At 40.6% G+C, this 71,427-nt stretch overlaps 6 protein-coding genes across 6 annotated transcripts; 2 read left to right on the top strand and 4 right to left on the bottom strand.

The window, feature by feature from the left end:
• Positions 1-1,731: 1,731 nt before the first annotated feature.
• Positions 1,732-3,007, top strand: LOC128737749 (gastrula zinc finger protein xFG20-1-like). The gene is made up of 2 exons (XM_053832453.1): positions 1,732-1,928; positions 1,990-3,007. The coding sequence occupies exons 1-2, from the start codon at positions 1,761-1,763 to the stop codon at positions 2,992-2,994; spliced, it is 1,173 nt and encodes a 390-aa protein (XP_053688428.1). The 5' UTR covers positions 1,732-1,760; the 3' UTR covers positions 2,995-3,007.
• A 10,459-nt stretch (positions 3,008-13,466) lies between these two features.
• Positions 13,467-14,958, bottom strand: LOC128738165 (glycoprotein endo-alpha-1,2-mannosidase). The gene is made up of 2 exons (XM_053833080.1): positions 14,557-14,958; positions 13,467-14,501 (listed from the first exon to the last, which is right to left on the bottom strand). Exons 1-2 carry the CDS (start codon positions 14,956-14,958, stop codon positions 13,467-13,469), a joined length of 1,437 nt encoding a protein of 478 aa, XP_053689055.1.
• Positions 14,959-35,745: 20,787 nt separating this feature from the next.
• On the top strand, positions 35,746-36,797 carry LOC128736907 (exosome complex component MTR3-like). The gene is made up of 2 exons (XM_053831416.1): positions 35,746-35,963; positions 36,028-36,797. Exons 1-2 carry the CDS (start codon positions 35,801-35,803, stop codon positions 36,783-36,785), a joined length of 921 nt encoding a protein of 306 aa, XP_053687391.1. The 5' UTR covers positions 35,746-35,800; the 3' UTR covers positions 36,786-36,797.
• LOC128736908 (splicing factor 3B subunit 5) lies at positions 36,798-37,195 on the bottom strand. Its single transcript, XM_053831418.1, has one exon. The coding sequence runs from the start codon at positions 37,092-37,094 to the stop codon at positions 36,837-36,839; it is 258 nt and encodes an 85-aa protein (XP_053687393.1). The 5' UTR covers positions 37,095-37,195; the 3' UTR covers positions 36,798-36,836.
• A 3,171-nt stretch (positions 37,196-40,366) lies between these two features.
• On the bottom strand, positions 40,367-41,789 carry LOC128734365 (venom serine protease-like). The gene is made up of 2 exons (XM_053828537.1): positions 41,237-41,789; positions 40,367-41,184 (listed from the first exon to the last, which is right to left on the bottom strand). The coding sequence occupies exons 1-2, from the start codon at positions 41,787-41,789 to the stop codon at positions 40,559-40,561; spliced, it is 1,179 nt and encodes a 392-aa protein (XP_053684512.1). The 3' UTR covers positions 40,367-40,558.
• Positions 41,790-41,941: 152 nt separating this feature from the next.
• Positions 41,942-61,210, bottom strand: LOC128735316 (venom serine protease-like). Its single transcript, XM_053829805.1, has 5 exons — positions 61,165-61,210; positions 59,768-59,991; positions 59,440-59,652; positions 59,262-59,367; positions 41,942-42,570 (listed from the first exon to the last, which is right to left on the bottom strand). Exons 1-5 carry the CDS (start codon positions 61,208-61,210, stop codon positions 41,942-41,944), a joined length of 1,218 nt encoding a protein of 405 aa, XP_053685780.1.
• Positions 61,211-71,427: the final 10,217 nt, after the last annotated feature.

The following is a 71,427-nucleotide window of genomic DNA, read 5'->3' as shown; positions in this document are numbered from 1 at the left end:
TACATATAATGTAAAAACCAATGTAAATAAATCGTAATATTTTTCCGGTATGCTTTGAATGTTACGTGCATTATTGATTTCAAGAAAAATAATAATAATTGATGTGTTATGGGAATCATGATTCAAAAGTATAAGGGGGATGCTTTAAATTTATATGTAGTAGGATTACGGATTAAGTAATTTGTCGGTATAAAACATCCCAAATCTTTCACATGAAACAGATTACACGTTGTAACATGAATAAAACGTTTCGAATTTTTTGAGTGTACGGCATGGTGATGCAAATATTGTGCGCGCATTCCCTTAGTGGACACGACGGTTGAAACAGTCGTGTTTCTGAACGGTCGTAAAAAGGGTCGTTTTTAGCTTTTGACAGATAAAATGTCAAATTATGTCATCATCGCTGTTTCATTACTGGAACCAATCGAGCAAAGTAAATAAACCTAGGAATTACCGTTCTATCAGAAGAAACGGAATGAAATTCAGCATGAAATGAATTTGTATTTTCAACGCCGGTTTGCCGAAATTTCATAGTGAATAAAGCGTAGTTTATCCTTCATTATCCAAACAAGCAATAACAAAGCAATAACGTTCGTATTCGAAAACAATTTGTTTAATGCTTTTGTATATGATTAACACGAAGTCACGATTAAGGTTGCGACAGAAACGCAATGAGCCTGTGTTGCCAGTTATGGCGATAAAACATTACGAACTGTGTTGCCAATTTAGTCATTTTTTTACCTTTGGAACGTTTGAAACAGTACCTGAACTCCCCTCGGAATCCATCGATCAAGTAAATGCACAATATCTAAACAATAGAAATTAATCTATTTGTATGGCAGCTCTGGACAAAAGCACATATCTCGGGTACTTTTTCATTTCGACGTATCTGCAAATGAGAGATTCTCTTCGGGTCTCCTCTCTTCCGCTTTTTACGGCGATACTAATGCATTAAAAAGAAAATTTTCAAACCATTTGACTAGCTACTGACTCCGGCAACCGATTCATGCAAAGCTGATGTGTTAAAATGCATTAGTATCGCCGTAAACAGCGCAAGAGAGGAGGCACGAAGAGAATCTCTCATTTGCAGATACGTCGAAATGAAAAAGTACCCGAGATATCCTTCAATTTGGCGAGCTCAGCATTGGGCGATAATGTATCGATATAACTGGTATCGATATTCGTGGACGAAATCTCGATAGAGATTTTTTTGAAATAGTTAATTTCGGCATGCATAAATAATTACAACAGCTCTGTAAATGTTAACACGTTATACGGAGTGTTATAAAATAAATGTAAAATGCAGATCGTCACGTGATGCGAGCAATTTAGCTGATTATGCTTTCAGCTGAGTATACGTATCGATATGTGAAAAATATCGATATTCAATTAACGATAATTTGTCAGCTTCGCTCAATACAAAATTATTTTGACAGCTTGCTATGAACTTTCCGAGAAGGAAAAGATTTCTTGCAAAGCACAATATTATTTTCATTTTGTCTCGTCGGAAAATAGACACCCCTGATACTTTATTGAACAATAAAGAAACAAACAAAAGCTTTACAAAAGTAACTTTATAGGGCTTTATAAGAAACGTCAAACTTTTCTGTGATGTTCAGAGTTCAGTCCTCTTCCTCTCATCATTCTCATTCTCAGATATACGTAAACTTTTTTGTTGTGATGCGTCTATAGTTTCAATCGTTTTATTTATCGAATAATAATTTACAATTAGATTAACCGTGATTTATCCTACGAAAAAGATGAGTGCGATGCTGTTAAATAGCTTAATAGAATGTGGTTTCAAGGTATGTCGTTTTTGTCTGCAGTCTAATGAAGAAGAGCTATCCGATATTTACAAGGAGGACCTGGAGAAAACAGTTAGCATGAACATTACAGTTCGCAATGTTCTCAACTTATTGGAGATTTCTGTAAGTTTTCAAAAATTCAAGAAATTGGCTGCTTATAAATGATTTTACCGTTATCTTATAGGTTTCTCCGAGTGATGCAAACCCGAAGTTTATCTGTCGAGTCTGCCGGAAATTACTGTTCTCCATCCAGCGTTTCCGCGACACAGTGCACAAATCGGCTCAAACCATAGCACAAGCGAAACTACTGAAACAGTTTCCCAGTGTACGGTTTGCTGAGGTGTTCGAACCTGAATATGACGAGCCAGCAGCAAAGGTTAAAATCAAAGAAGACGTTTCGAGCTACAAGTGCGAACCGGAAACTTCAACGCAAACGATAAAAATCGAGGAAGTAACTGTTAAAGATGAACAAACAACTTTTCTGTGCGATGAAAGTGATAAACCTGCCGAGGAAGGTTTCGAAAATCCTGATGGGGCTGTCTCAGAAAGTGAGTATCCAGAAACGGAGTGGGTTGTGTACGATGAAGTTACAGATGATATGCAGGAGGATAAATTGGAACAGAGTATTACTCAAAGTGAACCCGATACGGTTGAAACCAAAAATGTTGTTCCAATAACTTTGGAGATACACAAAAACGAGTCAGAACAGGATACGCCGAGTAAAAAGCGTAGTAATGCTAAACAGTATGCTAGATTGTGCACTATATGCGGGGCATCTTCAACTGCTATGGTCGTTCATATGCGAACACATTCCAAAGATAAACCCTTTGTCTGTGAAACCTGCAATAAGGGTTTCTATACTCGCAATAAGTTGCGGTGCCACATTAACTCGGTCCATCTGAACATAAGGGAATTCCATTGCGAGCTTTGTGAGAAATCGTTTGTGCTGAGGAAAACATTAAAAGCCCACATGCTGTCTCATATGGCGGAAAAATCACACGTTTGTTCTTACTGTCCCAAGAGTTTTCTGTATCGATGGGCTCGAACCAAACACGAACGGACCCACACGGGTGAAAAACCCTTCCGCTGCACTCTGGACGGTTGTGGGAAAAGTTTCGCTTCGTCGTCGAATCTGCGCCAGCATCAGAAAACTGGTGCCCATCAAGGGCATCGGCAAAACAAAACGTGACTTGAAATAGAGACAAGCTAAACAAAAACGAAAACTCGAAGTCTTTAAACGGACGAAGGAGTGAACCACCTAAAATTCTAAGTATGTATGTACCTAATATCATTTGTTCTCGTTATGGTTATACTTATACGGTATTATTTTATTGTTTGGTTTTTCTGGTCTTAATTTTCTATGTACAAAAAACCCATAAAATTTTTTATTATGTTGCTTTGCTTACAAAATAGCACAGCAATTTTTTGTTTGAAAAAAAAAAGCAAAAAGCATATTGTATCGAAGCTTTAGACAACTCTATTCCTAACGAATTTGCCATTTATTCAAGCCTTGAAAGGCTGATTACTGAAAGATCGGAGGTGACCAGGTGTTAGAAACAACACTTTGATGTAGATACTGTTGAATGGTTAACAACATAGAGCTATCAACAGAAGCGGCATAACGATTATGGACGATTATTATTAGGTATTTATTATTATTATTATTTATTTATTTATTTATTCATCTGGCCATCCAGGCCGACATGAACTAGATTGGATGGGGAAAAGCCCCCTAGAGATGATCATACATCGACCACTCTCAAGCCTACCATCCATCTTACGTACCAGGGTAATCGCTTTAAATTATTTTTAAAAACATCAATGGACATAGAAAAATCAAAATGCACATAATACTTATTGAACACGTCACACATTGCCCTTATTGGCTCGTTTTTGCCGCAATCAGTGCGCTGATATTGCAGTCTTAACAAATCCCATGATCGAAGGTTTCTATGTGGAATGTTGATGTCGATTTGGGAAAGAATAGGAGGAGAGTCAATTTCCCCTATCAGCAGCTTTACCACAAAAACTGCTCTACAATACTTCTTCTTTTAGTCAAGATGTTCATGTCAGGCAAGCGGCAGCGCTCAACATATTGAGGTAACTCCAGTGGATTTCTCCAAGGTAGATTTCTTAACGCGTAGCGCAGGAACTTTGCATAAATAGCTTCGATTCGGTTTGACCAAATAGCTGCGTATGGGCTCCAAATGGCAGCTGAGGCTTCTAATATGGAACGAACAAGGGAGTAATATAATGCTCGTAAACAGTACGGATCAGTGAATTCTTTGGCGAGTCTTATAATAAACCCCAAATTTCTATTCGCCTTTGAGACGACATGGGAATAGTGATTCCTGAAGGACATTTGATCATCCAGAAGAACACCTAGATCCTTGACTACCTTGACACCTACTCTACTGAGTGGTTCTCCAGATATAAAATAATTCCAGCGAATTGGGTTCTTTTTGCGTGAGAAAGAGATCACAGAGCACTTGGACACACTCAGGGTAGGCAAATTTTGTGCATACCAATCGCCAAAGTCGTCCAGATGTCGCTGAAGTTCGATGCAATCAGCTGCCGAGCGTACAACAAGATAAAGCTTTAGATCGTCAGCATAAATTAAATATCGGCCTGATGGAATTATCTTACAGACGTCGTTGAAAAATAATAAAAAAGAAATGGTCCCAGATTACTTCCTTGTGGTACGCCAGACAAGTTCGTAAAGCATTGTGATTCATGACCGCCTATTTTTACAGATAAGGTGCGGCCAATTAGGTATGATTTCAGCCATTCAATTATGTTGGAAGAGGCTCCAAGACGCTCGATTTTCGCCTATAGAATGAGGTGGTCTACGCGATCAAATGCTGCTTTTATATTTGTATACATGGCATCTACTTGAGCTCCGCTTTCCATAGCCTTAATGCAGTACGAAGTAAACTGCGCTAAATTTGTTGTAGTTGATCTGCCTGGAAAAAATCCATGTTGGTCTGTTGAGATGTATGCTTTAGCGTCTCGGAACAGCACTCCCACAATTAGAATTTCAAACAAAATTAAAAATTGGAAACATAACAGATTTTTTCGAGTGCATTGGGAATATCGCCTGTGCCAGTGACTGATTAAATAGTAATTTCAACGGAGCACATAGGACGTTCGCACAGTTTTTTAACACTATAGACGGGATTCAATCAGGCCCTGCTGATGTTGAAGACCTCAATTTCTTCAGTGCAGCAAAGATATCTTCGTCTGAGAAGCGGATGTCTCATTGTTTGGAACGTCACGGATAGCATTTTCGACGTGAGTCGGATTAGCTGAAGCAGTTGCAAATACACTCGAAAAGTGTTAAGCAAAGAGGTTCCAAGTGTCACTCGGTTTGCTGGAAGTTTCGTCTACTAGCACCATGCTGCAAGGAAGCCCGTTCTCTTTACGCTTCTCATTTACAAAAGACCAGAAGCGTTTGGGGTTTCGTTTCAAATCTGATTGAGTACGTAACGCGTAACTGAAGCAGCTAAGCTAGGAGGTGCGAACTAGAGCGCCTGTTCTCCAGGTGAGGGGCGGCTCACACAGCGTCTGTCTCGTAACGGGCGGCTGAATATGAAATGCTGTATCCCGCAAGCTATACCTAAGATGGCAGACCCATCAGCGGGATGTAGGTATCGCGACCCCGGTGAGGTAGTATACCGAAAACTCAATTACCACGAACAACGAACAAAGAAATTCAGGACGGAACAATCGGTATAGGACACGGCAAGGGACAAGGAAACGATTAAGGGATAACGATTGGAAACTTGGTACCTGGAATGTCCGAACTCTCCATGAACCGGCACGGGCTGGCTTGCTTGCTCGAGAGCTGCATCAACTCGGAGTGGAGATCGCTGCTATTCAGGAAGTTCGGTGGCCAAATTCCGGAGAAAGGGAGTTCCGTGCAGTAGACCCTATTGCAGGCACTTCTTTTAAGTACCACATCTACTACAGTGGCGGTAAGAAAGCTGAACATGGAGTCGGTTTCGTAGTGTTGGGAAAACAAAAGCAACGAGTTATCCGGTGGAGGCCCGTAGATGACCGTATATGCGTGTTGAGGATTAAGGGCAAATTCTTCAACTATAGCCTAATCAACTTATACGCACCGACAAATGATAAATCCGATGATGCTAAAGACGAGTTTTACGACAAGCTTGAGAGGACCTATGGAGAGTGCCCAAAACACGACGTGAAAATCATCATCGGAGATGCAAACGCGCAGATCGGGAGGGAGGAATTCTTCCGTCCAGTTATTGGAAGACATAGCCTGCATCTGTCGACCAATGATAACGGTCTGAGGCTCATAAATTTTGCCGCGGCTAGAGGGATGGCCATCTGTAGCACCTACTTTCCACGTTTGAATATTCGGAAACAAACCTGGAGGCATCCAAATGGAGACTCTAGCTCTCAGATCGATCATGTCTTGATTGACGGTCGACACTTTTCGGATGTTATCGATGTACGGTCTTTTCGTGGACCAAATATCGACTCTGACCACTATCTCGTAGTGAGTAAGATTCGCGCAAGGCTGTCGAACACGGCGAAAGCTCGCACTGAAAGGACGCTGCGTTTCAACATCCAGCGGTTAACGGCAGACGGCGTTGCAGTGGAGTACGCCAGGAAGCTTGACCAGCGAATCGCAGAACAGCAGGTAGAAGAAGAAGATATAAATGGGCTGTGGAGGAACATCCATGGTGCCATCCAAACAACAGCGAGAGAGGTGGTAGGCACGACGCGTGGAAGACAGCGTAACAGCTGGTTTGATGCCGAATGCCAGAGAGTGACAGACGAAAAGAACCAGGCCAGGAGTCGCATGCTCACTGCGGCAACGCGTCAAAACAGAGAGAGATACAGAGAGACTAGAGCTGCGGAAAAAAGAATCCATCGTCTAAAGAAACGCGAGTACGAGGAGCACGTGCTTGCCGGCGCAGAGGAGCGATACGCCAGCAACGACACACGGAGTTTCTATAAAACGGTGAGAAGCAGGAATTTTGCCATGCCTGTGATGTGCAATGATAGTGCTGGCAACCTGCTTACCGACAAAACGGCGGTAGCAGCCAGGTGGAAGGAGCACTTCCAGACACTATTGAATGGAGAGGTAAATGAGGAGATCAGCAGGGACAGGATAGAAATTGTAAGCGATGGTCAAGCTGTGGAGCCACCAACACAGGAAGAGGTTAAGAAGGCAATCAGTGAGCTGAAAAACGGTAAGGCTGCTGGGAAGGACGGTATCCCGGCTGAACTTCTAAAAGCGGGGAGCGAGCGGCTGTACGAAGCAATCCACCGGATCATTGTCAGGATCTGGGAGGAAGAACAAATGCCGGAGGAGTGGTTGGATGGCCTCATTTGCCCAATTTTCAAAAAGGGACATCGAATGGAGTGTAAAAACTATCGAGGAATTACATTGCTCAATTCTGCCTACAAGGTGCTTTCCCGTATCCTGTTCTGCAGACTGAGACCGTTAGCGGAGTCCTTCGTCGGCGAGTACCAAGCGGGTTTTCGTGAGGGTCGCTCCACGACGGATCAGATGTTTACCCTGCGCCAGTTGCTAGACAAGTTCCGGGAGTACAACTTGCAGACACACCATCTGTTTGTGGATTTTAAAGCGGCGTACGATTCAGTTAAACGAAATGAGCTGTGGCAGATAATGCTAGAACATGGTTTTCCGACGAAACTAGTTACGCTGATTCGTGCGACGCTGGATGGATCCAAATCATGCGTTAGAATAGCGGGTGAGACCTCAGCTGCTTTCGTGACGTTGGATGGACTGAAGCAAGGGGACGCACTCTCTAACCTGCTATTCAACATTGCCTTGGAAGGTGCATTACGAAGAGCAAACGTGGAAAGGAATGGAACTATCATCACGAAATCTCACATGCTTCTTGGTTTTGCGGATGACGTCGATATCATCGGAATCAACCGTAGAGCAGTAGAAGAGGCCTTTAGGCCCTTTAAAAGGGAAGCAGCGAGATTGGGACTTACCATTAATACCGCCAAAACGAAGTACATGGTTGCTGGTAGGGAACGTGGGAGCTCAAGTGGTGTTGGTGCCGAGGTGGAGTTAGATGGGGAACGATATGAAGTAGTGGAGGAATTTATATACCTTGGTACACTCGTGACATGTGACAACGATGTAAGCCGCGAAGTGAAACGACGAGTTGCAGCCGCGAATCGGGCTTTCTACGGATTACGTAGCCAGCTGAAGTCCCGTAGTTTGCAAATTCGCACAAAACTGGCGCTCTACAGAACACTAATCCTCCCGGTGGCCCTTTACGGACACGAATCATGGACGCTAAAGGAAGCTGATCGGCGAGTGCTTGGGGTTTTTGAGCGTAAAATTCTGCGATCTATACTTGGTGGCAAAATGGAAAATGGAGTGTGGCGCAGACGCATGAATCACGAGCTGTACCAAGTATACAAATATGCTGATATAGTGAAGGTAGTGCAATGTGGCAGGCTGCGGTGGGCTGGACACGTGGCCAGAATGCCCGATGAAAGAGTAGCCAAAACTATTTTCAGCAGAGAACCAGGAAGAGGCCGTAGACTCCGAGGCAGACCCCGCACCCGGTGGGTGTGTGCTGTCGAAGACGATGCACGTTCAGCTGGTGTTCGTGGGGATTGGAGAACGGCAGCCCAGGACCGACGGTACTGGAGGACTATAATTCGTTCGGCGCAGGATCGGTAACGGACCGTTGCCACTAAAGTAAAGTAAGTAAGTACGTAACGCGTGTTTAGAATAGAGAAATCGATTGTACCTTCTGTAGTTATTGCTTCGGTCGAGAGCGGGGAGAGGAATAAATGTTCTGAGTTACTGAATTAGTGTGTTCGAGAAAATGTCTACTGCAGCGTTAACATCGGTTGTGTTGTCTAATAGATTATTCCAGTCAATGATGGAAAGCGTTTCTTGGAGCCCAGAGAAATCCGTTTATAAAAAGTTAAACTCCTTTACCTCAAACACATCTTCATACAGTAATGAGGACATGTAAGGAATACTGAAAGCGGTGGATGCTGCGTGTCGATATCGACAAGCGGATCGTAGGCTTCGAAACAAGTGCATTGCGATGAAGCTTCTTCATTTACAAACACAAGGTCGAGTGTTTGATACCGGCAATTTTTAACTGTAGACATCTGAAGCATGTTCAACAAAGATATGCCGTCTAGCAGCGTAGTACTAGACCGTGTGAAGGTAGATTCGACGTATGGGCAAAGGGTGTTCCAAGGGCTGTTCCAAACTAGCCCAGGTTGATTATAGTTCCCAAACAGTAGATGGGCTGCGTTGGAATTTAAGGAATTAGCAACAGTGAGCGAGGAGTCGATATGTTTCTGAATTACGGTGACATCAGAGGAGGAATCTGGAGGCAGGTATACAGCACCCACACAGATATTGGTATTACGATAACAAATGTTCATCCAGAATTGCTCAAGCTCTGAACCGACACTCGCTATTTGTTTTGAAGATAGCTTATTCGATACAGCAACGAGGACGCCTCCACCACGAGTTTTTTCGCTACCAGAAGGATCCCGATCTCTGCGATAAACACTGTAGGTTGCTCCAAACAACTGAAGCGAGGTGATTTCGTCATTTCACCAGGTTTCGGTTAGAATAACAACGTCGAATTCAGCTTCGCAAACAGTTACAAACAGTTCCGCGATTTTCGTGCGCAGGCCCCTGACGTTCTGGTAGTATATATTGAGCTGTATTCTGGATACCGGTGTGCGTAACGATGAATGGGTATCATCCACACTTACATTAGGAGAACGGTAAGCTACAGTATCGGTGACAAATGTGTTGCACATGTGGACTGGCTGCAAGTGAAGGTCACAATGAGGGGATGCGGTATCTTCTGTTGCTTCGGGTGGAAGCGGCGATGTCATCGGAAGTGGATTGTTGAGCTACGCTGGTGGAGTGATAAATGCTGTTCGAATTGGTTGGCTGCAAGAAGGGGTCACTATCAGGGTGCGCTGTTTCATCTATGGCTTCGGGTGGACATATACTCTTGGCTTTACCTGAGAAAACATAAACGGAGCCGTCATCGAAGGTGGACAGATGATCAACGCTGGCACAGTAATTACCCAAGTAACCAATAAGCAGCTAGCCGATAAGCACTTAAGTCGCCATAAATGCTACTTTAATGCTATTTTAGCAAAATATGCGGCTACTTTATTGCTAGTCCTCTTATAGTGCTGCCAATACTTATTTGCAGCTAGTTAGCTAGTTAACGGCAAAAAGAATTTAAATAGAATTGTGGATGCCAATTTACAACAGCTATATAGTCAAAAGGCTGATAAGCACCAACTTGCAGTATAAAACGCCAGGGGTGCCAACAAATGATTGATTTACTGTTTATACTAATGCTTATTGGTTACTTGGGTAGTGTTGTTCAAGTGCACAAGCTGTGGATCCAACATCTTTGGACGAGGTTAAAAAGCAGCTAGACAGCTGAAAACCGGCAAAGCAGTTGGAAAGAACGGCATCCACACCAAACTTTTGAAAATCGGGAGTGAACGGCTGCAATCCATCAGATTATACTAAAGGTATGGACTGAGGTGAAATTACTGACCTGCCGGCAGGTCGCCATTTTTCTGTGGTTGAATCTAAAACATCAAAAACACTGTGTGGGAAATCACGTCATAGAAAATCAATGCAACGGTCATTGTTGTTTGGGGAACAATATCCATCTTAGTGGGGGTACTGTCAAACTCTGTAGACCAAGATAGAGATGTCGAGGAGAAGGGAATTACCTACGAACTGGTTGGAAGGTCTCATCTGTCATATTTACATGACACAATATGTCGTTCATATTAGCATGACACAATATGTCGTTATCATCGGCAGCAGCCTAGAGCCGGGGAGGCTCGTGCTGTTTCAAGCAGTCGTCTCCATTTTAACTCGAACTTGGGTCACTGGTGGAGCCATCTTGCACGTTGAGCTCTCTTATTCCTGATGCCGGTGAGGTTTTTGAAGAGAACTGTTTTCGTCACACTGTCTTTCGGCATCCTTACGAAGTGTCCGGCCCATTGTAACCTACCGACTTTCACCAGATGCACGATGGGAATTTCTTCAAGCAGTGCAAGTAGCTGGTGATTCATCCGCCTCCGCCACTCTCCGCTTTCAGTTTGTACTCCGTTAAACATCGTCCGCAGTACCTTCCGCTCACAAACATCAAGGACACGTATGTCCTCCGTGAATACCGTCAGAATTTTGTACATTGTCAGCTTCATACGGCGGTGTATGCTTTTTGATCGTAGCATTTTGCGAAGGGCAAAGTGGGCCTGATTTCCCGCTTGAATGCGCCGCTGGATCTCCTTACTACTGTTGTAGTCCGTGGTCAGCAGCGATCTCAAAGCTCAAACACTGACGAACTGACATGACACTTAGAAGAAAATCCTTTAAAAACCATCGTCCTACACATTTTGCTTGCACACTAGCACCCTCTGTTATGCATGTTGCGGAGTAGCTTGCATTTGCAGGGTTTTATGCTGTAGGGTTTTGTACATTTGAATGGTTTTATACTGAAAACCCAAAGCAACACTTGCGCGCCGCGGTGTGGCCATGTTGCGAAACATGCTTTTTTGAAAATTGACTGGGTTTTGATTGGACGATGGAATTATCGCGAGTGTCTCGTCTGTATGTCTGTGGCTCAAATTCATCATATGTGGTATTCGACGCATTTATTTTTAAGCCAATCCTCTCGCCTTTCAGCCTGGCATAGATTGCCTCCGACGTCGCAAAATTTTTGGCTATGATATATTTTTATGTGCTATAGCTGGTCTCGATCGACTGTATCATATGCTGCATTGAAATCAATAAAGATGTGATGCGTGGGCACCGTCCAATTAGCTTCGAGGTACGATGCTGGTCTAGTGAGCCAATCGTCGCATGTTCGAATCTCGACTGGGTGGTGTTACTAGAGTTTAGTAGGGTCTTTCCAATAGCCCTGTAACTATCATGTACTATCATCTCTACGCGTACGCGTGGGCACGTTGTACTCCCAACACTTAGGCAAGATCTGCATAGGGTAGATATCGACTCAGATCATTGCCCAGTAGCAGTACATGTGCGCTCAAAACTATCATTCGGCAATTAGAAAACTGCAAGTTGCCGAGAACTGCGAGGCTGTTGGATGAGGCTCTATCTTCCTCTGTGGTGCTAAGTGCTTTAACCTTCGAAGACGGATGGGGCAGGATAACGTTTGGCCGTCAATGAGCCCGCAACCCGAAAACCCGAGTGCACCTAATGACTGATTTGGCAGGGAATACCAGCAAACGATGGAGAGGAAAACATGAGTTTGGGAAAACTATCTGAGGCATTGGCACGAGAGACAATTTGGAATGAGTTGACCACAATCCTGGGGAATGCATCAGATGGAGGACAGCAATCACGGAGAACTAGAACAGCTAGTTCTCTGAGAAGGTGAACAAATATCGCAAAGCCTGATATGTGGCAAGATGAAGAGGGAAACCTGACCATAGACAAGTACGAAGGGGTCGATAGGCGGAAGCAGTTCTCAGATGAGCAATGACGATATAATATAGGGAGGCAGAACGGGAGTTAATCGGGAGTGGTAACAAACCGTTACTAATAAAATCGCCGGATAGAACCGACTCCCGGCAGAATGCTATAGAAATGGTTAGGAATCACTAGCAACGGCACTTCATTGGATAATTCCCAAGATGTTACCAACGCGGCATTACGCTGATCGAGATAAAAAAGTACTTACAAATTATAAGACCATCGAAGAGGAATTCACCCTGTAAGTGAATTAACAGATTACATATTTTTATTTTCAAATAGTTATTACTACATCTACAACACTGTACAAAGATAAGATGTGAAACACGTCTTTTAGTTATAGGTCAATAAAGATGTTAATAAAGGACAGATCTTAAAATGCTTATTTAATGATTGCAAACCAGTAAAAATAAAAATATTTGAAGTTACCTGTGCTCTCCATTGAGCATCACAATGTAGTAATAATGTTAGAAAGTTTTGTTGCTAAGTTTGTACTAAGCTATCTTGAAATACTAAGAATACAATTACTGATGAATACGTATACTCACATTGACCAATCAAAATTAAGCCTAGAGAAAGCTACTAGAATCGCGCGGTAAAAAAGTATTTACGTTCTGGAGGAACCGCAACTATCTTGATATATTTATAATAAAGCAAAGTATTTCTGCAAACATTAAGCAATGTAAATGCAGTAGTTAATCGGCTCGAACCTTTGAGTGCTTACGAATTATTTATTTACAAGAAAAATAGATGCAGCTAAAAGCTATACTGCGATTGATGTCATGCTACCTGCACTGTTGCCACCTGCTCTAAATCAAGGACCGAACATATTTTTGCGGTCGAGATCTTTTTCCAGACTGGATTGGTTGCAATCTGCTCTAAACTATGTCATTAATAATAGTGAAGCAACGCTAGAGTGTACAAATTTGAGTTAAATATTTTCTTTGCAGTTTCAATCCTTTAAAACGGACAAAATCTCCGTCAGATTAACGAACGATTTTTGTTTATCCTTATTTTTGAATATTTCGAATCCGATTCGATCGAGTTAATCACTGATTCGATTCCGATATTTCGTATTCAAGAATAAAACCAATATCACATTCCCATTATAGATTTCTAGCATTTTGACACTCCTAACAGATAGTATTGTTTATAAAATCATAACAGCCCAGAGCGCTTTCGCTCTTGCCGCTGAGCTTGATACTGTTGAGCTTGTACTTGACGAATTCCTCGATCCAGGATTGGGTAATATCCAGGTACTTTTCCGGTGACCCTGGAAGATAGTCTCGAAAGCCGAACACCGGAATAGCGGCTTCGATCTGCGTCCCATCGACCCAGTTATTGTAGCTATTGATGGTGATCAGTTGGGCGTTGTTTTTCAGAGCCGTCCTCCAAGCTACATCGAAATATTGACCGTTAGAACGGTAGCGTTTGATGTTCGTTATTCCACCGTGATTCAAATGCCCGTTTCGAGAATATTTTTTACTATCGTAATACCCGGGACCGATCGTTGGTACAAAAAGAAGCTTATACGTATCGGCGAATTTTTTTAGCTGCGACCAGTTCTTCCAAGTGGTCGCATAATTCGCTCCATTGCTGGGCAGATATGTGTAGAATCCATCGAAACCACCTCTCCGGACAATCGATTTATGCTCTTTTGCTCCAATGTGGGCCAGTACAATTGCATCATAACTGGTTCCGCGGATTGTCAGTATCCCGTTGCGAGACAACAGTCGCGACCAATCGGAGTCGTGAATTTTGTAAGCCTGGCGGATGTAGAATATCGGCAGATCCCGTTGTTTTGAAAGTACTTTAAAATAACTCAATGTACTTTCCTGATCCTTACCGAACAGATCCAGAAAGTATTTGATGTTATTCCTGATACTTTCAATCGTACGATCGGGATATTCCAATATCTCGATGGCAATTTTCAGATTATAGATTGCAGCCGTTTTGAAAGTGGCCATCAACAACCCTTCATTGAAGCTGGGCTGCCAAACTAGAATCACAACCCCTATTCCACAATTTTGAACGTCATTGAAATGATCTCGGATAATTGTTTCCGTTGTGTTGTACAGTTTTCGTTTCGGATAGAACGCAATGTTGATTGATAGGTCATCATTCGGACGGAATGAAACGGCAGATCCGTTGTCGGCTACTCGTATTAGCTGTGTAAATAGAAATTATTTGTTTAAAAGTAAACATGCGATTGAAATTACTAACCTTTGAGCTTGGTAGGGTTGGATGGGGTTTGTACCATGCTACCGGAGCGTAGTAGAAGATTTGGATGTTCCGATTCAGTGCTATCGTACGGTTCCTACGAGCTGGCGTACTTAGTTCAGCATGTCTATCGCCAGCGAGTCGTTTGATTTTATCTCTAATTATTCGCGACTTTATTTCATGTTCGTTATACTTTTCCGGCACAAGGGCAGCATTCTGACTTCGCAGCAGTTCATAACTGATTACCTGCTGATCTGTGCTCGGCATAAGTGGCTGTACCATCTTTTCCGGAGTGTTTAGTGTAGTGTAGAGGCAGAATATCAGCAGCAACAAGGACGAGATTCCAATGAAGCATATCAAAAGCTTCATCGATTTAATGGAGAATTTAAAGTTGAGCTGGGACATTTTTAGGATTAGACGTCGAGGAAACACATAACTTTCTAACTAATTTCACATTTTATTCACCAAAATGGGACGTTGAGAAGAAAATTCTTTGTGATGGTTTCAGCTAGACACTCACTGCACTCGCTTGTAGTTAGGAAAAACGTCAGATGGAAAATATTATACGCTTTGCCAGTCGCTTCGATACATCAGCGAATTACGGCCTGTACGCATGTGCGGAAAATCCTGGAAATTCGCACCGGCATGTAGCGCGAAAGATGGCACGCGACTCCGCAAATGCTGCCGTGTACTCGGTTGACTTGAGAGTGAGAATGTTTGTAAATATTGGGATATTTTTGGAAAAGCCGCGTCTGCATTGTAGACCGGGGTTAATGCGCGCCTGTTGATTTATACAGTTATAAATAAATTTTGTACTCAAAGTACCTACCTATCTAGCAGCAATGTTTATTTCTATGACCGGGTTTTATCGTTTAATGCTATATTGTATTTGCAGACCTGCTTTAATCTATTATAAAATTAAACAAAGGCGTGTTCTAATTCTACTATTAATCAAACGGCGGTAATGTTTAATGTTTGAATGATAGTCGCCCTTCTTTATTATGAATTCTAAATTCTTCACCTTGAAATGTTTTGATTTCTGAGTAGAAAGAGTTCGCTCAATAAAATATTACTAAAATATAAACACTTCCTCATGATTGGTTCAGATATTAGCATCCACGAATTCACATTCTGCGGTTGTTGACTAGGCAAGAAATCAGCGGAGAACAGTTGAGTCACCTAATCTTCGCCTACACTGAATTTTCTTTTGGCGCTCTCCAAGTAGAAAGCCATGGGGCGTGATCGATCCAATCCCCCACTTTCAGGGCCCCCTTTGAAGAAGGCTCCTAACGGGTGGCAACTAAAATTTTGGAATTTTTTTCTCAAGCTGTCAAAAAAAGACAAAGATACATGAAGAAGATCTGATTTACCGAAATTAAAGATACATTATTCATTGTTGAAAAAAATTTGTGTATATTTGGAAACGGTCCGTAATCGGCTGTTCGGCGAAGCTTCCGTTTGATGTCGGAACAGGAGCGTTGTCCGGCCGTAATGTCAACTTTGCGAATGCATCTCTTGATTCTACCAATCAACTGTTTGCGATTCGTGGCTCTCCAATTATCTTTGTACAATAACGAACTCAAAATCCCGAAGAAATCTTCGATTGGGCGCACTGAGACGGATTTTTTGGGTTGTGGTTTTTGCAGTGCGTCAAGTGCAGGAGAAAGGGGTGTAGCTATTGCTGTGAGGCGCAATGTGAAATTTCGCCTACTGCTGAGCTTAGTCCTAAAAGTCAACGAGGCCATAAAAGACTAGTTCAGCACATCGATGGGCCCAATTTACTGATCACTCCAAGTGAAAAAGCGGACACGCTGGGTCAGCAGTTTGTAATGTCTCACAATCTGGGACAGAATATTGCCAGCTCTCCCGAGTACTCTTTTGCCGAGGGAGTCGCCGAAGTTGATCGATCAGACAGCTTGGAACAAAAAAAATGACCGTTGACGAACTGATGGGCCATGCCAAAGGATTGCGGCCCCCGGATTCGACAGCACATTCAATATCGAGCTCCAGCACTTCAGCTACGGCTCATTTACTTTTGTAGCAAACCTGTTTAACCGGTGCTGGGAGCTTGACTACTTCCCCTCAATGTGAAAATTAGCTAAAGTTATCCCAGTGCTGAAACCGGGGAAAGATCCTGCTGTTTCCAAGAGCTATCGGCCCATCAGCTTGCTCTCTGCCCTTTGCAATCTGTTTGAGAAGTCAATCCAAAGCCGCATTCTATCGTTCGCTGATGAGAATGGCGTCTTCCTGCAGGACCAGTTTGGATTCCGCGAAGGAAGGTGCGTCGTCCATCAACTCCATCGAGTCACAAGTCGGCATCCAAGACGACAGCAATGACGCTCTTGGATATCCAAAAGGTATTCCACAATGTGGTGCGTCTCAGCACTACAATGCAAAAACAAATTCGTGAACGTAAGTGGAAGTGGATCGGGCATACCTTGAGGAAGAAGCGAACGAGGTCTACAGAGAAGCAGTCGACTGGAATCGATAAGGACAGCGTAGAAGAGGCAGACCTAGAGGTTCATGGCGACGCAGCTTAGCCAACGACATACGGGCTGTAGACGTGAACCTGTCTTGGCGACTGGTAAAAGTAATGGCGGGTAACCGTCAGCAGTGGAGGTCTCTGATTTCATCCCTTTGTTCTCCCGGACCGGCGGACATGGACACATAAGTAAAGTAAGTAATTCGACAATGTGTGGCACGACGGCCTGTTGATGCGGTTCATCGACACAATTTCCCGATGTATCTTATCAAGATCATCGGTAGTTATCTATTAGGCAGAGTGCTCCGGGTATCTCTGAACAGTATCTGTTTGAAAATATTTAACATCCCTGCAGGTGTTCCTCAAGGCAGTATCCCGGAGCCCATTTTGTATAGCATATATACATCTGACATCGCTCTCTTTTCTGTGGGAGGCGTATTGTCTCAATTTGTGGATGACACAGCAATCATGTATATGGGTCGCGTCTTACGTACCTTCATATGTAAATTTCAGAGAGGTCTGAATGCTCGGACAGGGTACTTTACGAGCTAGAGGATTGCGATCAATGCGCAATATCATGCATGATTTTCTGCACAACATCTAAACTGAACCTAATGAATCATCTGGTTGTCTACAAAACAATCATCTATCTAGCGATGGAGTACACGGCCCCGGTCTGATCGATATGTGCTAGGACACAAGCTGAGGCTTCACTGCGTACAAAATAAATGCCTAAAGATGATCCTAAACCTGCCCCCTGGATAAGAACAAACGAATTGCATGAGCTCGCTGCCCTGGATACCATGAACACTAAGTTTGATGCATACAAGCTAAAATACCCACAAGAGGTGTTCCCATGAAATAATTCAAATTTTTAAAATTTCGGTTAATCAAATAAACTAAGTGAACAAAGAAGAGAAGCAATATTTTGTTGCTAAACACCTAAAATGTAAATATGGCAAGAGACAAAACAATCAAGAAAATTCACATGAATTTAGTCAAAACAAATCTGCTGATGACGATCATGCATTGGTTGGTAATGCAGTATCTATTTTTTTGAAACTCATGTTGCTACCTTAATAAGGGGGGTTGCGCAGTCCCCGTTTGTCCAGCGCCTCTATAGTTCAAAGGTACACGTACATGCCATGACGGTTGTTGTGAGTTCGAATCCGGTTATAATCTCAGATTATAGCTTGGTTCGACTCATGCACCTTCCAGCATTGGACAAAAGGTAGGAGTCACAACGACAACTTGTTAAGCGTAGCTACCAATACCCCCCAAACCCCCCACTCACCTTTCCACTCTTTCCCTCCATCTAGTGATGTCCGTGATTCGTTCGATTAATTCAACTAATCGAATAAGAACATGGAATATTCGAATAATTCTTAATCGAATACTGCCAGCACGAGTAGTTGAATTAATCGAATAGTTCAATGAGTACGAATAATGCCCGAATAATGCTCGTTAATCGTTCATAATCGTTCGATTAATCGAATTAATCAAAGAAATATTCGAATATTTTTAATCGAACACCACTGACACGAATAGTTGAATTAATCGATTAGTGCAGACAACGCTCACCGATTAATCGGTAATCGAATAATTGAAAATTTCGGACATCACTACCTCCATCTCAAAAAACTTTTCATTACTGTCCCCTATCGTCCCTTCATCAACTGTAGAACCACCGTTTCAAAAAATATTAATATATGTTTGACCGCATTTCAAGGTCAAGACTAAAAACACGAGGTTTGGTCTAATGCTGTACCTGTGCAACTTAAGGATTCCATTCACTTAAGTTACAGCATCTCCTATTTCTACCTGCTCGTTAGGGATGAGAAAACTATCATTAACTACTGATAGTTATCAGTAAGCAATAATATCACTAAGTATCAGTAAGGTTTCGCTATTATTGATATTTACTGATATAGTAACGTTGTCCCGTTAGAAAAATTAGTTAGCTTAAACTTATTGGTCGGTAGTTGCGTACGATAAACGTGGATGACACAATATATCGTAGTCAACGTCAGTAGCCTAAAACCGGAGTAGCTCGTGCTGATTCAAGCAGTCGCCTCCATTTAACTCGAACTTTGGCCACTCGTCGACAATTTTCTAGTCGTCTCAAAAGTCACAAGTCACTTTCGACGTGTTCGTGCCATCTTGCACGTTGAGCCCGTGCCCCTGGTGCCAGTGAGGTTGTTGAAGACAACTGTTTCCGTCGCACTATCGTCCGGCATTCTTACGACGTGTATGACCCACCATAGCCTACTGACTTTCGCCAAATGTACGATGGGATTAACTCCAAACAATGCCTGTAGCTCGTGATTCATACGTCTCCACCACTTTTCGCTTTCAGTACTTCGCCAAATATCCGCAGTACCCTTTCGCTCGGATACGGCAAGGGCGCATATATCCTCCGTGAGCGACCTAACGAGTCCATAAGAAACTACTAACCTAATAAAAGATTTGTGCATTATCAGATTCATACGGTAGCGTGTGCTTCTTGATCGTAGCGTATAGAGAAGGGCAAAGTAGGCTCGATTTTCCGCTTGAATGCACCGCTGGATTTCCTTACTAATGTTGTCCGCGGTCACCAGCAATCCAAAATAGAGCTTGCTAAGCCCAGTGCGAAAGGCTACAAAAACTTATCGTTTATCACTCAAACGTATGTTTTTGTACCGGGGTATAACTGGGGGAAAACAAAAACAAACGTGTAAAATCAATGTAAAATCTAACAACAGCAACAACAAATCGCGCGTCGATGTGTGCGTACAATAAACGTCAGCAAGCTCAATAGACGAATTCATCTACCACTTCTAGTTCGTCGCCATCAAGGGTTACAATTCGTGAGAGGCACGCGTTTGGTTCCTTGGAGTCTCTTCCTTTCATGTATGTGATTTTTGACGTATTTATTAATCTGATCTTCCTAGACTACTGCTTTCAACGTGGTATAGGTTGCCTCCACCATCGCAAGGTTCCTAGCTATGATATCAGTCATCTTTTAACCTTGTCTCAGCCCTCGCCGCGTATCAAAGGGTGTCCAATCCAATAGCTCGGATCAGTAGCGTCAGTTTATCTGGGAAGCCGTGTTCAACCAATAAGTGCAATTGCTGGTCTTGATCGACTGGTTCTTGTCATCCGTAGGCACGATGTGCTCCCAACATATCTGCTGGGTGGTAAAAATCTGGTCCGTAATTGCGCGAGCCTCCATAAAGCCCGCTTGGTAAATTACAAAGTAAACTTACAATGAAGAACGCAGTTATAATATCACAATTTCCTATTTTTTGCTTCAATGCCCTGATGAGTAAAATTACTGATATTTACTGATAGTTATCAGTAACGTACTGAAATTACTGACAGTTATCAGTAACGTACTGAAATTACTGATAGTTATCAGTAACGATTTTTAATGATAGTTCCCATCCCTACTGCTCGTGATAATATATCGGGATATGCGAACAATCTTAGGCTGTGAACCATTTCGCGAAATTTTTAACTTTTTGGTTAAAATTTGACAGTACGATGGTTTTTCGAAAATAACCCTGCTCGGGAGCATGGTTAGTTTTAACCAAGTTCTGAGAGCCAATGAGATATGCACAGGTGAGGAAGAGACCTTCGATGTGTTTCACTGATTTTTTGTTGGATATTTTTTACATTGGTATGGATGCTTATCGCATAATAAATTTGTTCAAACAACCCGGGTTGAAATGAGATGAGTTTTATCTATTAAATAAAAGCAAATGAACATCATAAATTAATCCGATTTTAACTCGGACAGAATAAACAATATTTTCATCCTCACCTTATATGCTCTCATTGAGCAAAAAAACTATCAATCCGTCAAATATGAAATGGTTCACATTCTGAACTGATTTTAACCACTCAAGGAGAAATAACCATCGAACTGTCAAATTTTAACCAAAAAGTTAAAAATTTCGCGAAATGGTTCACAGCCTTAGTGTCTTCTAATTTTGACCAGTAAGACCGATTCCTTGAAATTTAAAAAATATATGCGGACCGTTAAGACCTCTTGTGTGATACCAAAACTATTAAAATAAATAATACTAATTACATCGGTAATTTAATTTAATTTAATTTAATTTAATTTTAAATGTGTCTACACCATTGCCCATAACTTTCCAATTAACACTCCAACGGGTAAGGCAGTCTGGTCTGTAGACGGCGAACGCTTTTGGAGCTCCAGAGCCGCTGCGGCATACGAAATTTATCTTGCATTGACAATATGAAATAGTCATTAGCCTGATCGCTTCGTTTTTACGATATTACCCGTATAGGGTGAGGGTTGAGGGTTTTAAACTGAATATACACACTTATTTTCGTATTAGCAGTTCGGTAATTTTTATTGTGGTATTATTCGGTAAAAGTGGAAAAATACCGATTTTCCTGCAATTTTTGAAAGCATTGACGATTTCGGTTTAAATAATTACCGAATCACGCAAAAACAAAAATCCTTTGACGAATTCAGTAATAATTTTTACCGACTTTATCTGTAAGTTCAAAATTTTCGGCACTTTAAAAAAGTTCGGTAAATATTTGACGAGCAATCCGTACTCAAATAACTTTTGCTGTTGGAACTGCAAATGTTTGACCGGCTCCCGTTATTTTCACGAAGCTGACCCGTAATTTTTGTAGCTGTCGAAACCAAACTATAACTGTTCAATAAAAGTGCCGTGCGCCATTTAAAGTTTTAAAAAAGTTCGAATACGAAGGAATTGCCAACTCAAATGGATGCCGTGCTTTTTAAATTAAAAGAAATTGACGTCGAGGTACACGATTTATTTAGTAAGTAATATTTTTTTATTGAAATTTTTATATTTTAGTAAAACTTGTAATATGAGTGCTGACGCTATTGCGTGTTTTTTTTTGCGGGAGGATGGTTTCCGGATATGTCGACGGACTTGAGCATCACGTGTCCTGGCATATCCGGAACAACGATTTTTCACCCGATTCAATAAACTACGATTGCACAATACCCGGGTGTAGCACGCGCTACCACCTTTTTTCGTCTCTAAGAAGACATATAAACGAGAAACACTCCGGGAAATTCTCTTGTACACCACCGCCGTTCGTGATTCTTTATGCAGTTACGGCCGAGTCTCACTGCGAAATATCAGAGATTCCTGAGAATGACTCTGTACAAGCAGAGGACGATGATAGCATAACGGTCGATGAGATAAACCAAATGATATCGCTCAGCATATGCCGTCTGGTTGCTGATTCTGCGCTTCCTCGCAGCAAAATCATGGAAACCGTCAACATTGGAGAAAATGTTGTTACTCATGTCACGAAATATTTAGAAAACTGCATTATTTCTTTCCTTCAAAGCAACAATATGGATTTATCAAACCATAATGCTTTGAATTTTATTAGTAAATTTCGTTCGCTGGATTTATTTAAAAATGTGAAAACTAAAATTTCCCAGGAAAAGTTCCTGGAATCATTGGCCGGAAATTGACCACAACCCCAAGCAAAATGTGTGGGAAGCCGAACTGTACTGCGCCATTCCAACGGAATTTCGAAAGCATTAACTGTAAATGACACTGAAATTCCAAAAACCCGTAATATTTTGAATGTCAATGATGTGAATACTACATCTTGCATCAGAGAATACAGTTCGTTCAAATCAGGAGACACCTTCAAGTCGAGCGAATTTTTTAGAAACTTTCCAAATGCAATACGGTTGTCGCTTTACCAGGACGACGTGGAGCTGGGGAATGCCTTTAGCTCAAGGGCCGGAAAAAACAAAATTTCTAATTTCTGTTTTAAAATACAGAATTTCCCGGAGAAGTGGAACAGTTCCCCAAAAGCCATTTTTCCGGTAATTTATACATTGGCGAGCACAGCAAAGAAGATTGGATCAAACAAAATTATGGAACCGCTGATCGCCGATTTAAAAAAACTTGAGAAAGGAATCGAGGTTTTCTACGGATCTGAAAAATTTCATCTAAGAGCAATTGTGATTATATTTTGTGGCGACACTCTAGCAGCTCACGAAATGTTTGGATTGATGGGACCAGGTGCTACCTATTTTTGCAGATTATGTACAATCGACCGGCCAACATTTCACAATACTCCCACCGTGAAATTTCCAAATCGCACAATCGACTGGTATAATACGAACTTAAACGCTGTGCAGAATGGTTCTATTAAACCTGCAGAGTGCGGTCTTAAAGCAACTGGTAGTATTTTAAATGAACTCAATGGTTTTCACGTAATGCACAATTGGACATTAGATTGACTTTGCAGTTAGTGTTAAACCGTTATGTGAAGCAAAAAGTATATGGCTTAACCAAGGAGTACATAAACCATCGTATTAGTACGTTTAACTACGGTTATAGATCGTAAAAATCGCCCCTCACCCAATATTATTAATGAAATGCTTTCTAAGTCTAGTAACCACAAAATGAGAGACAAACAGCTGCACAGAGTTTCTTATTTCTCAGAGCCTTTCCATTTTTATTTGGTCATAAAGTTTCAGCGGATTGCGAATTAATGCAGATGATTGGCCACCTTATTAACATTAGCAGAGTTTTATTATCGCCAATTGTATCTGAGGAAATGTGTATATGGTTGGATGAATACATACGTTTTTTAACGATATATTTTACAAACACTTTGAAAAACGAATCAATAAGAGTCATCACCTAACGCATTATGCTGAATGCATAAGAAAAAGCGGCAGCATGAAGCAGTATAATTGCTTAACATTTGAACAAAAAAATAAACCTTTAAAGAGTCAGGCAGCCACGTGTCGTAATAACAAAAATATCTGCAAAAGCATTGGAGAACGACAATGCTTTAGTATGGTTATTGACGTGCTTGATAATCCGTTTCGCGATAAGCTTACCTTTCGACCTGGACCAATGCTGCTTAAACAAGAAACTCGAAGTCATACATTTCTATCAGAACATGTAAAGGTCGTTAATTGTCTTAAATCTATGAATTTCAATGGAATTAATTTTCGAAAAAATTTAGTGATAGCCTTAAAAACTCATTAGAAAAAGCTTTTTCCATCTTACGGTATAATACAAGAACTGGTGCAATTTGACAATGCTACCTACCTTTTGATTCAAACCTGTGATACTGTGTGGTAGTGGAACTGTGGGTAAGACGAACAGGGTGGGTAAGATGGACAGGAGGTTGATTCTACCAGTTAAGCATTAAAATTGGTAAATGTTTTGAAAAGCATCCAACCATCTTGCTAACTCATGATGTCTGAACGTTTCAATCATCATTTAAAACTTTGCAATTTTGATAAAGTACAAAAATACTAAAAATTGGACATGATTCTGCGTTTGGATGTAACTTTTTTCCATCGGAATTAAGCTTTTTGAGTAGTTTAATTCCAAAATGTTGCCCATAGCATGAAGTATTTCGATTTAATACCTTTTCAAGTAACGTCTGCATTGAAATAATACGTAATTTCATTTGCGTATGAAAAATTGTGAACGCTTTAAAAAAAATGTATAATGATGGGGTGAAATGAACAACTGCTAGTGTGGGTAAGATGGTCAGTGAACATATTATATTAAAATTGTTGATTTTGCTTCTTAGTGATATCTAAAGCATATAAATGAAAATTTAACCGGCAAACGTGAACTTCAAACAAATCAGCAGCGGTCAGGCATGAAACAGTTTTTGGAATGCTTGTTCATATTGCCGCTGCCAAACAACTTTCTATTGGCTGCCTCTAGTGGGAGGGGGTGGACTGCCCCCCTCATTTTTTGCACGCTACACCACCATATTTTACGTATTCAATTTGTTAAGGGTTAAAAATAATAATATGCGCTCAGTTGGGGCGATTCATAATACCTGTCCATCTTACCCCCACACATTGTCCGTTTCACCCGCAGCACTAAAAAAGTTCACTTTTTCGGACCATTTTTAAAACTCAAAATACACATTGAAAAACATTTTTTGTTAAATATTTTACTAGCTCCTTTTGAAAACAATATGTTGAACTGAAGTAAACTGTATTTAGGTTTTATAAATCATAAGTTCTCTGTATTATATTAGCTGTTCTTCTTAACCTGTTCGTCTTACCCACAGTTCCCCTACAATGAATTTCTACAAGCATACGAAGTACAAATTTCATTGGTAGATCGTTTAGTGAATTTCGAAGAAATTTATCAACATAGGGTAAAGAATCGGTTTTAAGCAGTCTAAGCGGGTCACTGATTGTTTTACCTTATTACAAGCGATGGGTTGACAAAGTGGGGGATATCAGCATACCAATCTTCTTGCTATCTTTAGTTCTTCAAGCTGTTACCATTGGAAGACACTATTGTTGTGCTAAACTTTGGATTTTCCGCTTTAAAAGTTGGAGCGGCGGAACTAGTTTTGAACAGACCGAAACCATTTTCATCCGCAAGGTGCTTTTTTAAGCAATCCTGAAATCTGAATTTTTTTACGTCCCCGTAAAAAATCCCTCGAACTTTTCCCCCTATTCTGTAAGTTCGCGTTCCTACCTGCGACCTACTAATCGGCATCTGATGCGTAATCGGCATAGCGTATCGGCATAGATGCGTGAAATGCCATCTGTCTAAATTGTTTATCGGGGCATACACTCACCGCACCGTTCGGCAAACGGTATTCGTCGTCTCTTTTATTCTCTGGTGTTCTTATGTGAACCTGCGAGTTTGACGTCTCACTCGCTGTTCATAAGGATGGTGGAAGAACAAAAGAGGTAAACATAGCAGTACGCACGGTGCGACTCAGAACAGTGTTGTCAAAGCAAATAACATTGAAATACATCGTTGCTTCATTAAATCACTGAGAAAATCTTCGAAAATTATGAAAAAGCTGTCTTTTCTGTTGTTTTTAATAAAGAAAAATTAATTATGAACATACATTTCTCTTGAAAGTATTGAACCACGTTTTCACCATTGGAGGTTTCAGTTAATTTCAAACCTATAATTCTTATTTCCAGAACCGAAACAGTGTCTTGGCAACACGATAGTTTATCTGTTTTGCTGCAGCTGCTGCTACTGGTGAACAGGTTCCGTCAATTCAGAATTTGTTTTCAGTTTTGTTATAAAATAATAAAACTTTCGGCTAGTGACAAAGCCTTAGATAATAGAAAAAAAGAGAGTGAATAATATGGTATGTGACAATTGAGTGTTTGACTTTTAGAGTGGTAGTAATCAGTGCTGAAAAATGTGATGGATTCGTTAGTAGCGAGGTGGCGATTGCCTTCAGCAGCTGAAAAATGTACGTTTTTGGACAACAATTTTTAATTCATCAAATTTCTTGTCGGAAACCCAGTAAATTGTGTTTGTGTGAATCAAATGTATGGTTAAGTGATTTGTGAAGATGATCCTATCAAAAGATTTTGAAAATATGAATAAAAAAGTGCATTTTCGGCTCATTTATTTTCAACTGATTAAAATAGGTGACACTGCTGAACTCGTTCCTTACCCTACTACGTTTTCACTGTGGACAGCAGAACACAATGACAATTCATATCGAGACGATTTTTCAATCAAGATTATTAAAAACACATCTAATTGTAGTGTATTATGTTATACTGAACGTGATCTAAGTTTAATCGTTAATATTTAATTTTTCAGTTGCTGAAGGCATTGACAACCTCGAAACATTTGTAGAACTCAGGGAGAATGATTTTGTGCGTCTGAAATTGAAAACTAAGCTAATAAAAACAATTAAAAGAATGCAGAGAAAATTGTCGACCGAATTCATTATCGAGGAGAGACTAAATGAGCCCGAATCAAGTTCGTTTTATTCAGCTGACAACATAAATACATCTTATGACATTATTGAAAATGATTCATCGGAATCAAATCCGTACAAGGGAATATATCTTGACGAGGTAAGTTATATTATAGCATTTTGAATTTTTCAAATGATTTTGCTGCTTATTTTATAAAACCACTCGCTAGATCCTGACCATAAACCTTAACTTCCCCATGCAGCAATTCAATTACTGACTGAAGTTTTGGAGCGTCTTAGTAGAATACGAAACCTAAAAATAAAAAATAAGAAAACTTATCCAATTTAATTCTACTACCTATGTGTATTTTATTCACGACAGATACGTATTTCGCCTACGACTTGCAGGCTTTCTCAGTGTCTGTGTTCGAAAACAAGTCAAGTCGTAAGCGAAATACGTATTTGTCGTGAATAAAATACACATAGTAGAATTAAATTTGATAAGTTTTCTTATTTTTTATTTTTAGGAATTCAATTACTGTTTGTATGTTTCGACAGGGCAATGCCTTCTTCTCGAAAGGCAGATGTTCCAAGATGTTGGTTTATAAACCTAGAATTTATATTATGGTAATAGCCAATTTAAAACCCATATGATTCAACCAGGTTAACTTTAATCCAGATTAAGGTTCTAAGGTGGCTGTCTGGCTAGTAATGCTCACTCAAAAAAAATCCGTTTCCGCATTTGTTGGGAAGAAATAACGCATATTTTTCACCAAATTATTATTCACTGAGACGTATACCTTACTGTATACCTGAGTACCACAAAAAATGCCTAATCACCAGCCTGAGAACTATTTTTATTAATAATGCGCTTTCAAGTTTGTTACATACTGCTTAACATTTGAACTAAAACGTTTAGAAACTGAATCAGCGTTATATTCATTATTACAGTGTACTATTTTTATGCTGACTGCTGATGAAACGACATTATGTTTTATGTATGACTAGCTGACCCGACAAACTTCGTATTGCCACAAATTAACCTGTGTTGTACATAAATCATGAATCTCGGATGATCTTTGTCACAATCTCGAGTTTTGCAAGCCTCCCAGTGGACGGCGCTTCCGACGGCGGGTCACCGGCAACACTCGCGACCGTCTCGTCCTGAATGATCTAGTATTATTATAGATAGTTTTTGTGGTCTTGTATTGACTAATGTTTTATGGAAGAGTCTCGAATTTCTCGAGTTCGATTAGTTTTTGAGTTTCGCAAAAATTTCTGTTTTATTTGTATGAGAGTCCATATCCCTCTACCACAGGGGTGAGAGGTCTCTATCGTAAAATGAATTCAAGACTCCAAAATCTCCCACATGCCAAATTTGGTTCCATTTGCTTGATTAGTTCTCAAGTTATAAGGAAATTTGCATTTCATTTGTATGGAAGCCCACCCTCTTAAAGGGGAGATGGGCCATAACTCGCTTTCTAAAGAAGAGAGGGGTCTCTTAAAGTGGGGAAATCCATTGAAAATATACCATAGAAAATATTCTTGCCTACAAAAACACCCACATGATAAATTTGGTTCCATTTGCTTGATTAGTTCTAGAGTTATGAGGAAATTTGTATTTCGTTTGTATGAGAGCCCCCCCCTCTTAAAAAGGTAAGGGGCCCTAATTCATCATAGAAAAAATGGTTGCCTCCAAAAGCACCCACATGCCAAATATGTTTCCATTTGTTTGATTAGTTCTCGAATTATGAGGAAATTTGTATTTTATTTGTGTAGAAGCACCCCCTCTTAAAGTTGGGAGGGGTCCTAATTCACCATAGAAAATATTTTTGCCTCCAGAAACCTCCACATGCCAAATTTGGTTCTATTTGCTTGATTAGTTTTCGAGTTATGAGGAAATTTGTATTTCATTTGTATAGGAGCCCCCCCTCCTAAAGTGGGAAGGGGTCCCAATTCATCATAGAAAAAATTTTTGTCTCCAAAAACACCCACGTGCCAAATTTGGTTCCATTTGCTTGATTAGTTCTCGAGTTATGAGGAAATTTGTATTTCGTTTGTATAGGAGCCCCCCCTCTTAAAGTTGGGAGGGGTCCTAATTTACCATAGAAAATATTCTTGCCCTCGAGAACTTTCACATGCCAAATTTGGTTTCATTTGCTTGATTAGCTCTCGAGTTATAAGGAAATTTGTATTTCATTTGTATAGCAGCCCCCCCTCCTAAAGTGAGGAGGAGTCCCAGTTCATCATAGAAAAAATTTTTGTCTCCAAAAACACCCACGTGTCAAATTTGGTTCCATTTGCATGATTAGTTCTCGATTTATGAGGAAATTTGAATTTCGTTTGTATAGGAGCCCCCCCTCTTAAAGTTGGGAGGGGTCTTAATTCACCATAGAAAATATACTTGCCCTCGAGAACTTTCACATGCCAAATTTGGTTTCATTTGCTTGATTAGCTCTCGAGTTATAAGGAAATTTGTATTTCATTTGTATAGGAGCCCCCCTCCTAAAGTGAGGAGGGGTCCCAGTTCATCATAGAAAAAATTTTGGTCTCCAAAAACACCCACGTGTCAAATTTGGTTCCATTTGCTTGATCAGTTCTTGAGTTATGAGGAAATTTGTATTTCGTTTGTATAGGAGCCCCCCCTCTTAAAGTTGGGAGGGGTCCTAATTCACCATAGAAAATATTCTTGCCCTCGAAAACTTTCACATGCCAAATTTGGTTTCATTTGCTTGATTAGCTCTCGAGTTATGAGGAAATTTGTATTTCATTTGTATAGGAGCCCCCCCTCCTAAAGTGAGGAAGGGTCCCAGTTCATCATAGAAAAAATTTTTGTCTCCAGAAAAAACACACGTGTCAAATTTGGTTCCATTTGCTTGATTAGTTCTCGAGTTATGAGGAAAATTGTGTTTCTTTGGTACAGGAGCCCCCCTCTTAAAGTGGGGAGGGGTCCTAATTTACTATAGAAAATATTCTTGCCCTCGAAAACCTTCACATGCCAAATTTGGTTCCATTTGCTTGATTAGTTCTCGAGTTATGAGGAAATTTGTATGGAAGCCCCCCCTTTTAAAGAGGAGAGGAGTTATAATTCCCCTTATAAAGAGGGGAGGGGTCTCAATTTACCATAGAACAAAATTCTTGTCACCGGAAACACCCACATGCCAAATTTTGTTCTATTTGCTTGATTAGTTGTCGAGTTATGCAGAAATTTGTGTTTCATTTGTATGGGAGCCCCCTCTTAGTGGGGGGAGGGGTTTCTAACCATCACTAAAACCTTTCCTGGCCCCAAAAAACCCCTACATGCATATTTTCATGCCGGTTGGTTTAGTAGTTTTCGATTCTATAAGGAACATACAGACAGACAGACAGAAATCCTTCTTTATAGGTATAGATATTGCGGAGTTTCCACCTATTTAGAGTCCCAAGCGAAAATTATTAGCGTGGTTATTTTCTGCGTTTACTACAGATGTCTGCAATTTAGCAATTTAAACCATCAGTTTTTCGTTATTGCCTCCCCACTGCACCCCTCCTTACTTGACAAGCATAGTTTCTTCAGTGTATTTAGTAAGTACAGGATAATTATCTAGGACAGGACGTGCCAAGTGTCAACCGCGGCGTTGACCCAAAATTGACTCAATTTCTTATTGGCTGAAAGCGACGAGCAACCGTTGACTGGAAAATATAACGCGGTATCGCTTTCAGTGTTGCTGAAACTCATTAGTGGGAATACGACAATAAGTTATTATTTCCGAATTTTGATTTCTTTTGTATTCTGTAGTTCTATGCTTGGTTCTACATTAGTTTTGTTTGTACACGAATTTTAATTTTCAAAATGAAATGCAAAACATGATTTTGGTCGCATAAACTGTGGCAAACGAAGTTATTTTTAAAATAATATGTGCAGGCAACAGTGGTGCAGAGTGTAAGAAAGAATATTTAATCGGGATGGCGGTAATAATAAGAAGAAGAGTAAGAAGTCAGTTGGCACGTCCTGTCCTAGATAATTATTATTAAAAAACGTATTTGCGAAGGACTCGTAAAATTGCTGCAAGGTACAATATGATGGATGACCGATATGACTGAGGACAGACACTAATATTCTAGATAGGAATGACAAAAAGGCGAATGTCTCAAGTGTAAATTAGAATGGCCAGAGCCGCCCAAGGAGCTGCCACAAATACAGATATTTGTACATGCATAAATTTGGGACCCATCAATTATTTCAATTGCTGTGATTTCTCAGCCCATCGACATCTCTATATCGAGCTGCAGTGAACGTCAGCGACAGCATGTCCTGGGCTCAAAATTTGACAGCGGGTCCAAATCAGACTGCTGGCAGTTGAGTAAAACGCAATGCTGACATGCTATCTCATTTTCGCACACACGAGATGTTGGCGGCGAAAACATGGTTGCCTGCCGATGGGGTGTGATTTCTGGTTCTACTATTGTTAATTTCCCACCCTTTCGTACGCGATGAATTCTGGCTTTAGTTTTCAAACGGTCGCATAATCAACCTTTTGACGTAAGGACGTCTTACGGCAAGTTTTGAGATAGGGTGTCATTCCAAAAAATCGAAAAATGCGAGCGTCACGAGAAATGAAAGGTTTTGAGCGCTAATAGCTCAGCGGTTTTCCGATCGATGTTCAATATTCTTATACCAATCGATCGGAAAATCTTCTAAGAATTGACCCAAATGAAGAAAAGTATGGATTCTTGATGTTGAACTATTGAAAAATTGAAAATAATGAACCTATGTTTTACCAGAATTCTCGCTTCGTGATTGGTTGGAAGATTCTTTACGATGATCTAAACCTATACCAATTTGATATCTGTGCTTGGGAAGTAAACCAAAACAAGTGACAAAGCTCCCTCATTTCAACAAGAATTCTTAACACCGCGGTTCAACCTAGACTATTTTGATGTCCTTGCTTGGGAAGTACGCCAGAGAGACTAACAAAGCAATGTTACTACTTTGATAAATGTTACATACAACGTGTGTAGCATGCATATATGTTGCATATAGCATGTATACATGAAGAATCGAATGATTACAAGCATGAATACATGCTACTATCACTACAAAGAGACTTACGTAATCCTGCGTCACCTATATATGAGGTCGTGTCTTGTACACAGCCCCTCTGATTTTTACGATTTTTACATCTTTTCCAAAAATGTTTGTTTATTCAGTTTGTTTATTGCAGATTGCAAGAAAAATCCTCACATCGCGGTTAACTTGACTGTTGAACCAAACCATCAAAAGATCACCGCAGAGTGATCTCTGAGTGTTTTGCAGAGATTTTTGCAATTTAATACATGAAAATTTACTAAATCAAGTGTTTTTCATCAAAACCATGCTACAAAACTGTTATTTTGTAGAACTGCAAACCATAAAACCTAAATTTTAATATTGCGTTTATCTCGCGGTTATCTCCTGAGCGCGTTATCACCGCCGCTGCAGGCGGATTTTTCATGACCGGTGCAATATCTGTATTTTTATGGCAGCGCTGCATCCGCGGTTCTAAAGCCCTATAATATAATCATAATAAATATCAGGTATAATATATATTTGCATGAAAATGTAGATTTTTTTATTGAATCAACTTTTATCGGATATTACCTATATTATCTTCATAAGGTAGTCAATTCTTTTAATATTCAATCTTTCTTTATTTCAGCACATTCATATTGACCGAGTTTTGGAGAGAACAGATGAAGGAAAAATACTTATGGAACTACTTCAGCAAAATCAGTATCCCGCAGAAACTCATATTAAAAGAATAGCATATTTATTGTGTGATTGCCTGAAAAATATTTATGGTTGGTATGTATCAAATATAATATAGCATGAATTTTATTTTTTTATATAATTCTTTCACAGCCGACCCAGTGTGTTCTACAAAAACGAAATAGCACGTTGCCTCGTCAGATCTTATCCAATTTTATCAGCAACGGTACCTGATGTTCCACAGGTAATATCATTTCTTTACGCAATTCTATTTCCTATTTATGTTACTTAAATTTATATATACATGTTTATTTACAGGCTGTTTTCTTCCATGCGCATGCCCGTGGTAAGAATCGTCATGCTGGCCGTATCCATTACAGAATGGAGTATCTGGCCAGAAAATCAGAGGAACGTGTTGTGAAGCGCCGTCGTATCGATGAACATTCTTCGTCTTCGGAAATTACAGATGCAATGGAAGATTACGTATATGAAGAGGATTTGAACGCAAATGTAAGAAATGTAATGACTGTATGATTTTCCATCGGCGGAACTAGAGGCGGAAGTTTTCTAAAGTAGCTGTTAGAAGTTGTCAGGCTCTCCTAGTTGCGCCAATACTATTTTATGATATAAATACTCCTTGCAATTCTCATAGAAGAGCTATGGACATATTGGCTTGTAACGCGCAAAAGTGCTGCTGGGCTAGTGACATACTGGACAAATAACTAAAGATGTACTCTAGAGTTGCTTCATCTGCGAAGCTGTGTCATTTGTCATTTGCGAATGAGTAGTGAGTATGATAGATTTGGCTGTTTCTGTCTTATATCAATGATGAGTCATTGATACAGTTTCGGTGCTAAAGCAGCTCTAGAATAGATAGCTTTACAACGCAGCCAGTTTGTCATTAGGCTAAGAACCCATACAGAGTAAAACCGACAATAACATGATGCGACTTAGCTCAAAATCTGTTAAATTCGCAGCCCAGCTTTCTGCGAAAAACGGCTACGTATATAAACGAATGTTATCGAAGTCGCATCACGCCCTACGCTATCACGCTGACTCTGGCGGTACTCTAAGCAAATTAGTTAGGAGCTGCGCAGCGTGGGTCTCGTTTTTTGCCTACCAATTTTGATTAAATAGAAAGATTGTGGATATATCATTACATAATTGTTTTCCAAATTGTATTCTGTACCTATAGTTTGTTTTTTAGAAGCCTTAGGTATTGTTTTGTTTAATGTACATTGATATTAGATGTATTCTTTCTTTCGAATATTCTTTCGTTAAAGATCGATGAACTAAAAACTATTACGCCGAACGAACAATTGAAAACGAGAGCTGTAGAACTCTGGAATAAAACGGTTTCTCACAGAATGTATATGCTGACGAAGGGAAACGACGTGTACCTTAATTGTTTCTCAGTGCTATCAGGATTCAATGGGTTTTTGGTAAGCTATCTTTTGTTCGGAGACCATGGAATTCAAAGGCTATAAAGTTGTTCGTTCGGGTTCATTTTCCCGTTTTAGCTCGCATTTTCGCTATAAAATTTATGTAAATTTACATTTGGTTATGAAATTTACTTCCATTACAATTTATGTTATTATTTGCGACACAGAACCCATACCGTTGTCGCCTTTGTATTCTGTAACTCTGTAATTACTGTAACGATAATCTTTATTGTTTCTTTTTAAGGTATCATTGGATTTCAAACATCTGTATCCATCAGCAACGCATTTTGATGCAAAATGGGACGAAATAGAGCCGAAAATTTTGCGGACCCACAGCGAAACCTTTAAAGAATTGAAAAATGGTAACTGATATTGATTTCACGCACTCACATGACCCGTTTATATTTGTTTTAGACTAACCAATTTGACCGGTACGCGTAGCAGATCCAAATGTTTTATGCATTAGCATTTTTTCTGTAATCCGACATTTTTAGCTGTGGGCTGGTTCATCGCGTGTGCATTAGTATATTATATCTGAGTAATGCTGCAAAGTTTGATAGTGCAAGCTAATTTTTTAGAACGACGGTGGCATCGATCTGCTCCGAAATTTGTTTGTGGGTCTAATATAATTTAACATTTCTATGTTATTTATATTCTTTTATTGATATTTTAATGCAATATATATTATTTCTTTGTTAATAGGGTTTATTCGCGCTTTAGCGGTGGTACGCTTGAAGAATCCTACACGAGGAGCAAAAAAATTTAGAGACGACTGTGCGATGAGAAGTAACCCAATGCATGGTATAATGCAATGGGATGAGGTAATTACACTCCATTGACGTGTTCAAATTTTAAGTCTAAACATATCTTTGTCTGCAGAATTCTGATGAACTCCGCCAATATAGCACGCCCATTATCATAGCGCGGGGACCCATCATGCAGGACTCAGATTGTGTCATCTACTGGAATAAGTTGTCGATTCCCATTAACAACATAAAAACAGCATTTGAAGTGCTGCTACAGCTGACTACGATTTTCAAAATAGTTCCTTCCGCGGCCGACTCAATGTTTTTCAAATTCTTTTTTGGAGCTGTGCTGCAAATCGAGCCCCTTAGCACCACAGGAACGAATTTTTTGCAAAGATTAAACTAAAAAATCATCACCCAAATAAAGAGAAAGATATTTAATTTTTATTTTAAAATCATAGTTATTTTAAATACCCGAATGCCATTTTTTAATTATGTAAAAATGTTTTTACCTTTGTTATACTATATGTTTAGAAAGGTTTTGTGTGTGTGTGTGTGTGTGTGTGTGTGTGTGTGTGTGTGTGTGTGTGTGTGTGTGTGTGTGTGTGTGTGTGTGTGTGTGTGTGTGTGTGTGTGTGTGTGTGTGTGTGTGTGTGTGTGTGTGTGTGTGTGTGTGTGTGTGTGTGTGTGTGTGTGTGTGTGTGTGTGTGTGTGTGTGTGTGTGTGTGTGTGTGTGTGCGTGTGTGTGTGTGTGTGTGTGTGTGTAAATTTTACCGTACTCTCAGCAGCAGAACGTTCGGTAAAATTTTTTTATGATGCCAAACATTACTAATGATCCGTAAACGTCGATTGGCGACATCGAATTTTACCGAACTTTCGGCTGCTCAGTGTTCGGTAAAAAAAATTAAGTGTGTAGGTATTTATTCCTTGCAATTTGGTTCCCATCATGGGTATTTCTACCTTACTTAACTTAGAGGAAAATCGGGAAAATTAAGTAACCGTGTAATGATAATGTTAGTGCTCTGAAGAAAACTGGGAGCTCTGGTCTTGTTGTTTTCGTTTGATTTCCGAACTTCGCGAACTGAAGTTCATGTGTGTTATTAAATTTGTGCAAGACTGTGATTTATTTAAAAAATATTAATTTCACGAGGGAAAAATTATGCCGGTTGATCAGAAAAGAATAAACGGACCGGAAGGGTCGTTGCCCTATCAGCTTTTCGTCGGAAGCCGAAATAAAACATTCGAAGAACGGCTCGAAAATGTTTTCCACTCGGATGGCAGCAGAAAATGTGGCCGCAAGAATAACGAAAGCCGGAAATATTGTGAGCTACATTTGTTTGCACTCTGAAGCGAAAAATTTGAAATTTTACATTTGTCTCGTTTTAGTTATGAAGTTGGGCGTTGTGTCTACCGCAAAAGGATCAGCCTATCTGGAACTTGGTAACACGAAAGTGATAGTGTCCGTGTTTGACCCACGGGAAATTCCAAAACAAAACAAGTTCCGAGAGTTGGGAGAACTGTACTGTGACTTTAAGTTCTCCCCCTTCGCGTGTACCCATCGCAAAAGTCCGCAAACCGATGTCGAAGAACGGTCTCTTGCGGCAGCTATGGCCAAAGCATTGCAACCGGTAGTCTGCCGGCACTTGTTTCCAAACTTCCAAATCGATATATTTGCTAACGTGCTAGAGGACGATGGGTCGGTTCTTGCTGCCGCTATCACCGCTGCCGGATTGGCTCTGTGCGATGCCACAATTTCCATGTTCGACGTTGTAACCGCCACAACAGTTGCTGTTTTTCAAGATAAAGTTTACACCGATCCCACCTTAGCCGAAGAGAAAATTTGTCTGGAAGGTGGTAGTAAGGGAAATCATGGGGTAATTACTTTGGCGAAACTGCACACATTAGATCAAACGTCGGAAATACGGCAGGCGGGCAACATTTCTCTTGATGTAATGAAGGCTGCTTGCCAGAGGTTGAATGATGCTAACAATGAAGTTGCGCCCGTTGTTCAGCAATTGCTTGTTAGTAAGGTACAGAAACATATACGAGAAATAGATTTGGAAGACGACGAAGAACCGGACAGCGATAAAGATGATCTAGAGACTTCAACCATGAGCCAGCTTTCGGTTAATACAGATTCTTGAATAAAGTCATTTTCAGAGTATAGTCTGAGTGCAGTTTTTATTTCGTATAAATTATTCTTCCGGCTTCTCCGGTGGCGGTCCGCAGGGTTGCACCATTTTTTCCATTATGTTAAACCTAATCCGAGCCTTCGATTCGTTCTCCGCCGCTGCGAAATAGCTCAGCATATCGTAGTGCCCAAGGTAGCTGGCGAGCGAGTCACGGTGTTGATTGGTAAGCCATTCGTATTTGTTTGTATCCGCGTGCCCAGTGCCGATGTACTTACTCTGCAAATGCTCCAACTGACTGTGGATGTTATATCTATCTCCCATTGTTATTTCCGTAACAAATAAGCAGGTAAACGTTTATTTAATACTATCAAATCAATCAATGTTTGTAATAAACAACCAAACGAACGTTTTTATCTATATCGCTGTGTATAATGTAAATTAGAATTCTGAATTAGACTTGACATTTGGATTTCGTCATCAGCTGTGCTAAGAGGTGCCAGATATTTTTTAAAATCGCAAGTGTTGAAAAACGGCACCAAACTAATAAGTTGAAAGCTCCCGTATAGAAAAATGTCTTCACATTTTGAAAAAACCGGCACAAATTGAGTACGTTAAAAATCTAAAATTGATTATCTGAATTTTATCAGAATCATCAAAAACCTGTGTACAAATTCAAACATTTTACAATTTTTAAAAAATGTTGCTTATCTGGTATCTCTGGATAGCACCAAAAGAAACTCTGTCGGTAAAGAAGAAATGACAAGGGGTTTCTTGATTTAAGAATAAACGCGAAATACAAAGCGAAAGCGCATCAGAACAGAAATAAAGAGACGATCTACAAAAGGGCGAATGTTTCAAGCGGAACTAGACCGAGTGAATGCCCGCCCCGAATCGGTATTTACTTTGTGGTTGCGTTTCCGTAAATCTGCCAGTTCACCCATACAATTGCACAGATAACCTGTCAAATCTACGCAACCGCTACCATAAAGTACCAATTCTGCGCGGGCTTTAAGAGTTGATTTTCTTCCTTTATGTCGTTCTCGTTCCAGCAAGAAAGAAATAATTCTGATTTGTAAACATTTGGCAAGGGCGTAGGCAAGGGTAACCTTTTGTTTGTTTCATCTAGAAATGAAAGTTTAATAATGAAACTTACTAATTTTACAATTTTTGAGTTAGTGCGAGTTATGGCTTAAGAATCATCGATTAACGATGACACCAGTTCGTCTTAGAGTCGTTATTCAGGAATAAAGAAATAATGCTATCATTTCACCATTAAAAATGAAAAATCGACATGAGAAAAAATATCGGCACCGCCTTTTTAAAAGGGCGTAACTGCAAAATATAAAATCAAATGAAAGTCATTTTCTGCTGGACTAGCATGACTAGAATAGAGCATCACTCGGTTTGTTTGCATTTTGCAGTTCGTCCTTTGAACGTTGGTTTGGTACACGCTTAAAAAATTTAACCCGCGAATGAATAAGATTACCTCAGAAATGAGTGACTTTCAACTCAAAAATGAGTAAAAACCGACTCACTTTGACAAAAAGTGGAACAGCCCAAAAATAAGAGTAATGGCAATTTCTCAATTCTGAGTAGTTTAGGTCGCCCTCATAGCTGAGTTAAATTTACTCGTAGTTTGTGTAAGTACTACTCAGTTTTGGGTGAAATGGCACTCATTTTTGAGTAAATATTGCTCATTAATGAGCTTCTACGGTGTAACTCATAAAAGGAGTAAGAGTTACTCAAAATAGTGTGTAAAATATACGCATGTTTTGATCTGTTCCACTTTTCGTGAAAATGGGTCAAATTTTTTAAGCGTGTAGCGATATGATAACTGACTTCCCAATTTTCTTTGGAATTTTTTCACTACCGTGGAAAATTTTGTAAAACACTTTTCTCAAATGATATTGTTTCTAGATTGCTACCTGTACATTTTAATACAAATAATGCTCTGCGATACCTATACTTGCTTCTTGTAATATGAATATCTGAAGCTGGTTAATGTTAACGAAAATCGAGTTTTCCGATCATAACTTAGGAGGGCAATCAAGAGTTTTTTATTACTAAAATAGTAAAAATAGACAAATAAGAAAAATATTTTGATAATATTCTATGTTTTAGAACACAGGTTTTTCTTTACAGACGTTTTTTCGTGAATTACCAAGAAAATTGAAATTATTGTTTGTCGAAGAGTTATGAATGATAATGATTAAAATAATCAAATTGTTTTGTAATTTTCTGGAAAAATAGAAAACCCCGACCCCGGGTTTGAAATGGAGAGAGTTACCTGGAAGGAGCGTCAAACATAGCTCTAGCTCTCTCAAGCTCCCACCTGGCGCCTCCACGCAGATCTAAGTCAAATGATGACGGTCGATGGTTTTACCCGGAAATGCTGTTCTTCAGGTGAGGGGCGGCTCACACAGCGTCTGTCTCGAAACGGGCGGCTGAATATGAAATGCTGTATCCCGCTAGCAATACCTAAGATGGCAGACCCATCAGCGGGAAGTAGACTCCGGTGAGGTAGTATACCGAAAACTTAATTACCACGAACAACGAAGAAAGAAATTCAGGACGTAACAATCGTTATAGGACACGGCAAGGGACAAGGAAACGATTAAGGGATAACGGTTGGAAACTTGATACCTGAAATGTCCGAACTCTTCATGAACCGGCACGGGCTGGCTTGCTTGCTCGACAGCTGCATCAACTCAGAGGGGAGATCGCTGCTATTCAGGAAGTTCGGTGGTCAAATTCCGGAGAAAGGGAGTTCCGTGCAGTAGACCCTATTGCAAGCACTTCTTTCAAGTACCACATCTAGTACAGTGGCGGTAAAAAAGTGGCTATGGAGAGCGCCCCAAAACGCGACGTGAAAATCATCATCGGAGCTGCAAACGCGCAGATCGGGAGGAAGGAATTCTTCCGTCCAGTTATTGGAAGACATAGCCTTCATCTGTCGACCAATGATAACGGTCTAAAGCTCATAAATTTTGCCGCGGCCAGAGGAATGGCCATCTGTAACACCTACTTTCCACGTTTGAATATTCGGGAATACACCTGGAGGCATCCAAATGGAGACTCTAGCTCTCAGATCGATCATGTCTTGATTGACGGCCGACACTTTCCGGATGTTATCGATGTACGGTCTTTTCGGGGACCAAATATCGACTCTGACTATTTCGTAGTGAGTAAGATTCGCGCAAGGCTGTCGAACACGGCGAAAGCTCGCACTGAGAGGCGCAGTGGAGTACGCCAGGAAGCTTGACCAACAAATCGCAGAACAGCAGGTAGAAGGAGTACATGCATCACGAGCTGTACCAAGTATACAATATATAGTGAAGGCATGATATAGTGAAGGTAGTGCAATGTGGCAGGCTGGACACGTGGCCAGAATGCCCGATGAAAGAGTAGCCAAAACTATTTTCAGCAGAGAACCAGGAAGAGGCTGCAGACCCCGCATCCGGTGGGTATTGGAGAACGGCAGCCCAAGACCGACGGTACTGGAGGACCATAATTCGTTAGGCGCAGAATCGGTAACGGACCGTTTCCGCTAAAGTAAAATAAGTAAGAAGACCCCGATTTTTATAAATATAGTTTTCATTCACAAGTCCATTAACTGTGAGCACATATAAAATTTCGGCCTCCTTCGGCCTAAGTCGCTACGATTATTTTGCTAAATGCTCTATTGTACTTAAATTTAGCTATCGTTTTAATACAGGAAAGTACAAGTATTTAAACTTTAATTACAATTGCAACTTATAAAGTTTAAGTAATTAACATGACAACATTCATTGTTGTTTCACACAGTAGAACGCACCGGGGCTTCGATTCTGAATCCAATCAAGATAGGCAGTTATTCTTGTATTGACTGATGGTGTTGCTCCTGCACATACGCCTCCATAACTGACAATTCCGATTGCGTACATACGTTGGACGCCACGTAGGTACAGGGGCCCACCGGAATCGAACTGACAGGTGTCCTTTCCGGGCGCGTACGTGCATATTTTGTTACTGTTGACATACTGTACATTACAGTTATTATTGCTGAGTACTTTCAACGTAGTTCGTCTGAGCGTTGTACTCTGTGGTCCTCCGAAACTGGTTGTTCCCCAACCAGCGACGTCCACATCAAGGCCTTGGAAATCATACGTTCTGTAACTGAAAGGCAAACAAACTGGGCCAACACCCCGATTCCAATGCATATCTTTCACGGTACGAATCAAAGAAATGTCGTTGTCTCGAGTACTTTGCACATATCTTTCATGTATAATGATTGCTTCAATATCGTACAGTTCAGAATACGGAGTATCTAACCCAGTTCTGTAGTCCTGATCGCCCACGAGAGCTTGTATTCGATCAACATTTGGGAGGTTTTCTACACAGTGAGCTGCCGTTAGGATATACCTGTAACTGACTGTACTTGACGTTAGAAGTATATTTTGTAACCAAACATTTTTCACCCTTACTTATTGCACCGGAACAGAATACACTAACCGTCACCTTGTCCAACAACCCAACCATGGACGTATACTCGTTAACCCCGGCTTCCGTACCGCCAACAATTTTTTGCCATCGTGACCAACCGCAATCACAGTCCTGTGGTTGAACTTTTATTCCGCAGCTGAAGGACCCGGACTTATCCGCACTGGCCGATGTGTACGCTATCATTAGCTTATTGAACAGTGACTTTCGAACCACAGTTCCGGCGCCACATGCAAATTCGCTTCCCACCAGTGACGAAAAGCCTTCCACGGAAATGTAGAAAAGTTCCGTTGAACAGCTCGTACCCAGCGGAGCATCTATATTTATCGAACAACTAGCTTCTATGGTGTATCCTGGTGGAGCTATTAGCATGTAGCGACAAGAACTTCCTGACGGATATTTTTCAGGGTAAAATGGTGATACAAGTTGAGCGTTAGCCGTCGAAGCAAGTTGAAATTGTTGATCACAACCTTCGAACCAACCCGCGACGAGAGGTAGAAATAGTACGAAAAAAGACAGCGATCGAGTTGTGATCATGTTTGCGACTGAAAATTGCTCGTTCGAAATTAATAATATTTACTACTTCAAGGAACCTTGAGACATTCAGCTGAAAAAATAAAACGTTTTCTGAATAACTAATTGCCGACAACAGTTTGTTCTTTGCATCTGTGAAATTCTGCAAACCCCTTTCACTGGTAACAATACGTCCATTCAGGAGTGTTTTGCATGATCCAATTTAAGTAATCAGTTACTCGGGTGCTTACACTCGGGTCGTTTGTTGCACAGGCCATACCGTAGCTGACGACACCCACCAAATAGACCAGCCCATTGTAGTAATCCGTGTAGAATAACGGCCCGCCCGAGTCACCTTGGCACGTATCTTTCCCCACCGCCAAGGTACAGATTTGCGTGGCTGCAAAGTTTTTATAAGTTTGGAAGCATTTGCCCGGATCGATTACGGGAAGGTCGACCTTCAGCAGTACCTTCGACTTGGCATCTCCGAAATCGGTAGATCCCCAACCAACGGCTTCCAGCTCCATTCCGACGAACGTGGACTGATAGTACTTGAACGGTAGACAAACGGGGCTGACGCCAGTGTTGAAGATCATCTGAGTTTGCGTTCGAATGATTGCGAGATCATTCAAGCTGGTGGTCGCATTGTACGATTCGTGAATCTTGATGGATGCCACACGATAGGTTGCCGTGTATGGTGTTTCCGTTGCGGATGCGACATCGTGGTCACCAACTTGCACCACCAAGTTCGAGATGCTGTGACCGACCGGGCAGTGGGCGGCAGTGATTGTGTGATAGGGCGTTACTGAAAAAAAAGAATAATATAATATGTCTAATATTAAACTAACAAAATGAAAAATGTACATTTAGAGATCTTTTGCTCATCCAGGTTCTCAGTCTATTCCGTAGGAACGGAGCCTTCCTCCGAACACTGGCGTTGAGAATCGCGGCTAACACACTAATGGACGAGCACCGTTACGTGCAGCCCCTGATTAATAGCCGAGTTAGATTAAACTTCTCGGTCGGTGGCATGACTACAAAAGACGGAGGAAGTTGTGGAAGAGTCACAATTTGTGCCCAAAAATAACGCAAACCGGCAGTGTTGATAGAGTTTGACGTACGCCGCACGTGTAATAAGGATATTGTGGGGTCTTTTTTTATCCAGCCCGCAGTGATTCAAAAATTAACCAATACCGACGGTCTACAAGGGCCTGGGAGGAGAAGTGGGTTCAAAGCCGGTTATGATTGGCTTTGATTATAGTTTCATTCGACCCGTGGATCCCCCCGCATGGGTAAAAGAGGCGATACACAACTTCTTAAGCGTTGCTTCAATTACCCTCCCTTACATAAATTTCCACTTCACGCCTTGTCTAGTTCTGTTTGGAAACTATCAACATCAACACCTTTGTTTTATTACTTTCATCTATCGTGCTTTCTTCAATTTGTCAACGAGATTTTATACGTTCGTTCGGAAAGAACGAGAGAGAAAGAATGAAGTAAAACGAATAAAAAAACTCGATATGATTATTAAGTTGAAAAACATCACGAATTATAATACCTTCCATTTGATAATCAAAAAATCGGTTCAGTCTTCAGTCGTTGAAAAGTTGATTTTTAAAGTAAGGGAAAGTTTCGCAAAATTATGATTTTAGGACCACCCAAACTCAGAAACAAACTTCAAATAAAAAATATGGGTCTAAAATTTTCTGAAAAGGAATAACTTTACAAAACTTAAACAAAACCAGAGCACTTTTAAATTTTGATACAAGACTCTTTCAATAAATTGCTGAGTAAGTACAAGTAAATTATTCTTGAACTCCGCAATATAAACAACCTGTAGTTTGCAGGTTTTCGGTAATAACTAACTATGCATAATATTCTGTAATGCCATTCTATTTGATTCATATCAATGAAATTTTCTTAAATAAATTTGCACAAATTTCCAACAAATAACTTTTGATCGGTAATACCGATTCTTACGAAATTTTGCAGACATATTTGAAGCGTTATATCCTTCGGTTTGACACAGAAATAATTGAAACCAGATACATTACCTTGTCCTTGACAGTAAATTACTGTCTATTTTAATGCGTAATTTTATTTACTCATAAATTTCAAATTAAATGCTCAATCAAAAACCCGAATAAATCCACCTAGCGGCGTGACCTAGCCTTTCTACTGCCACATAATCACTATTTAATTTCTCAGGAACATCTATAATTAACTTGACTATATTTGGAAATATCCGTTCTGTATTCCTCAAAATTCTTATTTGCTAGTCAAATTCACAACCTTGGGTGCAGAAATACTTGTAAGCGTGATTTATGTTACTTGATAAACACCTTATTTAGTTTTATAACATTTACGTGATTTATAGAAACATAATGTAAACACAAAAGATAATTTTTGCAGACTTGAATGAATATATATATCTATACCTATAAAGAAGGATTTCTGTCTGTCTGTCTGTCTGTCTGTCTGTCTGTCTGTCTGTCTGTCTGTCTGTCTGTCTGTCTGTCTGTCTGTCTGTCTGTCTGTCTGTCTGTCTGTCTGTCTGTCTGTCTGTCTGTCTGTCTGTCTGTCTGTCTGTCTGTCTGTCTGTCTGTCTGTCTGTCTGTCTGTCTGTCTGTCTGTCTGTCTGTCTGTCTGTCTGTCTGTCTGTCTGTCTGTCTGTCTGTCTGTCTGTCTGTCTGTCTGTCTGTCTGTCTGTCTGTCTGTCTGTCTGTCTGTCTGTCTGTCTGTCTGTCTGTCTGTCTGTCTGTCTGTCTGTCTGTCTGTCTGTCTGTCTGTCTGTCTGTCTGTCTGTCTGTCTGTCTGTCTGTCTGTCTGTCTGTCTGTCTGTCTGTCTGTCTGTCTGTCTGTCTGTCTGTCTGTCTGTCTGTCTGTCTGTCTGTCTGTCTGTCTGTCTGTCTGTCTGTCTGTCTGTCTGTCTGTCTGTCTGTCTGTCTGTCTGTCTGTCTGTCTGTCTGTCTGTCTGTCTGTCTGTCTGTCTGTCTGTCTGTCTGTCTGTCTGTCTGTCTGTCTGTCTGTCTGTCTGTCTGTCTGTCTGTCTGTCTGTCTGTCTGTCTGTCTGTCTGTCTGTCTGTCTGTCTGTCTGTCTGTCTGTCTGTCTGTCTGTCTGTCTGTCTGTCTGTCTGTCTGTCTGTCTGTCTGTCTGTCTGTCTGTCTGTCTGTCTGTCTGTCTGTCTGTCTGTCTGTCTGTCTGTCTGTCTGTCTGTCTGTCTGTCTGTCTGTCTGTCTGTCTGTCTGTCTGTCTGTCTGTCTGTCTGTCTGTCTGTCTGTCTGTCTGTCTGTCTGTCTGTCTGTCTGTCTGTCTGTCTGTCTGTCTGTCTGTCTGTCTGTCTGTCTGTCTGTCTGTCTGTCTGTCTGTCTGTCTGTCTGTCTGTCTGTCTGTCTGTCTGTCTGTCTGTCTGTCTGTCTGTCTGTCTGTCTGTCTGTCTGTCTGTCTGTCTGTCTGTCTGTCTGTCTGTCTGTCTGTCTGTCTGTCTGTCTGTCTGTCTGTCTGTCTGTCTGTCTGTCTGTCTGTCTGTCTGTCTGTCTGTCTGTCTGTCTGTCTGTCTGTCTGTCTGTCTGTCTGTCTGTCTGTCTGTCTGTCTGTCTGTCTGTCTGTCTGTCTGTCTGTCTGTCTGTCTGTCTGTCTGTCTGTCTGTCTGTCTGTCTGTCTGTCTGTCTGTCTGTCTGTCTGTCTGTCTGTCTGTCTGTCTGTCTGTCTGTCTGTCTGTCTGTCTGTCTGTCTGTCTGTCTGTCTGTCTGTCTGTCTGTCTGTCTGTCTGTCTGTCTGTCTGTCTGTCTGTCTGTCTGTCTGTCTGTCTGTCTGTCTGTCTGTCTGTCTGTCTGTCTGTCTGTCTGTCTGTCTGTCTGTCTGTCTGTCTGTCTGTCTGTCTGTCTGTCTGTCTGTCTGTCTGTCTGTCTGTCTGTCTGTCTGTCTGTCTGTCTGTCTGTCTGTCTGTCTGTCTGTCTGTCTGTCTGTCTGTCTGTCTGTCTGTCTGTCTGTCTGTCTGTCTGTCTGTCTGTCTGTCTGTCTGTCTGTCTGTCTGTCTGTCTGTCTGTCTGTCTGTCTGTCTGTCTGTCTGTCTGTCTGTCTGTCTGTCTGTCTGTCTGTCTGTCTGTCTGTCTGTCTGTCTGTCTGTCTGTCTGTCTGTCTGTCTGTCTGTCTGTCTGTCTGTCTGTCTGTCTGTCTGTCTGTCTGTCTGTCTGTCTGTCTGTCTGTCTGTCTGTCTGTCTGTCTGTCTGTCTGTCTGTCTGTCTGTCTGTCTGTCTGTCTGTCTGTCTGTCTGTCTGTCTGTCTGTCTGTCTGTCTGTCTGTCTGTCTGTCTGTCTGTCTGTCTGTCTGTCTGTCTGTCTGTCTGTCTGTCTGTCTGTCTGTCTGTCTGTCTGTCTGTCTGTCTGTCTGTCTGTCTGTCTGTCTGTCTGTCTGTCTGTCTGTCTGTCTGTCTGTCTGTCTGTCTGTCTGTCTGTCTGTCTGTCTGTCTGTCTGTCTGTCTGTCTGTCTGTCTGTCTGTCTGTCTGTCTGTCTGTCTGTCTGTCTGTCTGTCTGTCTGTCTGTCTGTCTGTCTGTCTGTCTGTCTGTCTGTCTGTCTGTCTGTCTGTCTGTCTGTCTGTCTGTCTGTCTGTCTGTCTGTCTGTCTGTCTGTCTGTCTGTCTGTCTGTCTGTCTGTCTGTCTGTCTGTCTGTCTGTCTGTCTGTCTGTCTGTCTGTCTGTCTGTCTGTCTGTCTGTCTGTCTGTCTGTCTGTCTGTCTGTCTGTCTGTCTGTCTGTCTGTCTGTCTGTCTGTCTGTCTGTCTGTCTGTCTGTCTGTCTGTCTGTCTGTCTGTCTGTCTGTCTGTCTGTCTGTCTGTCTGTCTGTCTGTCTGTCTGTCTGTCTGTCTGTCTGTCTGTCTGTCTGTCTGTCTGTCTGTCTGTCTGTCTGTCTGTCTGTCTGTCTGTCTGTCTGTCTGTCTGTCTGTCTGTCTGTCTGTCTGTCTGTCTGTCTGTCTGTCTGTCTGTCTGTCTGTCTGTCTGTCTGTCTGTCTGTCTGTCTGTCTGTCTGTCTGTCTGTCTGTCTGTCTGTCTGTCTGTCTGTCTGTCTGTCTGTCTGTCTGTCTGTCTGTCTGTCTGTCTGTCTGTCTGTCTGTCTGTCTGTCTGTCTGTCTGTCTGTCTGTCTGTCTGTCTGTCTGTCTGTCTGTCTGTCTGTCTGTCTGTCTGTCTGTCTGTCTGTCTGTCTGTCTGTCTGTCTGTCTGTCTGTCTGTCTGTCTGTCTGTCTGTCTGTCTGTCTGTCTGTCTGTCTGTCTGTCTGTCTGTCTGTCTGTCTGTCCGTATGTTCCTTATAGAATCGAAAACTACTAAACCAATCGGCATGAATATATTCATGTAGAGGTTTTTTGGGGTCAGGAAAGGTTTTAGTGATGGTTAGAAACCCCTCCCCCCACTAAGAGGGGGGGCTCCCATACAAATGAAACACAAATTTCTGCATAACTCGACAACTAATCAAGCAAATAGAACAAAATTTGGCATGTGGGTGTTTTCGGTGACAAGAATTTATTCTATGGTAAATTGAGACCCCTCCCCTCTTTATAAGGGGAATTATAACTCCTCTCCTCTTTAAAAGGGGGGGGGCTTCCATACAAATTTCCTCATAACTCGAGAACTAATCAAGCAAATGGAACCAAATTTGGCATGTGAAGGTTTTCGAGGGTAAGAATATTTTCTATAGTAAATTAGGACCCCTCCCCACTTTAAGAGGGGGGGCTCCTGTACCAAAGAAACACAATTTTCCTCATAACTCGAGAAGTAATTAAGCAAATGGAACCAAATTTGGCATGTGGGTGTTTTTGGAGACAAAAATTTTTTCTATGATGAATTGGGACCCCTCCCCGTTTTAGGAGGGGGGGGGGGATCCTATACACATAAAATACAAATTTCCTCATAACTGAAGAACTAATCAAGCAAATGGAACCAAATTTGGCATGTGAAAGTTTTCGAGGGCAAAAATATTTTCTATGGTAAATAAGGACCCCTCCCCACTTTAAGAGGGGGGCTCCTATACAAACGAAATACAAATTTACTCATAACTCGAGAACTAATCAAGCAAATGGAACAAAATTTGGCACGTGGGTGTTTTTGGAGACAAATTTTTTTTCTATGATGAATTGGGACTCCTCCCCACTTTAGGAAGGGGGGCTCCTATACAAATGAAATGCAAATTTCCTCATAATTTGAGAATTATTCAAGCAAATGGAACCAAATTTGGCATGTGAAAGTTTTCTAGGACATGAATATTTTGTATGGTGAATTAGAACCCCTCCCCACTTTAAGAGGGGGGGCTCCTATATAAACGAAATACAAATTTCCACATAACTCGAGAACTAAACAAGCAAACGGAACCAAATTTGAAACGTGGGTGTTTTTGGAGACAAAAATTTTTTCTATGTTGAATTGGGACCCCTACCCACTTTAGGAGGGGGGGGGGCTCCTATACAAATGAAATTCAAATTTCCTCATAACTCGAGAACTAATCAAACAAATAGAACCAAATTTGGCATGTGGAGGTTTCTGGAGGCAAAAATATTTTCTATGGTGAATTAGGACCCCTCCCAACTTTAAGAGGGGGTGCTTCTACACAATTGAAATACAAATTTCCTCATAATTCGAGAACTAATCAAGCAAATGGAACCATATTTGGCATGTGGGTGTTTTTGGAGGCAACCATTTTTTCTATGATGAATTAGGACCCCTTACCTTTTTAAGAGGGGGTGCTCTCATACAAACGAAATGCAAATTTCCTCATAACTCTAGAACTAATCAAGCAAATGGAACCAAACTTATCATGTGGGTGTTTTTGTAGGCAAGAATATTTTCTATGGATTTCCCCACTTTAAGAGGGGGGCGGGACTCCTATACAAATGAAAAGCAAATTTCCTCATAACTCGAGAACTAATCAAGCAAATGGAACCAAATTTGACATGTAAGTGGTTTTGGACGCAAGATTTTTTCTATGGTGAATTGAGATCCCTCTCTTCTTTAGAAAGCGAGTTATGACCCATCTCCCCTTTGAGAGGGTGGGCTTCCATACAAATGAAATGCAAATTTTACAAATGAAATGCAAATTTCCTCTTATCTCGAGAACTAATCAATCAAATGGAACCAAATTTGGCATGTGAGAGATTTTGGAGTCTTGAATTTATTTTACGATAGTTAGAGATCTCTTACCCCTGTGGTAGGGGGATATGAACTCTCATACAAATAAAACAGAAATTTTTGCGAAACTCAAAAACTAATCGGACTCGAGAAATTCGAGACTCTTCCATAAAACATTAGTCAATACAAGACCACAAAAACTATCTATAGTAACACTAGATCATTCAGGACGAGACGGTCGCGAGTGTTGCCGGTGACCCGCCGTCGGAAGCGCCGCCCACTGGGGGGCTTGCAAAACACGAGATTGTGACAAAGATCATCCGAGATTCATGATTTATGTACAACACAGGTTAATTTGTGGCAATACGAAGTTTGTCGGGTCAGCTAGTATATATATATATATATATATATATATATATATATATATATATATATATATATATATATATATATATATATATATATATATATATATCTATACCTATAAAAATGGATTTCTGTCTGTCTGTCCTGTGTTCCTTATAGAATCAAAAACTACTGAACCAATCGGCGTGAAAATTTGCATGTAGAGGTTTTTGGGGCCAGGAAAGGTTTTAGTGATGGTTAGAGACCCCTCCCCCCACTAACAGGGGGGGCTCCAGTACAAATGAAACACAAATTTCTGCATAACTCGAGAACTAATCAAGCAAATAGAACCAAATTTGGCATGTGGGTGTTTTCGGAGACAAGAATTTATTCTAGGGTAATTTGAAACCCCTCCCCTCTTTATAAGGGGAATTATAACTCCTCTCCCCTTTAAGAGGGGGGGTTTCCATACAAATTTCCTCATAACTCGAGAACTAATCAAGCAAATGGAACCAAATTTGGCATGTGAAGGTTTTCGAGGGCAAGAAAATTTTCTATGTTGAATTAGGACCCCTCCTCACTTTAAGAGGGGGGGCTCCTGTACAAATGAAACACCAATTTCCTCATAACTCGAGAACTAATCAAGCAAATGCAACCAAATTTGGCATATGTGTGTTTTTTTTGGTGACAAGAATTTATTCTATGGTGAATTGAGACCCCTCCCCTCTTTATAAGGGGAATTGTAACTCCTCTCCCCTTTAAGAGGGGGGGCTTCCATACAAATTTCCTCATAACTCGAGAACTAATCAAGCAAATGCAACCAAATTTGGCATGTGAAGGTTTTCGAGAGCAAGAAAATTTTCTATGGTGAATTAGGACCCCTCCCCACTTTAAGAGGAGGGGCTTCTGTACAAATGAAATACAAATTTCCTCATAACTCGAGAACTAATCAAGCGAATTGAACCAAATTTGGCATGTGTGTGTTTTTGGAGACAATTTTTTTTCAATGATGAATTGGGACCCCTCCCCACTTTAGGAGGGGAGTCCTATACAAACGAAATACAAATTTCCTCATAACTCGAGAACTAATCCAGCAAATGGAACCAAATTTGGCGTGTAGGTGTTTTTGGAGGCAAGAATTTTTTCTGTGATGAATTAGGACCTCTTCCCACATTAGGAGGGGGGGCTCCAATACAAATGAAATACAAATTTCCCCATAACTCGAGAACTAATCAAGCAAATAGAACCAAATTCGGCATGTGGAGGTTTTTGGAGGCAAAAATATTTTCTACGGTGAATTAGGATCCTTCCACACTTCAAGAGGGGGGGCTTCTACACAAATGAAATACAAATTTCCTCATAATTCGAGAACTAATCAAGCAAATGGAACCATATTTGGCATGTGGGTGTTTTTGGAGGCAACCATTTTTCCCATGATGAATTAGGACTTCTTACCTTTTTAGGAGGGGGGGGGGGGGGCTCCCATTCAAACGAAATACAAATTTGCTCATAACTTTAGAACTAATCAAGCAAATGGAACCAAATTTGGCATGTGAGAGTTTTAGATGGCAGAATTTTTTTTCTGTGGTGTATTACGACCCCTTTCCCTTTTAAGAGGGTGGGCTCCCATACAAATGAAATACAAATTTCCTTATAATTTGAGTACTAATCAAGCAAATGGAACCAAATTTAGCATGTAGGAGATTTTTGAGTCTTGAATTTATTTTATGATAGTTAGAGACCTCTCACCCCTGTGGTAGGGGGATATGGACTCTCATACAAATAAAACAGAAATTTTTGCGAAACTCAAAAACTAATCCAACTCGAGAAATTCGAGACTCTTCCATAAAACATTAATCAATAACAAGACCACAAAAACTATCTATAGTAACACTAGATCATTCAGGACGAGACGGTCGCGAGTGTTGCTGGTGACCCGCCGTCGGAAGCGCCGCCCACTGGGGGGCTTGCAAAACTCGAGAAGTGACAAAGATCATCCGAGATTCATGATTTATGTACAACACAGGTTAATTTGTGGCAATACGAAGTTTGTCGGGTCAGCTAGTATATATATAAAATTAGAAATTACCCCTCTAACGGGTCTACAGACAGCCTTAACATTCAGGCCTTAGAGCCACATACGAAACTTGTTTTGAATTGACAATATGAAATATGTGTTCATAGCAGATTTATTGATATTTTGATATTAATACCATGCGTTCAAAAGTTAGCATCTTTGAAAAACAAGAGTTCAGAAAAATTATTATATTTCGCTTTTGAAGAAAAAGGATATCTACAGCAAAATGGTTGATCTCAAAATTTTACTATTAGTTTGCTTGGCTTCAATTTTGCAATATATCTGAATTAGAAAAAATAACTGAATAGAGCATTAGATATAAAAAAGAGAAATGAAAATATTTCTTAGTTGACGCTCCTTCAGATAATTATTTTTGCATGAAAATCAAAACTTAAGCTTCTTTTGAATGTACTTTCATGAAAAGATAGTTATTAGCTTGATCGCATCGTTTTTACAATGTATCCCGTTAGAGGGTCAAGAAAACAAGATGAGGTCGAATAGTGCAAAAGCAGTGCCATAAACATGCTTGAGAATGGGAAATATGATCGATGCGATTTCCAGTGCTTGTCAATTCGATTTATTTATTGAAATATGATGCATGACATAAGATTTCTGTCTTTTAAAGTGTCACTAACGAAAACAAATCGTACAAAATTACTACCGTACAACGTTTTGCTCCTATTTTTATATAAAATTTCTAAGCTCTACTATTTATTGATTGGAAACAGCATCTATTGATGTGCAGAAATTGTTTGCAATTTATATAAGTTTATCTGGAAAAATCAATCCATTAGTATATTAAATCCTATACACCACTATATCTAAATGCTTAAATTAACTGCTTTGCTTCGCTTTTTGCTTTTCTTGTCTAATTGCAAATGAAGAAAATGACAATCGAAATCTGAAATTAAAGAAAAGAAAAAACTTTTTTTCGATTGAATCCCACTACAGTGGGATTTCGAATTTGACATGGTTCGGTTTTGGCATGGTTCGATTTTGGCAACAAAAGTATCCGTTTTTGTCAACACAAAATATTTTACTTCCAAAAGTATGCTTAAATATCAGTCAGTTTCCGCATTACTTTAAATGACGAAAAAATATTGCCCTAAGTGCGTTCATGAAAAAAAGTTTGCGGTTATAGAATGTTTCGAACAATAATATCCCGCATTTTGCACCTTACTGGACACCGCAGTCCAAAAGTGCGACTGACACAAAAAGTGCGACAATGCGAATGCTGTGAGTGAGAAAGAGTAACAATTGCAATGTTGCTGTTTTGTTTTGTCATATACATTGGCATTAGAGAAAATAATCTGGATTAATCCAGGTACAGCTGCAAAACACAATATTTTTATTGCCGTAGGATTATGTCTTACCGTAGGCCACCAAAAACTTACTTACACCGCATGGATAGGTCTTGGCGGATTTTGTGAAAAAGGTTGCAATCGTTGCTTAATAACATTTAGTCAATTTTCAATGCATTTACATTCAATTTTGTCATATTAAAAAGGGTCTCGATTTTGGCACGGTTTCGATTTTGGCAACATAGGCGACACGCATTTGTTGCCAAATTCGAAATCCTACTGTATTCAATATTTATTTGCGACAGATACGTAGTTCGCCTACAACGTGCAGGCTTCATCAGTGTCTTATTTCGAAGTGTATACGTATCTGTCGCGAATAAATTTTAAATAGTGGAATTTAGTCGGAAAATGTTTTTTCTTTTCTTTAATTTCAGAGTTCGTATTCCACATTCCACTAAGAGGTTTCAAAAACTTCAGACAATTGATATGTTTCACACTCTCCTTGAATTTCAATGCAAATTTCGAAATTGCAAATTGTCATCACAATCACACATATACTTACATACACACATACATACATACACACATACATCACACACATTGAATACAATCAACATTTGATTGAAATGTTTTGATTTTACACGTTTTAACGGTTTAATGTATGGTGCTTAAGTGTTAAAATTTGAATAACTTTTGAATGAACCGTCCGATTTTCAATAACTCGGTTTCATTTGATAGATCTCAACAGTAATTTTCAAATGATAATAAATCGTGCGATGCTTTACATTGAATTAATGCTTATATGTTACAAAAATATGTTTTAAATACAATTTTTTCACATTTCTTTATGTAACTTTCAAACTACAAGCCCAATCGTCATGAAATTCGGAAGTTAAGGGTTTGCAAGGCTCCTCTTTCAAATGCAATCAATTTGGTTCAAATCGGTTGAAGGACCTATGAGATAATGAAGCCCCATATTTTTCGTATTTTTATACATTACTTTTGAACTAAAAGTCCGATCAGTATGAAATTCAATAGCGACCTATGGGACACCTAGACCTTTCATTTGACACTAAGATCATAAAAATCGGTACTGCCATCTCCGAGAAAAGTGAGTGAGATTGAAAAGCGAAACACTTGTTAACAAGGGGTCGGACACATTGTACCGCGGCACTCCAGAGATATCAAGCGGCACACCTCCGGTTCAATTTTACATATGAAATTGGAGCACTGCCAGTTGTCAAAATCATCTCGCACGGTTGCCAGATCTATCAGATTATAACGAATTTAACAAATCTTGCAGTTCGGCACTTTCGGTACAGCATCGGCATAGTTCGGCTCGTTTCAAGTCGCCTAACATAAAAACGGCTGTGCCAGGTGACTGACCCATTGCTTGTTAAGCAATTATATCGCCCTTTATATAACCTCTGTGCGTCTTGTTTCCAGCTTTGCGCCAATTGGTTACATGAAAACGCGAAAAAGCCTCTATTAAGCTCCATTGCAGCATCGAAAGTAGCTATTGGCAAGCCCGAAGCTTGATAAAATCACCAGCTTTAGATGTCTAAGAGCTGAAAAAAGGTTTTTATTTCTAAAACTAAACCATAGTTCAGTCACAGGTTGAATAAATTCAGTTATAAAAGCGTTTGATCAGCCTGAAATTGTTACTTGAGAAGCTGCTTTCAAAGCTGCTACGGAGCTTAATAAAACCTTTGCGTGTTTTTAAATGTGTCTGCTTCAAACGAAATCTGCTGAATAAGTATTGTAGAATTGTTTACATAAATTTTATTCGATGGATATTCAGCTATGGCTGAATAATAATGGCTGCTAATATGTTTAATCAGCGCATAAATGTTTCTTGGGAGGGCTTTTTTATTAAGATGATGAATCGTTTATTCAGCTAGTATAGCACAATTATTGAGAATATTGACGGGTTGCGGAGAGATTGAAGATGCGCCTAATCTACTTGTGACACTATTATGTGAAGCAGCTGGTTTACGCGCATTCGTTGACTGCAAAGTGCTATTTTATAATTTTTTGACAAAGTTTTTTTAAAAGCTGGGGTGATATTGCGCATCTCGTTTCGAGTGATTTTCGTTCGAGACGCCCATTTGTTTAAAGTTACTTGTTGTTACTTGTTACTTGTACTTGTTAACTTGTTTCAAAATGGAAAACGTATGCGAGCAGTGCGCTAAACCAGTTCAAGCCGATGGGGATCATGTCAAGTGCATGGGTTTCTGTGACCAACTCGTGCACGCCAAATGCGCTAAAATGAACGCAGCTTTCTTGAAAGTTTTACGTGAACGTAAAAACTTGCTTTGGATGTGTGACGAGTGTGTCAAGCTTATAACAATGACTCGCTTCAAAGGGGTAATGTCATCGGTGAGCTGCGCAGTCTCATCGATTGCTAGCAGCCACGGTGAAGCTATTGGCGAATTGAAGCAAGTCATATTAGTCAACGGCCAACGCATAGAACATCTTTCGAAGAGTGTCTCTGAAGCCGCCACTACGCCCCTTACGTCAAGATACGCGAAACGACGCCGCGAGGAGCGTACAATAGCAAACCACTTCTGACTGGTACAAAATCGTCCACCTCGCAAACCGTGTTAACCGTTTCTCCTCCGAAAAAATTGTTTTGGTTTTACCTCTCCCGAATACGCCCCACTGTGAAGCCCGAAGCAATCCTTGAGCTTGTCCAAGATTGTCTGCAGAGCAGTGGTGATCCGATTAAGGTGATTCCACTGATACAAAAAGAAGCCGACCTGAACGCTATAAATTACATTTCGTTCAAAGTCGGTATGGACGAAAAGTACCGCGACATTGCGCTTGATACGGGTACATGGCCCCACGGCTTACTGTTCAGGGAATTTGAAGGCACCAGCGTAAAAAATTACTGGGCACCATCTATACCTCGAGTATCACCATCCACTCCACGAATAGAGATAACCCCAGCAAGCAATCCACCGTCATCCATCATAGATCCGGGATCGTTGGAAATAGCTTCCTAGACGCCGAATGCAGGACTGACAACCTTCCGTCGCCAAACTGGATGCCGGGATGCAACGATTTTAGTACTTCGGAAGCCCTCTACCCCTCCACCGCAGTCGAGCCACTGCCGCCAGCGTACAACAGTCGTTCCGGCCTTGCGTGTGGGTATAGTGATGGGGGCTTCCAAAACTCCTGGCCAGGCAAGCGCATTATCGCCAATTCAGATTCCACCGTTGATTTGTCTTCCGATTCTAGCCCTTTGTCATCTAACCGGCCACTGAACAGCACGCGCGACATACAATACGATAAAATCCACGTATATTACCAGAACATCGGCGAAATTAACGCAAGCGTCCACGACTACCTGCTAGCATGCGCTGATAGTCCATATGGTATAATTCTCTTGATCGAAACCTGGCTTGACGATCGAACTTCCTCTACACAAATCTTCGGACCGAACTACGAAGTCTTTCGCTGCGATCGAGGTGTGCACAACAGTCGTAAATCAACGGGTGGCGGCGTTGTAATAGCAGTTCATCGCCAACTCAAGGCCTCTGTCCTGGAACACAACGATTGGTTACCTGTCGAGCAAGTTTGGGTCACTATAAAATTAACCGATCGCTGTTTGTACCTGTGCGCTGTCTATTTCCCACCAGACCGGATAAGAGATGCCGTTCTTCTTAAGGCTCACATGGCTTCGGTTTCCGATATTTCCCCGGCAACTTCCGCTTCTGACGACATGCTCATATTGGGCGATTTCAATCTTCCCAGTATAAATTGGTGTGAACGCGGCAACGGATATCTGTTCGTCGACTCCAGTTCTTCAACACTTCCCCCGATTACCAATGAATTGCTCGACTGCTATAGCACAGCTACTTTGCAACAAATCAATAAAATCCTCAACGAAAACGGACGCTTTTTGGATCTTTGCTTCTCCAGCATTCGCAGTCTTGCTCCAGAATGTGTGTTGGCACCGGCTCCTCTCGGCAAGGACGCCCTCCATCATCCACCATTACTAATTTCGATTCGTCAACATACACCGTCCAGGATGTCTAATATGCCAATGTCCATGTACTACGATTTTAATCGCGCCGATTTCGACCTTATCCAAAGAACTTTAACGTGTATCGACTGGGATACAGCCCTGGATGCTAATGACGTTAACGTTGCTGCTTTGACTTTTTCGCATATTCTGAATTACATTATCGACCGCCACGTGCCTAAAAAAACGATACGCACAGAACCGTATATACCCTGGATAAACGCTACGCTGTATCGCCTGAAATCCGAAAAAAGCTGCATTAAGGAGGTACTCAAGATACAAGACCCAATCGCTGCGAAACCATTATCTGGCACTCAACAGACGTTACAAAAAATTCAGTCGTCACTGCTTCCGTAAATACTTAAACAACGTCCAGCGCAGATTGAAACGTAGCCCTAAGTCATTCTGGAAATATGTGAATGCGCAACGAAAAGACAACGATCTTCCGTCAGCAATGTTCTTTGGAAACGACACTGCTACTGATATGGATATGGTTTGTCAACTATTCTCACGGAAATTCTCCAGTGTCTTTGTTAACGAAAGGCTGTCTGACACAGAAGTATCGACTGCACTAGAAAGCGTTCCCAGTCTCGGCGACTCTCTCAATAACCTGACTATTGACGATGCTATGATTAGGCTGGCCGCTCTGAAGCTAAAAAGCTCTTCCTCCGGTGGACCGGACGGCATACCTTCAATCTTTCTGAAGAACTGTATTGAAGCCTTGGTAACCCCAATCCGTCGTCTGTTTAGCTTATCGATTAGCTCAGGAGCAGGGGCTTGCGATGGGTGCCATGTTTTTGTTGTCAACGTCTCAGCACATCTCGACAAGGTTGGCAGCAAATTTACCTGTCAAACGGACGCCTTTCCTGCAATAGCGCCCTTCGTTAAGTCGACTGTCAAACACCGTTCGTTAGGATAGGGATAGCACCCCGTTGCTCAGGAGTATTTCCTTCAAACGAGAAACCGGGCTGGCGCTGGTAAGGACCGCCTACCGTCAAAGCTTTATAAACATGGTCGAGAAACGGTGGCAACGGCTTTACATCGGGTTATTTTCATTATTTGAGAGGAGGAGAAGCTACCGGAGGAATTGATCAGAAGTGGTTTGCCCCATCTACAACAAGGGCTCGACTGCTGTCCCATCTACAACAAGAGCTCGACTGCTGCAACTATCGGTGCCCACGCATCACACCTTTATTGATTTCAAAGCAGCATACGATACAGTTGGTCGAGACTGGCATGTAATGCATGGATACAGTTTTCTGTATAAACTCACGCGACTGATCAGAGCCACATTGGATCGGGTGTTGTGTTTCGCGCGCATCTCGGGGACACTCTCGAGTCCCTTCGAGACACGGCGAGTGTTGAGACAAGGTGACGGATTATCCCCCATGCTGTTCAACATCGCGCTTGAGGGGGTGATCCGACGAGCGGGTATCGAAACGAGAGGCATGACTTTCACCAAGCGTAACCAACTCCTAGGCTTTGCAGATGACGGCGGAGGCAACCTATGCCAGACTTAAAGCGGAGTCTAGGAAGATTGGGGTAAAAATAAATGCATCGAAAACGAAATATGTGAATGGAAGGGGCTCAAAGAAAATAAACGCGTGCCTCCCACGGACGGTAACCGTTGACGGAAATGAACTTGAACTGGTCGATGTGTTCGTGTATTTGGAATCGCTGGTGACCGCGGATAACTTGGACTTATGGACTTGAAGCCGTGACTATTTATTGGTTCAGGTGTCAAACGTTATATTGCGATTAGCGATAAACACAAAGGAAACTGAGATGTATGAGAGAGTACTATTGCTGCTCTGAGTAAATTTATTGTCGCGCAAAATTTGGTTGTTTCCAATATGTACAATATGCGTTACAAAGTAACGACATCTGTTGTATTCAACAGGGAAACATTGATAGTTTCAAGCATAATCTCACGCATGGCGTATGTTGAGACACTAGCGCAAACTTCTGTTTTTTTTTGTTATCAAAATCTAGAGGAGGTGTCCTATTGCATTGTCTCCGTATAGCTCGGACCTCAATCCCGTCGAGAATTTGTGTGCCATTCTCGATGCCAGAGTCGATAAATCTTTAATTACGAATAAGAATAATTTGCTTGAAACCATGGAGAGTGCGTGAGCAGATCTAGATCCACAGCACTTGATGAACATGCCAAAGTACTGAAAGTGAAAGCAGAACACCATGCTATCATCGTTAAAGGTTTTGTGAAACCGGCACTACTTTATCAATGTCAATGTTTTATCTGAGCAAACATAACTTTTGTTCTAAAAAGAAAATAACTTTTTCTTTTCAGGGAAACTTGAAAAGAAGGCAATAATAAGATTTCAAACAAAATTGCAAACTGAACACGAACAAAAATGTATCACACTTTTTATAAAGAACACGTTTGAAAGCTAAAATTTCATGTCTTTCCGCATTGCCATTTCACTGTTAAATATAGGGGATGAAGCCATCATTGCCACACAGTATAATTATTTGCACACTGCCGATCTTGGATATTCACTTTCGCGAAGTGATAAGATAAGAGATTTGTTTGTGAAAGAGGCTAAACACTCACGATTAGTGAAGGACGTGGCATAGACCTATGTTAATAACTAATGGCACTGCACTTACTTATTGTAGCCCCGCATAAAAATCCATTGTTCGCTGCGGTGTCATCTAGGGCAGCCATCATCGGAAACTCGTTCACAAGCGTTTCTGTTCCGCCAACGATCTTTTTCTGTAATATGTACAAACAATGCCGACATGAGATTTTTTAATAACGCGCTTCGGTAGACTTTCACCGGCCTACCTTACGCCTCATGCCGCACTGACAATCGATTTTCTTAGCCGTACAGTAAAACCTTCCCCCGTAGCTGGTAGCTCCTGCTTCAAGTGTGATAACCATACCACTGCCGGTCGACTCCGTTGTTATCGTTCCGGTTCCACAGTAAGCTTTCGCATCAGACAGGTCGGTTTTGCCCCCGGCGGAGATCAGTAATTTATCGTAGTAACAGGATGTGCTCTAAATTCAATTATAACTTTGTTATTCAGAATTTCAATAATGACCAATAATAATCGAGTACGAGGATTAGCGAGTAAAGGTTACAACAACATGGGTTCTGTTCTGCAGAAAATACCTGTGGAATGTAGACGTCGGGACAAGACAGAGCAATCCTCGACCCGGGAGTGGTAACCAACGTCCAGCGGCAGTACGTGTTGGCTGGATAGAGGTTTCCATAATTAGGCGAGAAGACAGCGTATGTCTGACCCGAGGCAACTTGCTGGTAGTAATCGCAGCCCGTGTACTGTCCTTGCGCAAAGCTTACGAAGGATGAGCAAACTACCGCATAAATCGCAACCGCTGAACGATGATCGACAATGGAAAAAGGAATATTAATGCAATATTAAACCATATTACCATTAATTCAGATGGGAACGAAAGATACAACAGCCAGGTGCAAGTAATCCTACGGTAATGTCATTAATGGCAAACAAGGATGTGTCAAATTACACCCCACAAAATATCGGAACAAAATGAAAACACATTTTAATTAACGGTAAAATCAATTATCCTCGGTCACAGTTATTACCGAAACAAGACCCTAATTTTATTCTCATTTCATCGGCATCAGATCCTCGGGCGTAGTTTTAATTTTCAGCGGCCTCGATCCACTGTTGCTGACGGGGCGTTCTATTTGCCACCACTAGGCAACCACTCCCTTTCGTAACACCTAGAATCGTATCCGTAAATTGAAGCTTCGTTTCTATAGACGACTGACTGCGCGAAAAAAAAAGAAATAAAATAAACGACAGCAATTTTCGCGGTAAAATTTTCCGACGGTGCGTGGCTAATTCAATTTGCCGTCTTCGATGCCCGACACCCAAGTCTAAACTGGGACAGCTCGTCTAAATAAGCTGTGAACTGGGAAAAATATTTTCGCTTCCAAAAGATGACGGTAATTGCTTTTGTTTTATTTTTCAGGGGTTTTATCTGCTCGGAGAAAAGGGAGGCCGGCTGGCTGGCTGGCTGGCTGCCTCCCGCTTCGGTTCGGTTGGGCTGGGCTGTGGGGGTGCTCTGTTTGTTTTGATGGATGAGGTGGCGACAGAAGATAAGATAGATTTCGGAAATCTTCCCCTAGCGCGCGCGGATGAAGTGCGTGGTTGCCTAATGAAGCGAAGCGGCTCGGTTCGGCATGGCTCGGAAATTGTAATTGACGCGACTGGTGCCGGTCGGGGCCGTTAATTTTGAAGTTTCCACCGCTGGAGGCAGGTTTTTCCTGGGATGGCGATGAGTAAGATGTATAGGAAAATTCGCCTAATTTTATTAGACGCTGTAAAGGTATAGATTAATAAATCAACGGAATTATAATCGCTCTTTTGTTCTTAAACCAATTGTTACATTTCGTTTAAACTTTAATAGATGAATTTAGAAAAACAACATCAATTATGGTACAAATATTTTGCTACACAATTTTATTTATTTGGCTTGAAAATAATTTGCTTTCCCATTTAATTACACAACCCGTTAAATTACGAGTCAACAGCCGAGCAAACAGTTCCTGGAAAACAGCTTGCCCCATATTATATTTGTTGATTAATCTATTCCGAAGCAGGTAGCATCTCGGTGAGTAGCTCCACCACGATAAAAAAAATCACAGACGTGTTGCTGTTGCTATCCGCTGCAAGTAAAATGATATCTTTTGAAGCAGGTTCCGCAGATGAGGTTTTCTGGATTCTAAATATCTGCAACAATGATTTGCGTATTTGTTTCCCAATTTGTAAGATAAGCTTTTTTTCACAGTCGACAACACAACCCTGCTACAGAAGGTTTGCGGTTTTGCGATGGTAGCCGCAGCGGAAAATTACAATCAGCAAAATGTTTCACCAAATGACGACATGCGTAATGTTTTGTTTTTTTTTTGCTGTCATCCTAGGGGTCACGAGAGAGGAAAAATTGCATGGAATGATGATTGCAGCTCGGCACGGTGTATATTTATTTTCGTTTTTTTTTTGTTTTCAACCGATACCCAGGACATTTGTTACACAATCACCGCTTCTGGTGCCGTCACATTGATTCCGATTGGTGCCACTGCTGGCGGTGCAAAATCGATCAGTTTACAAAACATGTCCGCTATTTCGAATAAATCAAATATGATTAAATGTCCTGCTCAAACAAACCACCCAGTTACTGACCATTACGCATATAGTGTTCAGTGGCATTATAATCGAAAAAAACGTGTGCAAAGTGCCGATTATTTGATTTTACCAAACTCAATTACAGTAATCACGTGGTATAGGTAATTAATTTTTATAAATGCTGCCCGGAAAAATAAATAATTATTCGTATAACGGACGTTTCTGTTTCAGATTTCATTATTCCATCGAGGCCTTTGTTAGCAAAACGCCCTAATATTACCAGAGAAATAGGAAATAGGAAGAAATAGGACATGAAATTTGAAAATAAATTAATTAAAATTGGAATTGAAACTGGACTTGAACGATAGCACGATAAAAAATCAACCAACGTGGGACACTTGCTCGCCAGGATAAAATGTCCCGTCAATGATCCGCATTATATGGAACGTTTGGTTAGCTTAGTCTAGGGTTAATCACGCCTTGTTTAAGACAAAATCGATCGCCTTGGATATTAAATTTTTTTCTGATTGTACTAAACTGCTTGGCTAACTGGCATAGGGCTTACGTTGTTTTTTATACAATAAACACTTTGGCAGAAGAAAGTTCAATTGTTATACTGATTTCTATTGAGTGTTCGGTGTTGGGAGACACAATTTTTAGGTAATGATGTAAAATGGTTCATTGCTAACTTTGCTTAACTTTTCTTTAATGGCGACGGTCAACTATCTTGTGCCGAACGAATTATGGTCCTTTAATACTGTCATTCCTGGGCTGCCGTTCTCCAATCCCCTCGAACATCAACTGACGCGCGTCGTCCTCGACAGTGCACTTTCATCGGGTGCGGGGTCTGCCCTGAAGTTTACGGACTCTTCCTAATTTTTGCTGGAAATAGTTTTGGCTACTTTTTCATCCAACATTCTGGCCACATGCCCAGCCCACTGCAGCCTGCCACATTGTATTAACCTCACTATATCAGCACATTTGTATACTTAATACAACTGCTGGTTTATGCGTCTGCGTCACACTCCATTTTCCATTTTGCCACTAAGTATTGATTGCAGAATTTTACGCTCAAAAAATGCAGTCGTCGATCAGCTCCCTTTAGCGACCACGATTCAAGTCCGTAAAAGCCACTGGGAGGATTAGTGATCTATAGAGCGCCATTTTGTGTGAATTTTGATGATACCGACGTCATTCGTAAACCTAAGAAGCATGTGAGATATCGTGATGATAGTCCCGTTCCTTTCCACGTTTACTCTTCGTATTGCACCTTTCAAGGCAAGCAAAGCAAAGCCTGGGTGCTAATTCCGTTATCGAAATTTGACCTTCTGTTTTTATACGACAAACTTCGCCACCAGCTGTTAAAATACAGGACAGTGCAGGGTCAGTGCCACGATCCTATTGACTCTAACCGCCTCTCCCAGCCGAGATTCGAACATACGACGACTGGCTTATTAGACCAGCATCTTACCTCGAGGAAAACTGGGAGGTGGCCCTTCCAAGGTGTAGTATATAAATAAGTTTAGGATACAAGGCAGTGTTGAATGGCAGGTTAGAGAATGCATCCCCTTGCTTCAGTCCATCCAACGCAACGTCACGAAAGTGGCTGAAGTCTTACCCGCTATTCTGACGTATAATTTTGACCCATGCAACGTCGCACGAATCAGCTTAACTAGTTTCGTCGGAAAACCATGTTCTAGCATTATCTGTCGTAGCACATTTCCTTTAACTGAATTGTACACATTCTTAAAGTCCATAAACAGATGATGAGTGTGCAAGTTGTACTCCCGAAACTTGTCTAGTAATTGATCCAGGGTAAACATCTGAACCTCATGAAAACCAGCTTGGTACTTACCTATGAAAGACTCCACTAACGTTCTCAGTTTACAGAACAGGATACGGAAAAGCACCTTACAGGCAGCATTGAGCAACGGAATGCTTCGATAGTTTTTACACTCGAGTCTAGTCTTTTTTGAGATAGAACAAATGAGGACATCCAACCACTCCTCCGGCATTTATTCTTTCTCCCACATCCTGACGCTCCCCGCTTTTAGAAGTTCAGCCGGGATACCGTCCTTCCCAGCAGCCTTACCGTTTTTCAGCTCACTGATTGCCTTTTTAACCTCCTCCTGTGTTGGTGGCTCCACAGCTTGACCATCGCTTACAATTCCTGTCCCTGCTGATCCCCGCATTTACCTCTTCATTCAACAGTGTCTGGAAGTGCTCCATCCACCTGGCTGCTACCGCCGTTTTGTCGGTAAGCAGGTTGCCAGCACTATCATTGCACATCACAGGCATGGCAAAATTCCTGCATCTCACCATTTTATAGAAACTCCGTGTGTCGTTGCTGGCGCATCGCTCCTCTGCGCCGGCGAGCACGTGCTCCTCGTACTTGCGTTTCTTTAGATGATGGATTCTTTTTTCCGCAGCTCTAGTCTCTCTGTACCTCTCTCTGTTTTGACGCGTTGCCGCAGTGAGCATGCGACTCCTGGCCTGGTTCTCTTCATCTGTCACTCTCTGGCATTCGGCATCAAACCAGCTGTTACGCTGTCTTCCACGCGTCGTGCCTATCACCTCTCTCGCAGCTGTTTCGATGGCACCATAGATGTTCCTCCACCACCCATTTATATCTCCTCCTTCTACCTGCTGTTCTGCGATTCGTTGGTCAAGCTTCCTTGCGTACTCCACTGCTACGCCGTCTGCCGTTAACCGCTGGATGTTGAAACGCAGCGTCCTCTCAGTACTAGCTTTCGCCGTGTTCGACAGCCTTGCGCGAATCTTACTCACTACAAGATAGTGGTCAGAGTCGATATTTGGTCCCCGAAAAGACCGTTCATCGAAAACATCCGAAAAGTGTCGACCGTCAATCAAGACAAGATCGATTTGAAAGCTAGAGTCCCCATTTGGATGCTTCCAGGTGAGTTTCCGAATATTCAAACATGGAAAGTAGGTGCTACAGATGGCCATTCTTCTGGCCGCGGCAAAATTTATGAGCCTCAGACCGTTATCATTGATCGACAGATGAAGGCAATGTCTTCCAATGACTGGACGGAAGAATTCCTCCCTCCCGATCTGCGCGTTTGCAGCTCCGATGATGATTTTCACGTCGTGTTTTGGGGCACTCTCCATAGGTCCCCTCAAGCCTGTCGTAAAACTCGTCCTTAGCATCATCGGATTTATCATTTGTCGGTGCGTATAAGTTGATTAGGCTGTAGTTGAAGAATTTTTCCTTAATCCTCAACGCGCATATACGGTCATCTACGGGCCTCCAACGGATAACTCGTTACTGTTGTTTTCCCAACACTACGAAACCGACTCCATGTTTTGCTTTTTTACCGCCACTGTAGTAGATGTGGTACCTGAAAGAAGTGCCTGCAATAGGGTCTACTGCACGAAACTCCCTTTCTCCGGAATTTGGGTTCCTGAATAGCAGCGAACTCCACTCCGAGGTGATGCAGCTCTCGAGCAAGCAAGCCAGCCCATGCCGGTTCATGGAGAGTTCGGACATTCCAGGTACCAATTTTCTAATCGTTATCACTTCATCGTTTCCATGTCCCTTACCGTGTCCTACACCGATTGTTCCGTCCTGAATTTCTTTCTTCGTTGTTCATGGTAATTGAATTTTTCGGTATACTACCTCACCGGGGTGGCGATACCTACATCCCGCTGAAGGGTCTGCCATCTTAGGTATAGCTTGCGGGATACCGCATTTCTCATTCAGCCGCCCGTTCCGAGACAGACGCTGTGTGAGCCGCCTCTCACCTGGAGAACAGGCGCTCTAGCTCGCACCTCCTAGCTTTGCTGCTTCAGTAAGTACATGAAGCATTTCCGGGTAAGGTCATCGACCGTCATCATTTGACTTAGATCTGCGTGGAGGCGCTAGGTGGGAGCTTGAGAGAGCCAGTGCTATGTTTGATGCTCCTTCCAGGTAACTCTCTCCATTTCATACCCATACCCTCTCCATTTCATTTAATATTTTTGAATGCCCATCATATGGATTATGTTGAATTGTGTTACAATTTCTATAATTTTATATTTGGTTCACGAGTTAAGCCTAAAACACGGGTGAGGCTTTGAATATAGGCACAGTGTAGGTATTCGACAAGCCTCCCAGTTGGCCGTGAGGTACGATGCCGGTCTAATAAGCCAGTCATCGTATATTCGAATCTCGACTGGGAGAGGCTGTAAGAGTCAATAGGAATGTAGCCACTGGCCTTGCAATTGTTTTGTACTCTAACAGAAGGCTGCGAACATAACATGTAAGAATATATAAGAACCAGTGGCATAGCCAGAAATTTTTCTTAGGGGGGGTTTTACAAAAAAAAATTGACATAGCCTAACCTTAAAGAGTTTATTCAGGAAATGGGGAATTATTTTCAAACAACACAAACTATTTTGGTTTATACACCGGGTTCTTCATTTGACAAAAAAATCAAAATGATATAAAAGTAGGTAAATGTTGCAATTGCGCCTCCCAGTTTACATCGTTGTACGTTGTATATTCAAATCTTGGCTGGGAGAGACTATTAGAGTCAATTAGATCGAGTTCCTTCCAGGCGCGGCAAAAGTCGAGACAAGTTGACTAGCTGAACCTGCATGCTTTTCTACATCGCCATTGAGATATTGAGAAGATTATCCGGCTAGCAAAATCGAAACGAGAGACTCAATTTCCAGTGAAGGTAGCAAACTTCAAAGGTAGCAAAGATGATTTTGATATTGTAGGCCGAAACTTCGCAACGGCGGAGGCCATCTGCGCCAGACTGAAAGCGGAGGCTAGTAGGATTGAGCTAAAAGTAAATGCGTCACAGTCCAATCCACAGTCCACTTTTCGTGGACGGTAATCGTTGGGATCGCTGGTGGCTGCGATTAACAAAAATTAGGAGATCTTGCGACGCATTTAAGCAGAAACTCGAGTCTACTTTGCCCTTCACAAAACGCTTCCATCCGCTAGCAAACGATAGCCACCGTACGATGCTGATAAAGTACATAGCCCTTATTAGACCGGTACTTTTTATGGATTTGACGATACTCACGGAGGACATGCTCGCACTTGCGGACGATATTCCCAAGTAGCACTTGTAACTAATCATAAAAATAAAAAAATACAAAAAGGTTGCACAGCAGTTACATTTAGGATACTTGTAACGAGTTAGGTTACATCAAATTAAAAATAGTTACTTTTTAGTTTTCTAGTGACAAAAATCTCAAAAAGTTACCAGGTAGTTACCAAATGACCAAATTGAAACCTTTTTTTCGAACTGTCAACAACTTGGTCGTCGCAAAACAGTCACTTTTCAGTTACGAGTTACCAAATAGTTATCAAGTGACACAAATGAAACCTTTTTTCAAACTGTCATCAACTTGCTGGTCGCAAAACAGTTAATTTTCCGTTACGAGCAGTTACGAAGTCAAAAAAAGTCGGCTAGTAACATTTTCGCAACAATTTGTTCACTCTTCCTTGTAAACACAACGGATTAAGGAAAAACTAGACCTGAAGAATATTGCTAATGGTAAAGATAAACAATTGGTACACGGGTTGTGAAATGCTCTTGTAAATGCGTTTATTTACTTAATTGATGGTACTTGGAATCTTCTCCGCCCAGACATTGGTATTAAGTAAACAAATGATGATTATTCTCAAACGTCAAAACGATCAAGTTACATCGAAACGAAACCGGCAATGAAAATAGGTTACAGTGTAACTTAGAAATGACGACATAAGAAATAAGTGACTACAACAGATTTAATATTGGTTACCGTATAACCGATACCGTAACCAGGTCGAAGGCTAAGGTTACGTACAACTAGAATGTAACTGAAATGTAACCTTCTATGATTAACACTGGTGGTAACTGTTTTATTCAAACTGAAACTATTCTTTGATATTAAATTAACACTTTCTTTTCACAACAATCACTAAAAAATACCTCTTCCCGATATCAACAATGTGAACAATGAACAATGGCTGCTTAAAATCATTTCATGCAATATGCCGAAAACGATACAAAACTTCAGGGACGATGGTGTAGTAGTTAGAACCAAAGGCAAAATGGCTATGAATTTTACTGTGATAGAAGTGATAGCGAAAACAACTTGATTTTTAATGGTTTTTAGGTGAATGCTCCACTAATTCATTATTGCTAAGAATAAATTTAAAAAATCAAAAAATTAAAATTTAAATTTTTATATTTGATTTACAAAACATCAATTTTTCAAAGAAATAAGTAACGAAAAGCTATATTAAATAAGAGCGCGTGAATTTTTCAAAGCTAGAATCATACATTTCACCATAAATTTGAAACTGCATTAAAATTTGTGTTGAAATAATAATTTATACACTCTTCTATAGTCAACAGTTAAATTTACTGCTTGACGTTGACAGCCATAGATTGAAATAATAAACCTGCTACATTTTCGCTATGCAATAAAAGTTACAAGATAACTAATTTGCCACCAATTGAAAGTCAATTTACAGTTTATGTGTAACTTCAATAGTAACCATTTTGTAACTATACATGTTACATATTGGTTATTGAGTAACTGTTAATGCAACCAGATTTAGTTACATAAGTTGCGCTATTTCGGTTACACAACTGTTATATTTTAGGTTACTGTAACCGAAGTTTTACATTTAAATTTGTCGCATATCAGCCGCTGCGACTCAATTGTGACAACGTGTGCTACTTGGGTTTGACGGAGCAAAAACTGGAAGTGGAGAGCGGCGGAGGTATATTAGGATCTCTTTTTACGTCCATTTATTTTACGTGATTTCGTTTTGTGTCAATATTTCTACGTACAGAATTTGAATTAATGTTTCTCGTTTTACGTCTAAAATTCGAATTAACGGCCACCCTTTCTACGACCGATTGTTCTTACGTCCCGTAATAGTGGACGTAAAACGAGATTTGCGTGTACATGTATCACGAGCAGCAGACACAACTTACTAGAGATTAGAGGGGAGATTACTTTCAGACATCTAGTGAAGCATGCGGTAAACTACGGTGGACTGGACAGTCATAAGGAAAGTGGTTCTATTTAACAACCCCACGGGCACCCAGAACAGAGGGACCCTACGGGTGAGATGACTCAACTTGGTCTTGCGATTTGCGCCTTCTGAAACTGACGAGTAACCCAATATTGAGTTGCATGCAGCCGACTAGTTGAAACAGCATGAGGTCTATGCTACTGACCACGACAACGAGGATCGTACAACTAGTCCCGTAAATTTTCCTGTGCTCTAAGCAATTGGTAGCACAAATTTCAAGCTTCATAGTGTAGAACAAATTTTCGTCTGGGAAGGGTTTGAAAAGATGTACAGTGGTTTAGGTACCGATTTTATCTACCCCTCCGAAAATTTTTGGTAGATTTGGAAAGTAGACAAATTTGGGAAAAAATAATTTGCTCTAAAATAATTCAAATGAAAAAAAATATTGTTGATATTGATCTTTTTTTTAGTTATATATTAATTCAGGCAATTTCACGCATAGGACTCGTTTTATTTATTTCAGCGTTTAACCATAATCCGTATCAATTCAGCAATTTTATTAAAAAAATACATATCGAAATTTAAAATTGCTCCGATTTGATTCTAATTTTGTGTACTTATTTCTTTGCAGCAAATTTTAGACCAGTATTTTTATTTGGTATTTAGGGTATCCTTTCTGAGTGAAGGGGGTCTCAAAAATTGCCAATTTTGTTCAACTTTTTTTCTTTGAAAATTGATAATTTTTGAACCACTGACCCGATTAAAATAATTTCAATTCCAAATGTAAGGTATTTTAATGTGCTTTTCAGAAAATATTGGACTAAAACTTAAAGCTTTTTATAATCGCCGTAACATTAAAAACATTTTTGTGTTTGCATGGTGTGAGACCAGGTTTTATAAAGTGGTAAGAATACAAAGGATACGCATGGTTCTTGTTTTTACGTGAAAGAAAAAGAGTATTTTTGGCAAAAAAAATGCGTCTCTGGTTCATCATCGCAGGCAAAAATAAAACGCCAAGCGAATCCAATGCATTTTCGCAACTTTATTTCTTAAAAAATACTATATCGAAAACTAAAAATATCACATTTATCTGTTTTTTTTAATGATATGTAAAGAACTAGCTTTCCATCAAAAATATAAGTGTCGCTAATAAAAAACAACATCAATTAAAATAAAATAAAATATGAAAATAAGAAAATCAAAATTTTGAATGTTCTAAGAGGTTTTAAGTGTTTCAAGGCTGTTACAAAAAAAATGTTTTTGCAACCATAAAAAAACTTTAAGCTTCTTCAATGTTTTTTCTTCTTCTGAAAACCTCATAAAAATACTTTTTATTTTTTAATAAAATCGATAAGATCGGTTCAATGGTTCAAAATTTATGAATCTTTAAGGAAAGAAAGGTTCACAGTGAACTTCACACCACAGTTCCTAGTGGAGAGAGGGTGTACCCGTTAGCGTTAAGGTATATAAAAATCTCGCAAAGGATCATTATAAAATATTAAAAATATGCCTTTAAAAAATGGATAATATTTTGCGTATTTAAATATACTTGCATTTTTATACCCATACTATTTATAACTATAGTTGGTCGGTGTTAAATCAAACCGGACTAGGTCGCAAAATTTAAAAATATGAGTTAATGACAGCAAACGACCAATAATTTTCTAAGCTACATTTTGCTCTAATCAGACTACATAAATGTTGCAAACAGCCAGAGTTAAGAGATGATTTTGAACGATTGACAACTATAAACCATACAGAGCAGCAAACTTTTACCGTGTTTTTCTGACTTAACACCGACTAGTTATACTATAGATACTATAGCTATATCGTTAACTATAAACTTCCAAATTTTCATGCCGCATGGTTGAAATGTCAATTATAAAAAGGTAGATAATGACGTGTACAAATGGTAGACAAAATCGGGGGTACCTAAAATCGGGAGTAGATTAAATAAGGTATAGATATAATCGGGATACTACTGTATTTCAATAATTTTCAAACATTTTTAGCATTTTAGCAAGAGCTCGGCATTGAATGATGAAGAATAACCACGCGTCCTCTTTCGCTGAAATGAATGGAGGCGCCTCGTTCAGTGTCGTAGTAAAGTTTTTTCGTATCAGTAGCTCCTTGAATAACGCGAAGAGTGGTTCGGAACCACTCCGGTTCCGTCCACCTGTCCGTATCTAATCTTAAGGTAGGGTAACTGGTGGTAAAATGCCCAGTCGGGGCAAAATGCGCCGCTGTAATATTTCACGAATTACTCACTTTTAAACTGTAATTAAGGTGCCAATCGCTTCTTTTTTACATTACAAACTTGTGTTGACCATATAAGTTTTCTAAATTACATAAATCCTATTAAAAAACAAAAAAAAATAGTTGCAGGCTTATTTCTTACAATATTCGCACCTTTTCGTAAGACATTACGCCACCAATAAACAATATTACGTATCTGTAAATGGCTCTTGTTTTGAACAATGGTCTCGGTATCCAGCAGCCAATGTAAAATTGCTCAATTGAATTATTATTTATGTGATTTAAACGATTTTTTTTTAAACAAGTTCTAGCGGGGCAAAATGCGCCGTGAGAAGCATGAATTTACTTGCAGTGCAACCAAACGTTATTCGATCTAGTAGCCCATACACTTTTAGGCAAACGTCAAAACGTTGGTAAAAG

The sequence above is a fragment of the Sabethes cyaneus genome, chromosome 2 (genome assembly GCF_943734655.1).
Source record: "Sabethes cyaneus chromosome 2, idSabCyanKW18_F2, whole genome shotgun sequence".
Taxonomy (NCBI): domain Eukaryota; kingdom Metazoa; phylum Arthropoda; class Insecta; order Diptera; family Culicidae; genus Sabethes; species Sabethes cyaneus.
This window is presented reverse-complemented; position numbering and strand designations above follow the sequence as displayed.

Bases quoted from the DNA above. Each gene is read 5' to 3' on its own strand.
- LOC128737749 (XM_053832453.1), top strand. From the start codon at position 1,761: ATGAGTGCGATGCTGTTAAATAGCTTAATAGAATGTGGTTTCAAGGTA. The intron at 1,929-1,989 runs GTAAGTTTTCAA...GTTATCTTATAG, and splicing joins TCAACTTATTGGAGATTTCT to GTTTCTCCGAGTGATGCAAA.
- LOC128738165 (XM_053833080.1), bottom strand. From the start codon at position 14,958: ATGTCCCAGCTCAACTTTAAATTCTCCATTAAATCGATGAAGCTTTTG. The intron at 14,502-14,556 runs GTTAGTAATTTC...CTATTTACACAG, and splicing joins CAACCCTACCAAGCTCAAAG to CTAATACGAGTAGCCGACAA.
- LOC128736907 (XM_053831416.1), top strand. From the start codon at position 35,801: ATGCCGGTTGATCAGAAAAGAATAAACGGACCGGAAGGGTCGTTGCCC. The intron at 35,964-36,027 runs GTGAGCTACATT...GTCTCGTTTTAG, and splicing joins TAACGAAAGCCGGAAATATT to TTATGAAGTTGGGCGTTGTG.
- LOC128736908 (XM_053831418.1), bottom strand. From the start codon at position 37,094: ATGGGAGATAGATATAACATCCACAGTCAGTTGGAGCATTTGCAGAGT.
- LOC128734365 (XM_053828537.1), bottom strand. From the start codon at position 41,789: ATGATCACAACTCGATCGCTGTCTTTTTTCGTACTATTTCTACCTCTC. The intron at 41,185-41,236 runs GTAAGGGTGAAA...CGTCAAGTACAG, and splicing joins ATTCTGTTCCGGTGCAATAA to TCAGTTACAGGTATATCCTA.
- LOC128735316 (XM_053829805.1), bottom strand. From the start codon at position 61,210: ATGGGGCAAGCTGTTTTCCAGGAACTGTTTGCTCGGCTGTTGACTC. The intron at 59,653-59,767 runs GTATTTTCTGCA...AATTGAATTTAG, and splicing joins CCGACGTCTACATTCCACAG to AGCACATCCTGTTACTACGA. The intron at 42,571-59,261 runs GTAAGTGCAGTG...CTTTTTTTTCAG, and splicing joins TTTATGCGGGGCTACAATAA to TAACGCCCTATCACACAATC.